Below are 72,089 nucleotides of genomic sequence, written 5' to 3'. Positions count from 1 at the left end.
TAATGTAATCCAATAACATTAAAATGCATTGTATTGTGTTCTGGTTTACACATTTTAAATCTGCCGCCGGTTCTACCCCCCTGCGTTGCGACGCTCGCAGGGAAGAGGAGCTTGAACTCACAGAAGATCCGGCGGAAGGTCTGGCCGCTGGACAGAGCGAGAGTACATCCTGGGATCCCGGGGACAACTCTCTAGCAATACACACTAAACTGAGCATATGTAGAGTGCCCTCAAGGCTCTTTACTATTAGCAGCTGGATTGGGGACAGTAAAAGAAGGTGAGGATCGTGGAAGACAGGATCAAACAGCCTTTTTAAACAATGAGAATGAACATTCCACAGTGAGTATAACAAGCATGAGTTATTGCATATACAGACTGATTTTACTGTTGTTGGTTTAGTAACACGTTAATGTATCACTTGAGCTTGTGACCCATTCACCATAAGCATAGAGCAAGGCCATCCTTAAATAGCACACATGTGGTTTACATTATGGGCAAAGCTTTATTTGCCCCTGGCCATCTCAAAATTTGCTTACTCACTGAAACAATGGAAAACCAACTTTGCAATTTGTGAATGTCACACTTATGTACTTTGCTATGGTTTGGATAAGATAGCATTTGATTAAAACACACCTTTTTATGCGGCTGAGTACTATCAATTTCATCTGTGTTTGTCAAACCCCAAAATAAGATTTTAAGTTTACTTTGAGATAGGGATTTACTCTGTGGAAAACTACCTTGTACTGATATGTGGGACTTTCCAGGATGACAAACAGTGATTAGTGATGATAATAATAAACACGTCCCATCTCAACAGTATTACAGTGGATTCTGACTTAGACTCACTTACTAAAAGTTATAAACTGTGAAATTGTAGCTTAACCCAAAGTTAAAAGATCACATTTAAAAGAAGATACTGTTAAAGCAGAAATCCAGGCAGATAAAAATGACACGAATTATTGCAGCTCTGTAATTATTATTATATGTATATGTAGAGGTGTAGTTGCCACTAGTAACAGACAATCCATGAATTCACCCCTCTGCCAGACTCCCATACATAATTGCAGAGACAATGAACAGTCCTTTGCTGTTTTTTTATTGGGGTGGTACAACTTGGTTGGGAAAAAGGGTATATGGGATGCACGTAGGATAGTTCAATTGCCATCATATTTTAAAGATTACACACATTAGCACATAGTTAGAGCCCGAAGAGATGATGTGCATTTATAATTGCTATGATCTTCCTCCTGCATCACCATGCAGACTGTTGCTCCTCCTCTGCTTAACTCCCGCAGACTATTAATTCTAAGAATTCCCCATCCATTACCATGTAAAGAATGAGGACATCACTCTTGACCGTGTAAGAGTGATGTTCCCAGAACTTCTTTCCTCCTGCACATAACTTATCCTAAAGTGAAGTAATGTCACATCCTCTTCTGTGAACAAGAAGAATAAGTCCTCTAAATAAGTCCTTAAGCAGGCTCTGGTTGCTCGCTGCTACTAAGCCAGAGGCCTGCAGCACATCTCTCTGGAGGCCCAGTAGTTTAAAAGCATTATTTTGGATGGTGGACTACTGTTCCCAGCCAGCCCATCTTGCAAATCCTGTGCCCTCAGACCACATTGATTTGACACATATCCTCACAGTCTCTCCTCTGATCCAGGACTAATCATCATTCACTGTGTAAATGATGAATACTTTGCTAATGACCCTGTAGAAGCAAAGTTCCTTCACAGAATTCCTGGCACATCCAGCCCTCCACTGTGGTAACATTCACCGACCTTTCACTGCCCTGAGTCCTTGATGGAGAACTTGACCGGACATACATTCCAACAGCTTCACCTGCTCCTCTGACCAGGAGTTCTTTATCAACCACTGTGTGATGATACAGACATTGCCAATAACTGAGAGGCAAAGTTCCTTCACAGCTCTCCCTGAGCCTCCTCCTGCGATCGGTGCACCCCCCCCCCCCCCCCCCAATGGGGGTGGCCTCCTGCTACTGCCTTCCTCCACTTCACTCAGTCAACTTCTCCCCCCCAGTGGCATGTTACTTCAGCTTATATAGGAGGCCCGTCCTCTATCAATTACAGTTGCGGATTGGTCAGGGCTCCCACATGAGCTGCCTGCCACTCCAGTTCCAGGCCCTGTCCCTCTTTCAGAACATTCTCCCTGGAAGTAGGGGAGGCACCCCAGAACCAGAGCACAGGTGGCCCACCCACTGCTACTCTAACCACTCCCAGCCCCAGATCAAAACAGACAGGCCTAGCTTGCAGCATAGGCCTGTCTAAAATATTTTTAAAAGGGGATCAAATAAATATAAAGAGATTTCCAAGCTCAGACTTACCAACCAGCCAGAGACCAACAGAATTGACCGTCTAACAATATGCGCTAAGAGGAAGTAAACCCTAATAGGTTTCACTTCCTCTTTTGCTCACTGCAAAGCCTGCAAATTAAAAGCATAATGGGCTAGTATGCAACGCATACTAGCCCATTATGTGACACATACCTGCAAACAAATCCATTGCTGTCCCCTGTGCAGGCTGCGTCCATCATCGCTCCGCTTCCTTCCGGGGGCCACGGTCACTCTCTACAAGTGAAATATCTCCTAAATGGTGCACAGTTAGGAGATATTTCCACTACCTATAGGTAAGACTTATTCTAGGATTACCTATAGTTAAAAGTCAGGAGGAAGGGTTTACAACCACTTTAAGAACAGGGGTTTAGTCTGCACACATTTGCAAATACATACGTAAGCTACAGACCCTGTCAAGGCACCCTGTTTTAGGTAGTCCCTAACTCTAACTTAGGTGAGTCTCCACAATGAGAGCACATGTAATTTAATGGATAGGCAGAGGGCTGGTGAACCTGTAAGGATCCCAACCTTCCTTAAAGGTACAGGGGCACACTGAATACTCAGCACATAGCATTATGGCAGCAAAGATGTCATAGCTTTGCCTGACCACTATAATCAAAATACAAACAAGTGGCCACTGCCCCCCCCTCCCCCTCACCTATAACTGATCTTTACAGCAAGGAGCACTGGAAGGGAGACGTATGTCAAATACAAAGAGATTTCCAAGCTCAGACAGCCAGCGACCAAATGAATTGACCTGTCTAAAAATATGCCGTTACTTTTCCACAGAGATGGTGAAGTTGAACACGGAGCAAACAGATACTACACAGATGAAAGACCTATATGATAACAGGTTTACTTTCAAAAGTCAAACAAGTGGCCACTGCCCTCACCTATAACTGGTCTCTGCAGCAAGGAGCACTGTCCCTGTAATATCTTTCTGGCAGGGTGACAATAAAGAAATTCAACAAGCCAACAAGCACTCATCTCATTGCGGTGTGCACCCATTCTCTTCTTTTATACATCAGATATCAATGGTGGCGAGCCAGGCGAGTGCCTGCAGTGTTGTGTTAACTTTTGGACTGCTTGAGCGGCGTGTGTACTGTTGTCTAGCACTGGAAGAGTGACGTATGTCAAACAAACAAAAACAAGAAAATACAAAAAGAGATTTCCAAGCTCAAACAAGTGGCCACCATCTCTGTGGAAAAGTAACAGTTTTTAATCCAGTCAAACAACCAAATAAATAATACCATACATGTACTGTTTTACTTACCAATAGTTTTTTAATTTTATTCAATCAGTTTTGTGGTGTACAAACCTCTACCAGACAGAAAAGTCAGATTATGTGCTCCCTGAGGGCCTTTTTTAAAATTACAGAGCAGCCCAGCCTGGGCCCAACCTCCCAAAGTTTGAATGGGCAATGCGGGAGCAGCACTAAACTGTAAATATCATCACTCTGCTATCTCTTTTTTGTCAGAAAGCTCTCAGTGTCAGATGGACCACACTGTACAATATATTAAAGCCTGATTGACCTACAGTGCTGCACTTCCTTCAAGTCTGAGGACTACTATACAGATAATTATGATACACACAAACATACTTACACTAATATAGTTGCCATTATTTGCAGAAAATTACAGTAAATGGGCACTTTTGCAATATCAAGATGCAATAGGATAGTATAATGGATCCACATGTACATTGATTTACTCTTTCTTACTGAGCTCATGAGAGTCATGAGATGCACTGCAGTTCCTTGCATTGAACTCACTGGGGTACTTGTATTGGACATGGTGAAACACGCACTCATCATCCCTTAAGTTTTGGAGTAACACAGCCTGGCCTCACCAGAACCCAGGCTCTTCATCCAGTTTTTCTACATGCCAGCCTCAGTCCAACTCATTTCCTGGGCAAAAACTTTCCATTGGTACAGAATAAAAAGAGTCCACACCAAGTTCCTTAGAAAAGGTGTGTAATGTATGTCTATTTCGCAGAAGGATAAGTGAACAATCAGCCATATGGGAGTACATTGCTTGAATCAGTTACAACAGTTCTTATTCCAATGGAAGAGAGTGAAACCTGCACTCTTGCAGTATGCCGAAGAACAGTGTCCTGACATTTCTTAAACTGAGTAGTGCTGTACGTTTTACCTCCTCGCAGTGGGAAGGGCTGCACTCAAAGGGTAGCTAACTTTCTTAAGGGTGTGCATCAACCAGCAGAATAACAAATCTAAATATAATATAATGAACCTCTGTGCCTCTGGAAATAATGTGCAAAATATAGTGTTGTAAGCTGTTGTACACCTCCTATTTACAAATGGAAAACAGAATAGCAGTACAAATATAGCTGGGTTTGTGCAGCACTCTCATCAAAAGCATATACTAAACTCAAATATACAGAATAAAAATAAAAAAAACACTTTACACTGATGACGTCATACTGAGAAAACTAGTTGGACAGAGTCAGGCCGATGTCACATCCAGTTGTGTCATTTATGGCTGCTGGAGCGCATGGCCACTTTGCTTGGGACCTGTTGGTGCTATTGATTCTCAATGCTAACTGAATTTGATAGCCTGTAAGTGCATTTTAATGTGTGGGGATTTTTTAAATAAAACTTACTACACTATTGTGGTATCTGTCCTGGTAATTCCTTTGCATGTATCAGGAGGCGGAGTGGGGAAGAGCTGGAGAAGGTGCCATATGGAGCCAAACTGGAAGAAATAAAGGGGGTTAATAGAGAGCTGTGGACCTGTTTATATAACAGGTCATAAGGATCTGGTGAGTGGCTTATCAAAAGGGTGGAGAGCACTTTTGGTATGGTGGTATAGCACAATTTAGGCCCCTTTCACATGGGGCAGACTCCTTAATGTGCATCTGCCTGCTCAGCAAGGGATCTCTCTGCTGATCCCCGTTTAGCAGGCGGATGACATGTTCGTGTCCGCTCCGCTATGCAAGGCGGACACAGGCACAGCCCCACTGTTCTCTATGGGGCAGTCGGACGGGGCACCTGTCCGTTTTCATCCAATTGTCATCTGATCGTTCCGTCAGATGGATGAGACTGTATCCCTCAACTGTCTGTTTTTGGTGGACAGGATCGGATTGGATGCCGGCGGGTTTCTCCATAGAGAACAATGACTAGTGAAAAACTGACAGATGGACCTGATCAGACCACCCATATGAAACCAGCCAAATGGAAGCACTTTATTTTGACTGGTTATACATTGGACATTGAGAAGTTTTACACAACACAAACACTTTATAATAAGGATTTGTAGTTGTCATACATATTGTCATTTAAAGCTAATATACATTTATGATTTTTGTTGGAATTTGATGTTTTCAAGGTAATAGCTGGCAACAGCAAATTACTGTTTGCATGCAAATAGCACTCCACTAACAGCAGATCACCAATATAGATGGACCAGTTTGATTCGATTCACCGGTTCGATTTGTGCCAAAACTTTCGAAACAGAGCAAAAGTTCAGAGCTGAATAACAAACCCTATTGAATTCTATTGGACCTGAACTGGAAATGTCAAAGGTCCTCATTTTGAAGGCTTATATGCAAATTTCTGGGCATAGAAAGGGTATGGGGATCTGGGTACTGCCCTGGGGGATATGAATCAATGAAAAAAAAGTTTGTAAAAAAATATCATTTTTAAATGAGCAGTGATTCACTGATGCTTAACCACTTCAGCCCGGAAGGTTTTACCCCCTTAATGAGCAAGCCATTTTTTGAGAAACTGCGTTATTTTAACTGACAATTGCGCAGTTGTGCAGTGCTGCACCCAAACAATGTCCTTATTTTCCCACAAATAGAGCTTTCTTTTAGTGGTATTTGATCACCTCTGCAGTTTTTATTTTTTGTGCTATAAACCAAAAAAGAGCGTCAATTTAAAAAAAAAAAACTATATTTTTTACTTTTTGCTATAAGTAATGTCCAAAGAAACCCTGAATCTCTTCATCAGTTTAGGCCAATATGTATTCTTCTACATATTTTTGGTAAAAAAAATAGCAATAAGCCTATAATGCTTGGTTTGCCATTACTAGTAATGGCAACGATCAGCGATGTTTAGCGAGACTGCAATATTTTTTAATTGTGTTGTGACGTAACGCGTAGGATACGCACGTGACTTCGACTGGGATGGCTCATCCCAGTCGAAGACACGTGTGTTGTGACGTAACGCGTAGGATTCTAGAGAGGCAAATTGACACCAGAAAAGACGCCCAGGTACGAGCTTGGCGCTCGTTTTTACACATGGAAATTATCTAAGCGATCTAAGTGATCCAAGTGATCAGAAAACAATCACCCAGTGGAAGGAGAGGAAATGAAAGGACCCCCCCTTGGCTTTACCCCATACACAGTGTGAACGCCCAGGAACAGACCGATCCAAAGGGATTCACCCCTCCCCTCTAAACTTCGCTACATGCTGTTTACCTTACAGCAGTAAGGTAATCATTTATTATAACCAGGGGTGTCAGTGACACTGAAGACCCATTCCTTTGCACTTAAAGGCACAGTGACACTGGATGTCAGTATATCAGCACACAGTGTTCCTGTGAAACACTTGCACATTTGCACTACTGTTGCACACTGGACCGGAAAGAGCGTCCAATATTGCACTAAAGACTCTATACACCCAGCTTGTTAATTTCATTTTATTTATATAAAATTTTTTTATATATATATTTTATTTAATTTTTTGGTTGAATTAGTCACGTTCTGAATTATCCACACTCTTTGTGTATTTTTCACATTTTGAAATTACACGTAGTAACACTACTTACCTCTTTGCATAATATTGCACATGCCAGATGTATGCGTTTTAATATGCTTATTGCACATTAGCACTTTTCTATGGTGAATGCTCATGTCCCTTTTCATGTATATGCTAATTCATTTATGGTAACATTTGGAATTTTTAGTATACTCTCCCTGCACATTAGCACTTTATTTGGAGAGTTAAACTGATGAATGTTTATTATTTATGAACACATCTCGCTATTTTTAATAACATATTGTATATAAAAATAACCCCTCGTAAGGAGCGCAACATCACCTACTTTTCCGAAATTTCACTAACGTGGCTTGTCATTGGAATGATTTCCATCACAAGGATGTACACAGTTTGGTCATCCAAGGTATGGAAAAATTACTGAAACCACCCAGGGGCAGGGATACATTTAAAATTTTGTTCAAAAAAATAGTATGCTGGATCTTCAGTTTAAACACCAGAAAACCTGCCGGCCTCAACTTTGAGTGGGATGTGTCTCACTTTTATGAATGAGACACATCCTCAGGGTTTCTTAATATAACCATAGATCCCTCAACTGTTGCCATCAATAAAGGCTTATGACACAATTATATGCCATGCTATATGATAAGAATTCTAGATTATTACTGGTCAATTATCAACTGATAGGATCTGTATAATTAAGATCAGTGCTATGAATCTCTCTGCTTGCTGACCCATTCAATAAATGATGGGATTCACATAATCAATAGTAATATGCATTTTTCCATTGATTAAGGTCATTATTCATGATTTCATTATCCACCCTCGACTCCATTTTCATTTCATATCTTAATTAATACACTGATGGAGTAGTCTATATACATGATATTTATCTATATCCCTCATGTTGTTTTCACTTTTCTCAGATTAATGTTTCTTTGTTGTTCTTGTCTCTTCCGACATCCAGCATGGGTCTGCCTCACATCCATCCATTAACCGATCGGAAGTCACTTTTCTTTCTTTTTAGTCCCCTGCATTTAATGTGGGGATATATATATATATATATATATATATATATATATATATATATATATATATATATATATATATATATATATATATATATATATGTATGTATAGATAGATATCTATAGATATATCCATCTATATAAATATATAGATATATACATCTATCTCTATCTCTCTCTAGTTATATATATATATATATATATATATATATATTTATACGTTTAACACAATGTATGCTTACACAGATTTAGTGACTGTCCGTAATGTTTAGCATGGATGTGGCATTGGAATAAATACATCTTTCCAAAACAATTATTTTAAATCATGATTTCTTTTTATTTACGGTTCATGATTTATACATTAATCAGTTCAAGACTTGCACATCAATTACTTTTGAAGTATATGTTATTACCAGTTTAATTTTACTTAATGCAATATGACATGAAATCGGTCCACGATTTTATCTATGTATGTTTTGTTATAATAATTTGAATATTTCATATATATGAATGCCTCATGTGAGAGGTCCTTTGAGAGGGGTTGCAGTGTGTGTATATGTGCCTTGATAGGATTTTGCGAACTTGCACCTGCTTATGGGTTCTCCCCTAGATGTTTTTCATTCATGCTTTGATTGTAGAGTGAGGGTGATTTTAATGAAATTCATTTTGATTGGCTATACATCCCTATTTATATGCACAGCCAAACCATGCCACACTAGCTATGATTAAGCACCAATGTGTTAGCGATTCGTCTTTGACTCTGTATCATATGGACTGACTGTTGGATTTTAATTTACAAATAAAGGTGTTTTATCAGCGTGAGGCCATCCAGACTCTTTCTTGCTCCCTGCCTTGTTTACAAAGGCAGGCCACCATTATGAATGATCGCAGGTGGCCGGTGGGGCCATCGTGAATGCCAGACCCGCTATGACTAAGCACTGTTAAGTGTGAAATGTGTCAGTTTGTTTGTCACATATTTTTGCTGTGGCTTGTATCTGTTGGAAATTTTACACATAAAGGCTATATTCCGGAGTGCGGCTGTCCAGAACTTCCTTTTTGCCTCATGTTGCTATATGCTTAGCCAACACCCGGTGTTCCAGTTCCGAGGAGAGTTCTAGACCCACATTTCCACCTGGAGCGGTGATCCCCTTCCCAGACCTGCTGATTGGCTCGAGCTGTGTCCAATCACAATGGGGTCTCCGGTGGTGTGTGTGCATGTGCCCCAGACCCAGGAAGAGGAAACAACATTGTTTTGCCCAGCTGGGCCGCCCTGCCACAGTATATGTATGGTTGGCGGTCCGGAAGCGATTAACGTTGAACAACACAAATAAAAAATCCCTTTAAATATAGTACGGGGGGGGGGGGTCCCCTTAGTCTGCCTGTAAAGTGGTGCATCTGTACTATGTATAGAACCTGCTGTAGCAAAAATTGCATTTAAAAATCCAAAAAAATGACACTTTCCCTGCAAGCTTTCTTTATTTTATAAACAACTGCTTGGGGAGCCAGTCTGTATGTTGAGGAACTCAGAATGAACTCAGAACAAGATTAGAGATTTTTGGGGATAAATTCTGGTGTCTGTTTCACAGGGAATGCTTTCTAATTGTGGGAGGGGGTGGACTGACTGGAGAAAGAAAGACATCTGTGTTGCATGCACGTGCTCCAGACACAGGAAGAGGAAACAGCGTACGTTGTTTTGCGCAGCTGGGCCGCCCTGCCGCAGTATATGTATGCACCACTTTACATACAGGCAGACTAAGGGGACACCCCAGGTATTATATTTAAAGGAATTTTTCATTTTTATTGTTTTATTTAAATGCTTCCAGCCCACCCACCATACATATACTGTGGTAGTGCGGCCCAGCTGCGCAAAACAATGTGCATTGTTTCCTCTTCCTGGGTCTAGGGCACGCGCACACACACCACCGGGGACTCACCCCTCATTGTGATTGGACACAGCGGGAGTCAATCAGCGGGTCTGGCAATGGCGAACACCAGCCGCCTGTGATCATTCATAGTAAACAAGGCAGACCGTCATTCTGTCACAGAAGAAGAGAGAGATCTGTGATTCCTGCTAATGAGGAACACAGATGTCTCTCTTCCTCCAGTCTGATGGTGTTAGTGGGGAGAAAGGAGCGGTAACCCATTTTGGAGCATGTGCGGCTCCTTCGTCAGACCTCCCTTTTCTCCCCACTAATGCCATCAGCCTCGTGTGTCTCACAGTGAACCCAGAACACAGGCTTCCCTGCCGCCTCCTCTCTCCAGAACGTACGGGAAGGCTTTACAGCTGCTGGAAGGCTCTACACTGCTCTCTACCACCGTGCCGAGGATGAACAAATGCCATAGATGAGGACTCCTGAATTTATCATGCTTTTTAACACTTAACAATCTTGTAAGTGCGTTTAACCCTTCGTGCACTTTATACAATTTTGCATACAGCACTTAGAGGCACCTTTCTTTTCCTTTTTATATCTTCAGAGTTGCTTCTCCTCTAACCAAAGTGCTGCCAGAAATGCCAGTTCATCACTCTGACCAGCTATCCACCTCCACCAGAGTGCCCTTATCTCCTCTCTGTTTTACACCGCTGGGCCTGCCCCTGTAGAGATGAAAGAATCTCTGCTCCAGTGTGGCTCCTGTCCAACAGACCAGCTGAAGCACTGCATGGCATCTTTTAGCCTGACTCCTTGAATATCCCCTTGAACGCTTAGGGGATACTGGAGGTTAATAGCACAATTCAGCACAGGATGGCACGGAGAAGGAGGAGGAGGAGGAAGAGGAGGAGGGGGTGAAGCTGACAAATTTCACATCATCACCACCAGCTGTATGGAGAGGTGGCGGAAAAACAAGCTGCATCACTGATCCGTGTCCTGCATCCTTTTGAGTTGCGAGCAGAGTTGCCCAGGGTGCTGTGAACTAATAATATAATCCCTGACCATGCTTGCTGGACCATGTGTCAGCAGTAATGGGATACTTGTGGCTGACTGCCTTGCCCAACAATGCAACAACATTGCCTTCCACATGACTATATAGAGCTGGAATGGCCTTACGCAAAAAGAAATAGCAACTGGGAACCTTCCATTGTAGTACAGCACATTCTGAAAATTCACAGAAGGAGGCAGAATCCACCAGACGGAAAAGAAGGAGTTGTAATGCCAGCAGCTTAGACAAGCTGGAATTGAGACACTGGGCATGTGGGAGCTGATCACAGGCCTCTAGAACTGGGTAGGAGCCGGACAGTCTACTCCTACTATAGTCTGTTGCCTACTAGGCTGAGGAGGGGGAAATCACAGTTTGTATTGTGAATTGTAATTAGCTTCTGCTATTGTGAGAAGATTTGCTGTGTTTATATTTATGGTAATGTTGGATATGTCGTCTGAGCTAAAACACAGCAAATCTGTCCTGAAAGGTCATGCCTCTGAGTCACCTAGGCTAAACAATTAGTTAATTAGCTCATGTCAATTAGGTTTCTGGTTACAGTTTGTATTGTCATTCTGGTGTATATATTTGTGTGAGATCTAAAAACAAAACTGTTCATGTTCCAACTTGCAGCCAAATGAGTCCTGCCTTTTCTGTAGTTGTAATATGCGGCAATAATATCTAATATCTATATTCAGGCTGGAGGAAGCGATATATGACAACACACTCCGCTTGAGTGCTTTTATGTTTTCAAACCTCCACCTGGATCCAAGGTCCGGATAGCAGGAGAGGAGAGGTACAGATACCAGCCACCATGGAAGAGGAATTCGAGAAAGTTGTAGAGATGCAGATAAAGCACAGAGGACCAGTATCAGAGCAGGTCCTGCTGGGATGGTATGATTCTATCTGCTGCAAACTCTGGAAGGAAACGCTAGCCCGTAAGCAGCACCACCAGGGAAAATGTCTCCCCTCCAACCAGGAAAGGTACTAATCGCAGTATGGATTGCGGTTTCTGTTTTTGGGAAAAAACCCACACAAGGTACATACAGCAGAGTTAAGCAGGCTGGCCTGAGCAGAGATGTGGCTGCATGAGAGCTACAGAGCCCTCCGGTGGCATGTGTCCCAAGCATGCCCTTGGATAGAGGATAACAGCCCAATGGAAGGCTTTGGCTATGGCAGCCTGGGACTGTTGTATGTGAAGTTGACGGGCACCCTGACTTTGTGATTTGGAGTGGCTGTTGGATGAAATCATGGCTTTCAGAAAAGAGATACTGAACATCTCAGAAGTGCACTGAGTACTGGAATATATAGAGTGTCTGGCTGTTCAAAAATGGGAGATTGAGATCACCTACAGACAGCTTCTAGACTCTGCTCAGCACCAGGGCTGGGCTCCTTTTGCCTGGGACCTTCAGGAAGTATCAGCAGACAGCTCTGAAATCCTGGCTGAAGAGTTGGCAATGTGGCATAGTAACAGTGTGCTTTGCCCATCTGGCCTGCAGCTATGGACGCAGAGGTCTTATGGCTGATGCAGCAAGTGCTGACTGACCTTGACGAACCTGTTTCTGCACAAGACGAGGTTGGCTGGAGGAATGTGCCAGCAGCACGCCAGAGAATTGGCAGTGGATAATCCGTAGACTGTCATCCCCAAAGATGAAGTGCTGACAACAGGGCAGAGCTCTGCTAACCTCTGCCCAGCACCCATAACATCTTCTGGGTTCCACAGACAGGAGATGTTGAACCTCTATCCCCAGACACCAGTTGCACAGACAGGGGATTTTATAGACTTTTCTACTGAGGAAGAACAACCTGGTGAGCCTCCAGCAGAAGAGCTAATATCAGGGCCAAACTTCCCTGAGCTCTGCCCAGCACCAACAGCAGCATAGAGTTCCAGATCTCTTCCCTCACACCTGTGGCAGTTCCAGGGGCCCATGGTGAGAAGGTGATGGTCACTCCCCAACAGTGGATGATGTGGGGTCCTCAGCTGAAGTGCTAACAGGGCAGAGTGCTACTGTCCTCTGCACACAAATGCAGCTTGAGCTGATATCATTGGATGGGACTGCGGTCTCCACTGACACCAACCCAGTAGAAGAGCTGACAACAGAGCAGAGTGCTGCTGGCCTCTGCCCTCAACTAACAGAAGAGGGAGTTCCTGTGGTAGTGGATGGGACTTCGGTCCCCAGAAAATGGTGCGGCACTGATACAGGAGGATATCAGCCATGTTTTGCAAGCACTGGGGGATTTTCACCTACCAAAAGTGGATGGGACTTCATTCTCCACTTGTGTACCCCAGGGATGCTGGGCAGTCAGCCCAGATCCCCAACAGCATAATGGAGTGAGCCCAGTCACCCTGTCCTCTCTACAGTGGCTGAAAGGACTCCAGGGGGAAGGGCCAGTCCACGCCTCTCCCCAGCAACAGATATGCTCTCTGAGAGAGGCAGAGGTTGGCTGGATAAGTAATAATTTGGGACAAATTATTTGGGGTACTTTGTGGATACCAGCATTTGGGGACTGGAACTACTGACTAACTTTGGAGTCAACCCATCTGGGGTCTCCTCCTGTGTTAGTCTGCTGCCAAAAGTGGAGAGATGTAATGTGAGTCACTTTGGGCGCGGGGCCCGTGGAACCCAGAATCCCTTGGAGAAGTTGGAAAACCCTTGTTTCAGCTCACCATGCACCTCCTATGTCTAAGTCAACCATGTCTCTAATAGGGGCACAGGGTGACCAAGAAATCCAGTCTGATCTGTACTAAGACTCCCTGTACAACCACACTGGAATGTTGTGTATATATATATATATATATATATATATATATATATATATATATATATATATATATATATATATATATAGTATATTGTCTCATTTTGTTGTGTACTCTTTGCTGGGACGTTTGGGGTGTGGCTGTATTCCATTGTTCTAGTGTCTGTCTGTCTTGGATATTATGGTTTGTGTAAATGTGTTTGCTGTGAGGAGGAAGGGGGAATCCTCCAACAGCTCTCCCTGCTGATTGGACAGTCGGATACTCCACCCGGAATGCAAAAGGGGGGGGGGGGTTGTCCTGAGTATTACCTGTGTACCTGTGTTTTCAATAAAAACAGTTCATGTTCAAGTTTTCAGCCAAATGAGTCCTTCCTTGTTCGTAGTTGTAATATGTGGAAATAATATCTAATATCTATTTTCAGACTGGAGGAAGTGGTATATGACGAAAGCACTCAAGCGGAGTGTGGGATGTTTCATTACACTAACCTTCCTCGGACAGCTTCCTAATTACAAACACCGGGCTCCATCCAGAGGAAGCAGGCGGAGCTCCATGGAAACTGGAAGTTCTGAGGGTAAACGTCCCTGCTTCACATTTTCGTTAAGTTTTTTTGTTCGTTAACAAAAACAGAATTGATTTTCATCATAGTTTTAGTCAGAGGAAGAAAATGTGGTGTACTATGTGCTGCAGATGAAAATTATGATAAAAATGTTTTCATTAAAGAAATTAACACTGGTGTCACTGTCTACTATATTTTAGGTTTTGTTTCACATGTCGCACTGAATATGTTTATAGTCCACAGTTTTACAAGGTAATTGCTGTCAACCACCTGTAGCAAGTTTAAGTGGATTTTTCTTTTTATTAAATATTTTAGTTTTTATATTTGAGTATTTGAGTTTAGTACATGTTTTTGAAGAGAGCGATGCACCAACCCAACTATACTTGTATAGAATAAAAAATAACTTTCCAAAGAGTGGTGACCTCCCCCAACCAGGAAACCAGCATGCCTTCCAATTTTTTATACTGTACACTAATGAGCAAGGGCTAGAAGTCATTTCAACCATTACAGAAGCAATTCAGGGATGTGACTAAAAGTAAGTATGGTCCTAAAGGATGTGACTAATTGTGACACACTTTCCCACATTTATGTGTGATACAGTAGATATGAAAAAAGAGGAAATGTGAAAGATGGACTTATCTAAATTACAAATAATTTATCACATGTTCCAAAAACATCATATCAATCTTCACATTTCAGTTTTAGAAGTTCAGTGACAAAACCTGTAGGAGCAAAACGGGAAACCTCCTCCTTCTTGCAGCAGACCCAATAGATCATTCTCTTGTCATAATCTTTTTGTGCCTAGGCACAGTCACTTGATTGGAGCTCAAAAATTGCTGATTTGTGATAAAAATAAAGCAAATGTAAAGTTTTAACAGAAATCTGTGACCTATATCAGTCTATCAAAAAAAAAAATGCGCTAGCATTTTTTAAACAACCCGCAGCTGTATAAAAGTGCCGCTGGTCTCCTCCAGGCATATGGGAGCTAAGAAAACATTAAAAAAAGGTGTTTAAAGCAGAACAAAATGAAAACAAATAACATCATCTTATTGTGTGCAATCCCCCTCCCTCCTAAACAAATGCTATAACATTTCATTATATTTTTTACCATCTTTGTTCTTTTTGTACTACAAGGTAGCACTTCTAGGTTCCCAGTGTAGGCTGGCCTCTCTGCCTTCTGGGATTGCTATGTTACAGCTATCCCAGGAGACAGTGGGTCAGTGGTGGCCTGTGCATTGTAGATGCATGGGTGCTGCCCCCCAACACCTCCACCGCTCCCTATTCAAGTGCCCGGCCCTTTCAGGATGCCAGACACATGAAATACTATGGCGGAGGTGTGTATTTTGAAGCAATTGATTAGAGCCAGAGGCTCTAATAGCCTTCAAAATAGGGTGGGCTTGGAGTGCAGAGCACTGCGTCCCGATCCCACCCAGTCGTGTGGCATAGCAAATGAATTTTCACTATTTTCACACTAACGTTCCTCCCTGCCAATCAGCAGGCAGGTCAGTGATTGGCCAAAGCATTAGGCGATCCTATTGGATGCCTAACACTTTAGCAGAAGAGGCGACATGGCGGAGGAAGCCTAAGGAGCGGAGCAGACACAGGAGCTGCAGTAAAGGCTGCCTGCATATACTGGGCTCAAGTGGCTGCATGTACTGGGCACAAGTGGCTGTATTTGATGGGCAAAAGTGGTTGCATTTGATGGCCACAAATGGCTGCATATGATGGGCACAAGCGGCTGCATTTGATGGGCACAATTGGCTGCATATACTGGGTACAATTGGCTGCATTTGATGGGCACAATTGGCTGCATTTGATGGGCACACATGGCTGCATATGATGGGCACAAGTGGCTGCATTTGATTGGCACAAATGGCTGCATATGATGGGCACAAGTGGATGCATATGATGGGCACAAGTGGCTGCATTTGATTGGAAAAAGTGGCTGCATATGATGGGCAAAGGTGGCTGCATTTGATGGGCACAAGTGACTGCATATGATAGGCACAAATAGCTGCATGTGATGGGCACACGTGGCCGCATATAATGGGCACATGTGGCTGCATTTGATTTGCACAAGTGGCTGCATATATTGGGCACAAGTGACTGCATATGATGGGCACGAGAGCCTGTATTTGATTAGCACAGGTGGCTGCATATGATGGGCACAAGTAGCTTTGTATGATGGGCACAAGTGGCTGCATTTGATGGGCACAAGTGGCTGCATATTATGGGGCACAAGTGGATGCATATGATGGGCACTTGTGGCTGCATTTGATTGGCAAAAGCGGTTGCATATAATGGGCACAAGTGGTTGCATAAGATGGGCGCAAGCAGCTGCATTTGATTAGCACAAGTGGCTGCATATGATGGGCAGAAGTAACTGCATATGATGCGCACAAGTGGCTGCATTTGATGGGCACAAGTGGTTGCATATGATGGGGCACAAGTGGATGCATTTGATGGGGCACAAGTGGTGTAATTTGATGGGATACAAGTGGCTGCATTTGTTGGGCACAGGTGGCTGCATATGATGGGCACATGTGGCTGCATTTGATTGGCACAATGGCTGCATATAATGGGCACAAGTGACTGCATATGATGGGCACAAGAGGCTGCATTTGATGGGCACAAGTGACTGCATATTTTGGGCACAAGTGGCTGCATTTGATGGGCAAAATGGCTGCATTTGATGGGCACAGTGGCTGTGTTTGATTGGCACAATGGCTGCATTTGATGGGCACAAGTGGCTGCATATGTTGGGCACAAGTGGCTGCATATGATGGGCACAAGTGGCTGCATTTGATGAGCACGAGTGGCTGCATATGACGGGCACAAGTGGCTGAATATGATAGGGCACAAACAAAAAGAACAAAAGAGTGTAAAGGCTAGTGTTGGGCGAACAGTTTGGGCTGAGCAAAAGGTTGAAGATCGCCTGTTCGCCCATTTGGTGAACACCCATTTCTGTGGGAAAGTTGGGGGGGGGGGGTGTTTTTCACACTTTTTTTTTAATTGTCAGCTGCAGTTTTTCTGACTGCAACACTGTTGTTTCCCCCTTTTCTATAGTTTTTACATTTCTGTCAGCATCAATTCTCTATTTAAAGTGCTCCAAACACCACTTTTCATTCAATAGTCCCCCACAGCTGCCAGAGCTGCTTATTCCTACTCCTTGTCCTCTGTTTAGTGATGTTGCCTGTGCTATCCAGCCACAGCATGAACAGAAGGTTGTGGACTGTCTTACTAAGCCATCCTTTTTCCTTCTCATCCTCTATTGCCCAAGCAGAGACTAGTGCACATTCCACCACAGCTGCCCGAACAGATTTTTCTGCCTCCTTGCCCACAGCTACTCCTGGCATAGCCAGAGCATCATGCATGGAGAAGTCAGCTGAATTATTTGAACACAGCATTAGCCACTTGTTTCTTGAGGATGCACAGACATTACTTGATTCTGATGTTGTTTCTGAGGTAGAGGAAGGGAGTAACATGAGCATATAGAGAGGAGAGGACACTGATAAACAACAAATTAGCAGTCATGTTACAAAATAAAATTTAATTTTGTTTGCAGCAAGGCCAATTCTTGCTTTCATGAAGAGTACCTCTAGAAGGTTATGGGGTGAGGGCACCACCAACACCCAAAGACCAATTTTTGCACAGCTGTGTGATAGGGGCGTCAAATTAAACTTTTTTGCAGCAAGGCCAATTTCTGCTTTCATCAAGAGTACTTCTAAAAGGTTACAGGTTGAAAGAACCACCAACACCCAAAGAACAATTTTTCAGCAACTGTTTGATCGGGGCATAAAATTAAATTTTTTTTACAGCAAGGCCAATTCTTGATTTGATCAAGATTACCCCTAGAAGGTTATGGGGTAAAGGCACCAACAACACCCAAAGCCCCATTTGTCCGTAACTGTGTGACAGGGTTGTCTAATTTACATTTTTTACAGCAAGACCAATTCTTGCTTTCATCAAGAGTATCTCTAGAAGGTTATGGGGTGAAGGCACCACCAACACCCAAAGCCCAATCTTTCCACAACTGTTACTTCTATCCAAAGGCTGCAAAAGAGACACTAGAACTTTCCTGCAGCAGGTTCTATACACAGTACAGATGCACCACTTTACAGGAGACCTCAGGCACTATATTTAAGGATTTTTAAATTTTTTATTGTGTCACTTTAAGCATCATTAAAATCACTTCTCCTTTAAAAACAATCTTTTTTAAAAGTTTTTTTTGCATTGGTACATGTCCCCCAGAGCAGTACCCAGGCCCCCATACCCTTTTTATGGGCAGTAACTAACATATCAGCCTTCAAAATGGGGACTTTTGATTTTTCAAGTTCAGGTCCCATAGACTTTATTAAGGTTCATGATTTGGGTCAGAACTTTTGTGTTGTTGGAGAGTTTTGGCACGAAACGAACCAGGGGGTGTTCGGCCCATCTCTAGTAAAGGCCTAGTTCATTACCAGATACACTTTTTTAAAGAGAAAAGGTAAATAATTGCATATTCACAAAAGCCCAAGGCTAAGAAAAAAAAACAGACCAAAAAGGCAGGGTAGCCCTTGTAAGGTGGAGTTGCATACACTCTGGCATGCTAACAGATTTCAAGGAATGAATCTTCTTCATCTTCATCATCAGCCTTGGCCTTTTGTGAGTATGCACTCAATTCCTTTCATTTGAATAACATTTATCCAGTAATCCACTAGTTCTTTGTGCCCCTTTGTTCTTTTTGTATGTCATCAATGTAGCACTACCCCCGTAGGAGTTGCTGAAGTTAGGGTTTTTCACTGCTACAAAGCCAGTCACACCGCATTTCCTTCTTTCATCTGGACAAAGAAAATCAGTCTTTGGCTCGCTTTGTTGTAGAGATAGGTGAAAGCACCCACTCCCCCATTTTAAGGGCATGTGGCCTGGTATGGTTCAGGAGGGGGGGGCATTCGCTCATCCCCCCTTTTCCTAACCTGCCAGGCTGTATGCTCGGATAAGGGTCGGGTATGGATTATGGGGGGACCCACACCAAATTGTAAAAAAAAAAATATTGTAGTATGGACTAAGTCAATTTAAAAGGCCCATTAAGGGGGGCCACCAGGCCTTGATATTTAAAGTAATTTTTCATTTTCATTGTTGCACTTTAAGCATCATTAAAATCACTGTGCCTGAAAAAAACAATAATTAAAAAAAAAAACATTTTATTGATACGTGTCCCTCAGGGCAGTACTCAGACCCCCATACCCTTTTTATGGCCAATTACTTGCATATAAAGCTTCAAAATGGGCACTTTTACTTTTCTCTTTCGGCTCCCATAGACTTCATTAGGGATCGCTGTTCGGTTTAGAACATTCCCCTGTTCTGGAGTTCTGCTGCGAACTGAACAGGGAGGGTGTTCTGCCCATCCCTATTTTGTTGTTTTATTAGGGGATGATAACTTGGATAGGGTAGGGGATTATGGGATGCCCAATGTGACAACAAACAGAACTTTGGGGACAACTTCTTCCCTATGTACATACTCCTCTACTTACTTCCTCCTGCACACACTTGGCTCCTCTATGTACAGCTCCTGCTGCCTCACTCTCAAAGGAACTCACAGAATTCTGCAGTAAAGTTCGGTTCCTTTGGCAAAGTACAACATTGGAGTGAACAGTATAACACATCTCCCTCTGCTTCTTGTGGCCACTGATCCCAGTTCAACTTGCTTGCAGAATGCTAGCCCACCTGGCTGCCACCGACTGCACCTGACAGCACTCCTTCTCAGTCCTCCTGACTGACTCTCTGCACCACCATCACTGCCTGACTGACACACACACATGGAGACTCTCAAGGGCAAGGTTGGATGAAGACTTGGCACACCGCTGTCTTCTAGAGTGCACTTATACAGCTGGCAGTCTCTCCCCTTGTTTGTCCTTTCTGATCTTCTCACTATCTCTCCTTGCTCTCCAGCTTGAATACCTCCAACTGCCTTCTGTGGAGAGATACTTCCAGGCCAGCCTCCTAAGCTCCAACCCTGCCACCAACAGCCTTTCCTCAGCACTGCTTCTCCATCTTCCACCCGACTCCCCTGCTGGCATGGCCCATGTCTATTTATGGGTTTCTCAGTCCCCTGCAAGGCCCACTCCTGTGGATTGCTGAGGGCCCATAAATATTCAAAGCAGTCACTTCAAGCCTCCACCCACTATATTCTAGAGTATTCACCAACATTTTAGAAATGGGGGGGGGGGGGGGCAGAGAGCTGCCAAGATAGGTCATCCAGCCCTGAACTCTTGCAACCCTGACCCAATTACAGACTCACTATGTAACATGAGAGGGTGCTGCACCAAGATTTCACAGTCTGAAGGTAGCAGCTTTGGCACAAGTTACTAGGATGTGCTAAGAAGTGATGTTTTGAATTATCCACACTATAACCCTGTTGATCCTCATGATTTCATTAGCGCTACAGTATCATTTGGAGACATATTTATCATATATGAAAGACAAAGAGATGGCCAGGAACATCATATTCTGTATTATATGGAGTGGGTCATGTTGGAGTGTCTGTGATGCTTCCTGATTGCACCCTGATAGGTAGCCTAGGCACAGCAATAATTGATACAGCCTTGGCTGTAGGGCAATATAGACTTTTTTTTTTTTACGTTTTTATTTGCATCGTTTGAGTAAACAGGTTGACATTCGTCACCGTACAGAAAAATTGGACATACACAATAAGTGATGTAACAGGTTGCATTAAAGAAAATGATAGTACTCGTCTTCATCTCTATAAACTTCGTTTTTACAGTATCTAGCCGTCCAAGTGATTCCGGTCACAGTGCATGGTTCTGTCATCTGGTTCAAACCTGTTGTCTGTGGCGAATCTTAATAACCATCGTGACATTTCACCGTTGGGTTTGTGGTATTATGTGTTTCATTCAAAGGTTGAAACCTTCCTTTTATTTTGTTTATTATTATTTTTATTTTTTTTTATTAAGTAGCACTTCAGTTTAGACATTCGGTTTCTCCCTTTACCATCTCTGTAAGTGTGTTGGTGTACTCAAAGTTTATAGAGGGTTTTGAGCCATGAAAGTATGTAGACTGTGGGAACTGGTAACCTGTTGTGGCATTAATTGAGTAGGGGATAAAGAGGGAGGGGGGAGAAAGATGTTAGGGCATATGGGAGTGGGGAAGGTGAGCAATATAGACTTTTTAATCATGTTCTCTAAATAGCATTTTTAGAGAATAGCTATATTTGTTGGTCACCCTAACATTGTTACAATGATATTTTCATAAAAACGTGTTGTAATATTTTAAGCAGTTGGTTAAAATAAATAGGGCTGTCCTGTTAGTTCCTAGTATACAATGCTCTTGTCTCCAGTACAGTGGCTGCCTTAAAATATGGCTTCATGCTACATGATAAATACTCTTAGGGCCCGAGTCATAACAGGACACTATTTCACGAGTCACATAGTGAGTAATAGTCCCATCATTATGATGGCTACACCGTGGCCAGGACTGAAGACCATATCAGTGCAGGAATTAGGAAGATATCTTTCAATTATCCCAGAACACAAAGAAATATGTGAAACTCCACAGATCTATTTTTTATTTTCCCTCCAAGGTGTAACAGAGTTCCTCTGATAAATATGAAGAGTTGAACGGTTTGGGTAGCTGTGAGTTTTTCATCTAGATTTGCAGATGACTTTTCCCTTCCAATCTGAAACCCATTAATCCAGTGTTATCTAATTTAGCTGATACTACATTCCCAGTGCTGGTGATCTTCTGGCAACATCGATTTTCTAGCAAAATGCACAATGATGCTGGAGAGTGGCATTCCGCAGTACACCGGGCCTAATCATGTGTGAGATCTGTCGACACAGCAGTGGAGCTCAATTAACCATTTCGTTCTGTCATCTCAAAACAAAAGAACTTCCCAAAACTGGACTTTGATTTTAAAGGTTGTCTATACACATGTCCACAATAGGTTTGTAATGATCATTATTTTCTAAAATCATTTTGATCGTAAATGGATATTTAAAACTGAACTCCAGTCTAGCCACATATATATATATATATATAAAAAAAAATAATGTTGTTATATAAATACAAAATATAAATGTATTAATAAATGAATCTACTTTAAAATGGTATATTAAAAAAAGAAAATATTTATTATTTTGCAGTTTACCAATTCTTAGATATAATGGCTGCATTACAGTTTACTTTCTTTAAGCTTTCTGTCTTTTATTTTCAACTGGTGATATACAGGGTTGGATTCAGAGTCTAGTCTTGGGAGGGGCACTGCCAGAAAATAGGGTGTTGCTTACAGAACCCTATGCCATTTTGTGCAATAGCCAGCGAGGGAGCCTGCGCTGATTGGTCATAGGGCGAGCCAATCAGCGGGTCTGGCGGAAGCGATGTCTCCCGACCACCTGCGATCACTCCCCACAGAGATAGAACAGCAGTCAGCGGTGCTGGTTCTGTCAGAGATGAACATGTGATCTTGTGTTCCTGCTAATCAGGAACATGGATCACTCTGTTTATCTAGTGAATCCATCCCCCACACTGTTAGCAAACACCCCCTAGAGATACTGTTAACCCTTTGCTCGCCCCTGATGTTAACCCCTTCCCAGCCAATGTCATTAGTACAGTGACAGTACATATTTTTAGCACTGATCATTTTATTATTGTCAATGGTCTCTAAAAAGTATCAAAAGTGTCAGTTAGGTGTCCAATCTGTCTGCTACAATGTTGCAGCCCTGCTAAAAATCACTGATGGCCGACATTACTAGTAAAGAATAAATAAATAAAAATGCCATACATCTATCCCATAGTTTGTAGATGCTATAAATTTTGTGCAAACCAATCAATATAAGCTTATTGGGATTTTTTAACCAAAAATATGAAGCAGAATACATATTGGCCTAAATTTATGAAGACTTTTTTTATAGCAAAATGCAAAAATATAGCTTTTTTCCAAAATTGTCGCTCTTTTTCTGTTTATATTGCAAAAAATAAAAACTGCAGAGATGATCAAATACCACCAAAAGAAAGCTTGATTTTGTGGGAAAATAAGCACATCAATTTTGTTTGGGTAGAACGTCGCATGACCGTGCAATTGTCAGTCAGTTAAAGTAAAGCAGCGCAGTATCGCAAAAAATGGCCCGGTCATAAGGGGGGGGGGGGTAAAACTCCCCGGAGCTGAAGTGGTTAAGATTGAACAAGTCAAGACTAAAAGGGCATTTTTTCCATACATAATGGCAAACATGTATTTTGCGATTTGGCATTACCCTAGACACACTCTTAAACCTTGTGGACAGCCTTCCCAGAAGAGTTGAAGCTGTTATTGCTGCAAAGGGTGGGTCAACTCAATACTGAAACCCACGAACTAATGCCGTGTACATATGATCCGAATTTTGGTCGGAAAAAGCTATCATGGTTTTTCCAATGGGATTCTGCTCAAGCTGTCTTGCATACACACGGTCACACCAAATTCCAACTGTCAAGAACACGGTGATGTACAACATGTACGACGGGACTAGAAAACGGAAGTTCAATAGCCAGTGTGCAACCTTTTGGGCTCCTTCCGCTAATTTTGTGTTTATCTCGTGCTAGTAGAAGTTTGGTGAGAGACAATTTGCGATTTTCAGACTCGTGCTTATTCCGATAGTTTTACTGCTGTTCAGTGTGTGCTTGCGGGTTTGTGTCTGTTTTTCAGTGCGTGTAGTCAGTTTGTATCTGTTTTTCAATGCGTTCTTGTCTGCTTGTTACTGATTTTCAGCTCTTCACAGGCCTTGCTTTTCTTCAGTGCGTTCGGTTAGTTCATTCTGACCAGCCGACCGCTTTGAAGCCATGTTGCGGTTATGTACTCGTCGTAGAGTTCGTGCTGTGCAGGGGCTTGGTGTTGGGTTTCTTACTTTGACCTAAGCCCAGTCCATGAACAGGGTGGGGAGGAGTTAATAGACCAAGAATTGGTTATTCCAGCGTGATCAATTCTCTCATATGCCTTTGCTGCGGGAGATCCAGGAGAATAACCCTGATGATTTCAGGAATTTTTGCTGGATGACGGACCCCATTTTTCACCATTTGTTGGCTTTGCTCACCCCTTATATTAGCAGTCAGGCCACCTGCATGCAGCAAGCCATCACTCCCGAGCAGAGGCTAGTCGCCACTTTGCGGTACTTAGCGATGGGGAGAAGTCTACAGGACCTAAAGTTCTCTACAGGCATCTCCCCCCAGGCTCTGGGAATCATTATTTCAGAGACCTGTTCTGCTATTATTCAGGTCCTGCAGAACAACTATATTAGGGTAAGTTTTATCCTTTAACATCCCATTCTATGTATTTAATGTTTGCTAATGTTTTTTATTTATTTCATCATTCCATAATTACCCTGATTATAATATACTGTGAATGTCCTCTTTGTCCTCATGCATGCTGGAATCTTTTAATGCTCCTTTTTTGTCCTATATACATATTTGCCTTCACTAGCCTCCCCAGCATGCTATCCTGGACCAATACACACCTAGCCTAGTCACTTAACAATGTATTTTGTCAGCTCCATTGTAGTGCTTTACCCTAAACACCCCCTATAATGTGTACAAATGTTATTGTTGTCCTTAAAATCATGCAGAGTGTCAGAGGTTTTTTTTTTTGGCTCCCAAACTCATTTAGAACCCTCCTCCCTCTTAAAATTTTGACAATGGAGCATCAGAGGAGGTAAGGAATCTGATAAGTGGACCTTACATTTTTGTCTTTAAATACTCATTAAAATTTTACACTGATGTTGGCCAAGAATGTTTGTGTCTAATCTGCTTGCAATGTTTATGTGCAAAATGTAATTATTTTTTTTTGGTTTTGACTCCACAGTTTCCTTCAACGCCACATGAATGGCAGACTGAGGCTTCTCAATTTGCTCATCTTTGGACTTTCCCAACTGCGGGGGGGGGGGGGGGGGAATCAATGGGAAGCATGTCCACATCTTCCCACCACCCCATTCGGGGTCATACTATTTTAACTATAAGAGGTTTCATAGTATCGTGTTGATGGCGGTGGTGTCGGTAACATACGAGTTTCTCTATGTGGACATGGGGAAGAATGGCTGGATGTTGGATGGTGGAGTCTTTGCCCAGACCGAGTTCTATGGATGTCTCCAGAACTGTGGCTTGGGATTGCCACCTACAGAAGAGAATGTCAAGGGACTTCCGTTTGTTTTTCTTGCTGATGAAGCATTTGGTCTGGGCAATAACATGATGAGGCCATTCCCCCAGAGGACCCTCACCCCGGAGAAGAGGGTTTTTAATTACCAGCTGGCCAGAGCCCGAAGAGTCGTGGAGAATACCTTTGGGATAATGGCCAGCCGGTTTCGCCTATTTCTAACGGCAATAAATCTGGTGGAGTACAAACTGAACCACATTGGTTGATGCTGCAGCATCCTGTGCAACTTTTTAAAAAGAAATGCTCCAAATTATATAGCCTCAGTTGGGCCTGAGGCCAGACTTTGTGAACCAACACTGATGGCCTGGCTTTTCCCCCCAAAGCACCCATGAAGTGTGTGAAAAATATGTGGAATATTTTACGGTAGGGGGGCCATTGTTATGCCAGCTAATTTGTAAATATTTTCAAAAAAATAAATAAATTGATATGATAAAATCTTGATTTGGATTTACTGCTTGTGTTTCTTTTATCTGTCTCCTAGGTTCTCCTAGTGTGTTTGTAGTGGCAAGTGGTTTTAACATTATTTAAATAACACCCATTGTCACTGTAAACACCAACTTAATGCTATTGAGCGTTGAAAGAAGAAGCCACACATTGTTGAGTAGAAAGCCTTTTGCTCCGTGCACATTCACATGGGCCTTATAAAACATTTGGTGGTAAAAAGACACATCTTTTTTTTTGTAAAAGTTTTACCTTTAAATTTTTGAAAAAGTACAGAAACAGGCATGTTTTCAAACATAACATATACAACTCTGGAACTTACAAAGTTCAACATTGCAAAAATGAAGGCAATATCAGACATTATAGTGTGGAAAAGGTTTTGATCTTGCCTTCATCAGATGGGGAGAAGTCACCCTTGTAAAAGCCAAATTTAGAAGATGCACACAAATTGTGAGTCAAAATGGGGATTTCCTTTCTGATTCCATACCTAATGTCAACATATGCTATCTCCCATTATGGGGGATCAATGGACGTGTTTTGGGGGTGCAACCACTTCCTCTCACCTACTAGAGTTGGGAGGAAGGGGCTGCACCCACAAAACGCGTACATTGAAATCCTCTGATGGCAGATAGCACATGTTGACACACTGTGTGCATCTTCCAAATTTGGCTTTTAAACTGTATTAAAACTTTAGATACAATTTTATATAAAAAATAAAAAAATATGTAATATTTTTTGGATTTAGATTCTCCCAATACATCAATCATGTTCTTTAGTCTTTTTTCAGTTTCCTTGGTTTTTTCCTTGATAAGATCTAAATCCCAACTACACACCATTATGTCCTGTATAAGCCGTTGTGCACTGTCCCTGGTGAAATTAATAGATTTTTCTTCCACAACCTGCACATCACCTAAAATAAAAATACACACCATGTATTATAAATATGCAGGCATACATCTATTACCTGAATCTGTGGTGTCAGACACTGACCTGTTGTGGTGCCAATTTCTACCACTTCTTCCACCTCTCCTTCCTCCACATCCTGAGGTACCACAATCTCTTCTTCCTGAGGTGTGGTGTTGCTGGTGTCCTCAGACGGACCGAGTCTTTTATCCCCTATGAGAATGAAGCAAAAGGTATGCTTAGCACACAGATATTTGTGGATAGAAATATAAATGTGAAACATTGATTGGAAGTGGGGTACAACTGTCTGTTTGGGCAGAGTTCCAAGTTGAAGACATGATTAATTCCCTTAACCAAGCTGGAATACTTACCTTTTTTGGATAAGTTTCACAAATGGAGACACCTCAAGTATCCACTGGAGCACCCGTGTGGGACACCCTAAAAAATGGGCGCTGGTGTCCCACACTAGTGCTCTTGAGTCCAGATGTGTAAACAGCTGCTGAGTGTCCTCTCCTTACATTACACTGAATTAAGTTTGCAATTCATTCTAGTTTCAAAGACATCTAGACAACAATGTCATAAACTTCTTTTAATACAAATTAGCATGACCAAATGTAGTTAACCCTGTATCTGCCAAAAATATTGTATTTAGTTGGCAAATGAAAAATGTTTCCTATGAACGACTACTGTGCCCACGAACATGAAAGTAGCCATTTTAAACTGTACAATAGGGATGAGCTTCGTGTTCGAGTCGAACGTACGTTCGACTCGAACATTGGCTGTTCGTCCGTTCGGCGAAATCCGAACACTTTGGTCCGTTCGCATCAAATTTGCGTGGCGCTGACGGCCCACAATGCACTGCGATGGCGCAGTGCATTGCTGGCTCATGATTGGCCAAGCATGCACTGTGACCCCGCATGCTTGGCCAATCGCAGCGCCAGCAGCGAGGAGAGCCATGATTGGCCACAGGCAGGATGCCTGTGGCCAATCATAGCTCAGGCTGTGTAGTGCACGCCCCACACTATATAAGGCCGCCATTGCGGCGGCCTCGTGTAGTGTGTTGGCGTCTGAAGCAGTGGGTGTTCTGTGTACCTTCAACACAGTACACACCGATCGTTTTCGGCTGATTTTCTATCTTGCTGTTGTGTAGTGGTTATTGTCTGCGTGCCCTGACCGCAGTATACACCACTATATTCACGTCACCTATATAGCTAGTGTTCTATCTTTAATAATAGAGCTTGCAGTCAGTAGTGTTAGGAGATAGTGCGTGCTGTCTGCGTGCTCTGTACCCAGTACATACCGCTATATCCACCTACATAGCTGTTCTCTATTTGAGCCCAATTGCCATCTGCAGGAGTTATTGGAAGTTGTGTGTGCCTCCAGCACAGCACAGTATACATCTGTATATACCCCTTTATCTCTGCTGTTTTCTGGTTATTGTCTGCATGCCCTGACCGCAGTATACACCGCTATATTCACCTCACCTATATAGCTAGTGATCTATCTTTAATAATAGAGCTTGCAGTCAGTAGTGTTAGGAGATAGTGCGTGCTGTCTGCGTGCTCTGTACCCAGTACATACCGCTATATCCACCTACATAGCTGTTCTCTATTTGAGCCCAATTGCCATCTGCAGGAGTTATTGGAAGTTGTGTGTGCCTCCAGCACAGCACAGTATACATCTGTATATACCCCTTTATCTCTGCTGTTTTCTGGTTATTGTCTGCGTGCCCTGACCGCAGTATACACCGCTATATTCACCTCACCTATATAGCTAGTGATCTATCTTTAATAATAGAGCTTGCAGTCAGTAGTGTTAGGAGATAGTGCGTGCTGTCTGCGTGCTCTGTACCCAGTACATACCGCTATATCCACCTACATAGCTGTTCTCTATTTGAGCCCAATTGCCATCTGCAGGAGTTATTGGAAGTTGTGTGTGCCTCCAGCACAGCACAGTATACATCTGTATATACTCCTTTATCTCTGCTGTTTTCTGGTTGTTGTCTGCATGCCCTGACCGCAGTATACACCGCGATATTCACCTCGCCTATATAGCTAGTGATCTATCTTTAATAATAGAGCTTGCAGTCAGTAGTGTTAGGAGACTGCACAGTATACATCTGTATATACCCCTTTATCTCTGGTGTTCTATAAAAAAGGCATCTGCAGGAGTTAGTGGGTGTTGTGTGCCTCCAGCACAATAAAAACTACCCAACTGCTGTTTTACCCAACTCCCTTCAGGCCATTACCATGTCTGGAAGGCCAGCAAGGAGAGGCAGACAGGCGCGAGCCGATAAAAGAGGGCAAGCAGGCTCTGTGTCTAGAGACAACAGTGCTGGTCGTGGACGCGGTGCATTGTCATCAGCACGTGGCCATGGGACATGCTTGTCCTTCTTTTCGGCAGCTGGACATGTTGAACCGCAACATGCCAACGACTTGGTAGAGTGGATAACCAAGCCCTCTTCATCCTCCTCATCCTCTCTCACCCAGTCTCAGGGTAGTAGCAAAGCAGCTGCCAACGCATCGTCTTCCCTCCTCTCAATGTCATCATCAGTGACTCCTTCCCTAGACCCACCACGTCCTCCTGAGGAGTCTCCTGAACTCTTTGAGCACAGTGTTGGGTACATGCTCCAGGAGTTTTGTGGGCTCTGATGATGACACTCAGCTAGAGGAAGGCAGTAGCGTGAGCGCAGACAGAGGGGATGCTCAAGAAGGACAGCAATCTGGCAGTCATGTTCCACAAGCTGCAGCATACTGCCAGGTTTGCTACAGCGATGAAGAGGGAGGGGATGATGAGGGCACTGACTCCACGTGGGTGCCTGGAAGGAGGGAGGAGGAGGAGGAGGAGGAGGAGGAGGAGGAGGAGGCACATGTCCAACGAGGCAGGATGCCCTCCGGGGGCCAGCTTAGGGGCAGCACACCGACTGAATCACACCGCAGAGCTCCGCCTGTGCAGAGCGCTGCCTCTGCGCGTTATTCTAAAAGTTCTTTGGTGTGGGCCTTTTTTGAGACGAGTGCATCAGATCGCACCGCTGCTATTTGCAACATATGTCTCAAGCGTATCTCACGTGGCCAAAACATCAGCCGCTTGGGCACCACATGCTTGACCAGACATATGTTGACCTGCCATGCAGCTCGTTGGCAAGCGTACCTCAAAGACCACACCAAAGAACAAAGCGGACCTCTCCTTGCTCCTCATCAGCTGGCATCTCCAACCCCACTAGACCTTCAGTCCTCTCTGAAACCTGCTCTGAAAGGAATGAAGGTGTAGAATTAGGTGTGTCACAGCCAAGTGCTTCCGGGAACTCTGCTAGCGGTACACCCACGTCCGATTATAGCAGGCAAATGTCCCTGCCCCAGCTGCTGGACCGGCGGAAGAAGTTCACTCCCAGCCATCCACATGCCCAGCGGTTGAATGCTAGCTTGGCTAAATTGCTAGCACTTCAACTGCTGCCTTTTCAGTTGGTAGACTCGGCCCCCTTCCGTGAGTTTGTACAATGTGCGGTTCCTCAGTGGCAGGTCCCCAAACGCCACTTTTTCTCACGGAAGGCGATTCCGGCTCTCTACCGGCATGTGGAAGGCAATGTACTTGCCTCGCTGGACAGGGTGGTCAGGGGTAAGGTGCATATTACCGCTGACTCATGGTCCAGCAGGCATGGACAGGGACGTTACCTGTCTTTCACGGCCCATTGGGTCACTCTTCTGGCAGCTGGGAAGGATGCAGGACAAGGTGCAGTAGTGTTGGAGGTTGTTCCGCCACCACGCCTCCAAAATGCTACTATTGGTTGTGACACACCTCTCTCCTCCACCCCCTCCTCTTCTTCTTCCTCGATGGCCTCTTCCAGTGCTCTGTCCTCAGAACCAGCGGTGCTCCGTAGGCGTTCCAGGGGCTACACAAGTACGCAGGCAAAACGATGCCATGCCGTGCTTGCGCTGGTTTGTTTGGGGGACAGGAGCCACACTGGGGCGGATGTTTTGTCAGCTCTGCAGGGGCAGGCCAAGAGGTGGTTGACGCCACGCCAGCTTAAGCCAGGAATGGTGGTTTGCGACAATGGCACCAACCTCCTCTCCGCCCTCCGACAGGGACAACTGACCCATGTGCCCTGTGTAGCTCACGTCCTTAACCTGGTGGTGCAGCGGTTCTTGGGCAGGTACCCCGGCTTACAGGATGTCCTGAAGCAGGCCAGGAAAGTCTGTGTGCATTTCCGCTGATCATTTAATGTGCTCGGCTGGCTGAGCTCCAAAAGGAGTTGAACCTGCCCAAGAACCGCCTTATATGTGACATGCCCACCAGATGGAACTCAACATTGGCCATGCTGCAGCGGCTGCACACGTAGCAGAGGGCCATCAATGAGTACCTGTGCGACTACGGCACCAGGACAGGGTCAGGGGAGCTTGGTTTTTTCTCACCACGCCAGTGGGGCATGATCAGGGATGCATGCACTGTCCTGTCACCGTTTGAGGAGGCCACAAGGATGGTGAGCAGTGACAGTGCATGCATTAGTGACACTGTACCTCTTGTCCACCTCTTGGAGCATACGCTGCGTGGAATAATGGACAGGGCACTTGAGGCAGAACAGAGGCAGGAAGAGGAGGACTTCCTTGCCTCTCAAGGCCCCCTTTATCCAGACAGTGTTCCTGCTGTGCCACCCATCACACAGGAAGAGGATGAGGAGAAGGAAGAGGAGGAGGAGGATGATTGTGTCAGCATGGAGGTGGAGGCTGGCACTCAGCATCAGCATCAGCAGCAGTAGCAGCAGCAGCAGCAGCAGCAGTCTTGTAGGGATGATTTACAGTCCCAAGAAACACGTGGACTTGTACGTGGCTGGGAGGAGGTAGCTGCGGATCATGTTGTCCTTAGTGACCCAGAGGACTCCGGACCAAATGCCTCAGCTAACCTACGCTGCATGGCCTCCCTGATCCTGCAAAGCCTGCGGAAGGATCCTCGTATTCTTCGGATCAAGGAGAGGGACCATTACTGGTTGGCCACTCTCCTTGATCCACGGTACAAGGGTAAGGTTGCCGACCTTATCTTGCCATCGCAGAGGGAGCAGAGGATGAGACATCTCCGGGAGGCCTTGCAGAAAGGTCTGTGCAACGCGTTCCCAGAGACTGGGAGGTTACAAACTCCTGGTCCTGGACAACGTGTTGCTGAGGCATCGGTCAGAAGGAGCGGTGGAGAAGGTGGCCGTCTGACTGATGCTTTCAGACAATTTTTTAGTCCGCAGCCCCAAGGTATGATCGGTTCCAGCACCCATCGCCAGCGTCTGATTTACATGGTGCAGGAATACCTAGGGGCAAGGTCAGACTTGGACACCTTTACCACCGAAAATCCTCTGGCTTACTGGGTCTTGAGGATGGATCACTGGCCAGAGCTTGCACAGTATGCAATTGAGCTACTGGCCTGTCCTGCATCCAGCGTTCTTTCGGAACGCACCTTCAGTGCTGCTGGTGGCTTTGTTACCGATCACAGGGTGCGCCTGTCCACCGAATCAGTTGATCGACTGACCTTCATCAAGATGAATCAGTCTTGGATCACCCAAAGCTACCAAGCACCTGAAGCTGATGTAACCGAATAATTTTTTTTGAAATACCACATCCCTTCAAGACTGCCTATGCTGATGCTGAGTGACTGTCTTGTTATGTTGATTGTCTATCCTCTTCCTCCTCCGCTGATATGTTGGAAGAACATTTCTGGTTCTGGTTGATGCCATCAGCCCAATTTTTCTGCCCCTGTTTAACAGGGGCGTTTAAGTACAATTTTTGATGCAATGCTTTGCAGCAGGGTTAATTCCTGCAATAAAACTAGAGTATATGGCAGAGGTTGCAGTGTGGTGGCACCAGCACCAGTGCCTAAGGCCCAATTTTTCTGCCCCTGTTTAACAGGGGCGTTTAATTACAATTTTTGATGCAATGCTTTGCAGCAGGGCTAATTCCTGCAATAAAACTAGAGTATATGGAAGAGGTTGCAGTGTGGTGGCACCAGCACCAGTGCCTAAGGCCCAATTTTTCTGCCCCTGTTTAACAGGGACATGTAATTACAATTCTTGATATAATATTTCACAGGAGGGCCCCTTCCTGTGCCCACCCAGAGTAACGGTGAGGACTTATAGTGTTGTGGCACCAGCACCACAACCACCAAAGGTCAATTTTTCTACCACTGTTCAACAATGGCATGTAATTACAATTCTTGATATAATCGTTCACAGCAGGGCGCTCCAGCGCCCACCAAGAGTCACTTTGAGGGCTTACAATGTTGTGGCAAAACCAACACCTTGTTCCGCCATTTCTGCAGAGCATATAGGGCAGGCCCCTACTTTCAAACATCCAATTTACAAACATCTCCTACTTGCAAACAGAAGGAGACAACAGCAAGTGAGATGAAAAAAGATGTACGACAAAAAAAATTATACAGGGGTGATAACCCTTCCCTATGTTTTCCAAAAAGCTTAAAAATAGTTTTTTTGACTGGAGCTACACTTTAAAAATGTACCAGTTGAAAATTACAAACAGATTCAACTTAACACAACAAACCTACACAGTCCCTGTCTTGTTTGCACCGCCTGTATACTGCTGTTCTGAGTATATAGGGCCTGGGGGCCACACGCATTTCCTTTTTTTAATATGGGTACGGGGTTCCCCTTAATATGCGTACAAGACCTAAAGGGGCTGGTAATGGGCAGGGAGGGCTACCCATGCCATTTTTCTCAATGATTTTCAACCATATTGCAGGAACCAGATATAAGATTAAAACCGCAAGCAGTTTTAAATGGTGTTATTTCCGTTTAATGTCATTTTGTGCAGGGACTGTTCTAAATACGTGAAACACGTGGCACTTCACAGGCATCCTACAGAAACCCCCCAGGCACCATATTTAAAGGAATATTTCACTTTTTTTTTCACTTTAATCGTCATTAAAATCAGTGCTCCCGCCAAAACGGCCGTTTTTAAAACTTTTTTTTGCATTGACCCATGTCCCCTGAGGCAGGAGTCAGGTCCCCAAACCCTTTTTAGGACAGTATCTTGCATATTAGCCGTTAAAATTAGCACTTTTCATTTCGAACGTTCGAGTCCCATAGACTTCAATGGGGTTCTAACGTTCGTTCGAATTTGCGGTCCGTTCGAAAGTTCTGGTGCGAACCGAACCGGGGGGTGTTCGGCTCATCCCTACTGTACAACAGTAAAGAAAATCACAGGGAGCAGCATGCTAGTTAATAATAATTATAATAGGGACACAGGACAAGTACTTACTTTTTAGAAGAACTTTTTTGTTCCTGATCCTGCTCCTTTAATTTGAGGTCTGACCAGTGTTTCCATAATTGCTCCTTGAATCGTCGTATCCCAAAATTCCGTTGCAGACTCTTCACAACTTTTGTCATGATTTTGTCCTTTCTCAGATTGGGGTTTACGTAGGGTCCATGCTTCCCATCATAGTCGACCCTCTTCAATATGTTGACCATTTCCACCGTCTCATTAAACCACCTCCTTAAACCGCCTCTGGACTTTCCTCCTCCTCGTTACTACTAGCAGTAACCACTTGCTCTGTTTCCGCCATGTTTCGCTCCCACTGCGACGAAAGAGACAGAGCGGGTAATATTATAGAAAGAACGTCAGGGGCGGGCAGCTTGGGCAGAGCTGCACGCATGCATAGTGTATATAAAGTTAACACTTGTGTGTGTCGTATGTACATTCAGTGTGCTGAGGACAGAGGACGAACGTTCTAACAAAGGTAACATCTTAACTTTGGTACATCAGTGGCCTATACTGATTCTAGATTGAGGCCTATATTGGGATAAGATTAGGAGACTTTAGTCTGATATTAAGGTTTTTGTCTTGTGTTTTGTCTTGCAGCAAATATGAAACAATTCAAAGACCCTGAATTCATGGGCCACTTCATAGACAAATATAGGGATATGTGAAATGTGTGGAAGGGTAAAAACCCCTTATATCGCAATAAACCAGCTAGGAAGGCATTACTGGAGAAACTGCTAGAATTCGTGAAGACGCAGGTCCATGACGCAGACCTCGAGTTTATGGAGAGGAAAATTGGTAGCTTGAGAAGCACATATAGGAAGGAGTTTAATAAGGTCCAAGCTTCCATGAGATCAGGAGCAGCAGCAGAGGATGTGTATGTACCCAGTCTGTGGTACTAAAACAGGATTCGGTTTCTGGAAGACCAGATGGAAGCCAAGGAATCACCTTCTACACTTCCATCCACCCTTCCCTCAACCCCAGCTGAGGCTTCTGAGGACCCAGCTGGAGCCAGGTATAGTATTTTTGAACATATTTATTGTCTGAAAATGATTGTCAGGGGCGTAACTATAGGGGGTGCAGCAGTCGCGACCGCAACTGGGCCCTGTGATGCCGGGGGCCCATGCAGCCCCCTCTGCATATGGCCGGCAGCAGCATAGGCAGCTAGGGGTACCAGTGCACCATGCACACGGGTGGCTGGAGGTGGAGGGTGACTAGCAGAGCTCCGTGCTCGACTATCGCACTGGCTGCTCTTTAGTTGTGCATTCCCTGCATCACCTGTGTCCTCGGCCGGCTCCTCAGAGTACCCCTCCCCTGCTCCATGCATTGCCGCTCAGTCCGATGTCTGTTCTCCCCAGCCAGAGACCCGCCCCCCCTGAGTCCGGCCCACACTGCACTGCATACTTCTCCCGGGTAAACAAACTTTAAGAACACAGATGCAGTGCAGTCCTATGAGAGCCGGCTCCCCAGAGGACACTGCAGGCTTGTCTGCCAGCCCCCCTCCTCCCCCGTCATACACAGATGATGAAAGGTCTTTCTGGGAGATATGCTGATCGCCCATCCAGCACACTGGATGGAGCCCATGCCAACATGGATGAGTGCGCGGCCTGCAGCTTGGTCATGGTGAGTGAGAGGAACCCATCCCCCACACACCATTACATACCCCCTCCATCTCCCCCTGGGGACAGGGACCCCTTCTCAACTGGGGGCAGTAACTTCATATGCCCTGGAGAAAAGGACCTCATCTATTCTGGGGACGGGGACCCCATCCTGCCTAGGGACAGTCCCCCAATGGGGCACCTAAAAATAAAAAAATAATAATAAAAATAAATACTGATACCAGTGGTGGAACTACAGGGCTCACAAAGGTCATACCTGTGACCACGCCCTGGAGTTTCACCGCTGGACTCGGAGGGAAGGGCCCTGGCTGGGTTTCAGGGGGGCCCTTCATGGTTTATTGCATCGGGGCCCTGAAGGTTCTAGTTACGCCACTGATGATTGTTGTTAAAGAGGAAGTAAACCCTGATGGGTTTACTTCCTCTTTGATTCCCTGCAAAGGTAAAGCATAATGGACTACTATGCATCGCATAGTAGTCCATTATGTGTCACTTACCTGACACAGGAGCCAGCGAAGTCACCACTGTCCCCTGTAGTTCCGAGTGTCCATCTTCTTGGTGGGTCTCCGTGGGTCTCGCTGCTCCGGCGCTGTGATTTGCCACAGCAGAGATGACATCACTCCTGCGCATGTGCACAGGAGCCGACACTCGCGGCATATCGCCGTGATCTGCGGCTTACCCAGTGCGCCTGTGCGCCGCTGTCTACAGCGCATGCACCGTAGACAGCGGTGGCTCTCTTCAGGTAAATATCTCCTAAACCGTATAGGTTTAGGAGATATTTCTTGGACCTACAGGTAAGCCTTAATCTAGGCTTACCTGTAGGTCAAAGTGGTTTGTAAGGGTTTGCAACCACTTTAACTAGATGTTATTATTGCTAACAAATGAATGATTTAACAAAAAGTGTTTGACATATCAATAGACAGTAGGGGCCAAAAATGAGTGTGACAAGAATGAAAAATGCTGGGGTCAGAATGATAGTCTTTTTCTATTTATTAACATTCCACTTGCAACAGTCATGAGCTGAAAATTGTGTGTGATTGATGAAACAAAAAATAAAACTATGTCCCTTTTTCATACACAGGAAGACCTCAGCCAGGATGAGGCTCTGGAATGTGGCAGACAGAAGGAGGTGGGGGTAAGTGGCAGCCAGGAGGTGACAGGGCCCTGTAGCCTTACCCAATCCCAGGTGCCTCCCCTCCGCCTTACAACGAAAGGGGCCAGGAAGGGGAGCAACACTGGGCCTCATTAAGGATGCTAATGCGGCCCTGAAAAGCCCCCACACGCTGAAGAGGCCTATGGCTGCTATGTAGCTGCAAAATTGCAGCAAATGGAGGAGGGCCAACTCCTCAGGTGTGAGAAATTTGTTTTTGAGGCCATTCAAAAGGAGCTGAGTGGCCAAATAAGTGATAACATGCACTTATGTGTGCTCACCCATCCTCCTCCTCCTCCTGCCACGAGTCCACCTCCAGAGCCACAGCCTCCCAGGAAGGCTGCAAGGAAGGCTGCAAGGAAGACAGGAAGGTGATGGCCTGGGTTCAGTCTGGTCTGGCAGAAGACGCAGGCTGTTGTAGTACCACAGCCTGGGGACATATATGTCATCTGCTGCTGGTCATGATCTCTGTGAGTAAGGACCAGATTGTGCTCCCCAATATATGGACTTCTCAAGCTATCAAGTTTATTTTCCAAATAGTTGATGTGTGCCCTGGGGTAGAAAGGCTTCACAAATTCTAGCAGTTTCTCCAGTGTTGCCTTCTTTATTTTGTTATCAGCCAGAATAAATGGAGATTTTTTTTTTCCTGAAAATACTTGACTATGTGTTTTTCTTCAAATAGGACAGTTTGTGAGTAGGCATGTACATTTCAAAAATACAATGTCAAATTAACAAGCAACACCAACACCAACCTCCTTGAGCTTTAAAAATACAAGATAATAATGTTGTTTTGTAAACTTGACATACAAAAAAAAAAAGATGGAGAGGACAAGAAAATAATGAAAAAAATTGCAAAAAAATTAGTTTAAAAAAAAAAATTACAATAAAAAAAAAAGAACACAATAATAAAGAAAGACGTTTGTGAGAATATGAGCAGCAAAATAACTTCATTCTTCTAGCATTCTAAAGCCACATACATACGATCGGACTTTGTACAAACTTTCCTGTGGACTTTTGTACAAAGGGCGTTGGCCGTAAGTTTGTATTTCATACACACGATCAGACTTTTTAGGCAACAAACACGAACATATTGACGTTTCAACGTACTGACGAAACTTCAAAAGAGGGCGTTCAATTACTCCAGCGCCACCCTTTGGTCAACTTCTGTATTGTTGTCTGATCTTTTGCATTGGTTCTGAGCATGCGTGTGTGTACTTTGTACAAAAGTCCAATGGTTTTCTGTACACACGATCGGACTTTGCTCCATCGGACTTATGTTGTCAAAAAGTTTGTCTGTTCGCACAGCCAACAAAAGTCCGATGAAAACCGAAAAAGTTTGTCCAATGGAGCATACACACGGTCAGATGTTGCTCCAAAACAGCTAATTTCCATGTTTGTTGTCAAAAAATCAGATCGTGTGTACGGGCCTTAAAGAAGTCTGCATGAAATGATTTCACAAATTTCAACGTGAAAAATGTGCTATGTCCATTATGAATGGTAGTTTTACCAGACCGAGCCCCATAATGGAATCTGAGCATGTGTGAGAATTGCATATACACGAACACATTTTCGGATAGGAACTTTTTCCGACCGAAAAATTGAGAACCTGCTCTTAATCTTTTGCTGGCTGGAATTCGGCCACCAAAAGTCCAATGGAGCATACACACAATTGCATTTTATGACCAAAAGCTCTCAACGGTCTTTTGCTGCCCGAATTTCAGATCATATGTACAGGGCATTAGACTGGGATTCCATTAAAGTTCATATGCGTTTAAAGGCAGGGGTCCCAATACTTTTGACAATAAAGTATATATAGTATATATAGTATAATATTTGTAAATCTAAGCGCATATACAAATCACATTTTATGAGTAATGCAACATTTTTGAATGACTGCGGTCATTATCAAGCTTGCTGTTATATACATATGTGTATTTCTGTAATGGCTTTTGTGCAAAGGCCTTAATCTTTGATAACTCTAATAATGAGAAGATATAATGCACCACGTAATACGCCAGGACCATCTGTTGCTTCACAAGTCATTAGACCGCGATAAACAATTGTGCAAAAGTATATCATACAGATTCCTCTTTCAGAATCATGACTCATTGCTAAATAACTTCATAACCTAACATATAGGCAGCTACTAATCATGTAAACTATATGTGCTGCTGGCAGATTCATTTCAATTACTTAAATTACTGTAATTATATACCATCATCAACAACAAAGAGAAATAGATATTATTGTAATACCAATGCATGCTTTTAGAGCACCTTCCAATATTATATGTCTTCATTTTTTCTTTTAATATTTTTATAGTTTTAGAAAATATAGAAATACATTTTAACAAATTATCAATAGATTACATAAAAAAACAATAGTCTGTAAGGCAAAGTAAAATCTGTATTATGATCTCAACAATATTGTGAAAAGTATACTAACATAAAACTGCCTCAAAGAAGGTAAAGCGAGGGGAGGACCGATTGTGCACATAAAATAAGACAAAACTTCCTCTGTGGTGGGTGAGCCACGAAACAAAATAAGTAAGCATAGAAAAATGAGAGAGGGAAACATAAAAAAGAGGGGCTGTGGAATGGGGAAGGGTCAGGGGGGATAATAAGAATAGAAAAAGGAGGGGGAAAGGGTAGAATGGAAAAGTTACCCCATTATTCAGCTAGGTAGGATTCACATTCTTAGGTAGATTTTGATAAATGGACCTAACATGGGTCTGTTGTTGTAGGCCTAGATGGCTAAAGAGTATGGTCAAATTCCACCAAGGTTCCCATATTCTTAGAAATTTGGACACCTTATTGTCTAATTTGGTTGCCATTTTTTTATAATGTTCATATGTCATGCATAAGATATTACGAGATTTAAGTTCCCCAAAGGGATAGTCAGCTTTTTCCAAAAATAAGCAATTGTCTGTTTTGCTTTGCTGCAATAAAAATGCAGGGCAGATAGAATACCATTTTGTAACAATCATCTGGCTTCTTACCTAGCAACAACTCAACTGTGTGTTTCTGTAGGGGTCTATCTAAGACAGTCTAAATAATATGATAGGTGAGAGATCAGAAATTACAACTTTTAGGACAATCCCACCAGATACATCTAAAGCCCCATACACACTATCAGTTTTTCTTCTGAGTTTTTCCTTCAGGTTTACCAAGAGCATGTAGTGCAAGGGCCTACCTGAGTGCATACAAATTGAAACTCCTAAGGTTTGACCTCATATTGTATGGTTTTGGTAAATCTTTAGGATAAACCCAGCAGAAAAACTGATATTGTGTATGGGGTATAAACGTGTCATCTGTAGAACAGCCTCTAAGGTATCAAGTACCAACACATTAACATTTTATAATTCATTTCAGTAGCGAAGACGTTCATATAGCTCCTAAATGTATTAGACCATATATCTTGCCATTTCTCCTGACGGATAGACATTCCGAGGTCAGATGCTCAAATAGATGTATAACCAGGTGGTGAAGAAAAATTATCCAGCAGGAACTGGCTGAGATTCAAACTGTATAGCTGGCCTAAATTGTGTATTGAATGATAAGGATATGGCTGGTAAATGAATGCGTTGTGTGTTGGATGGCGGAAATGCAGTTGCAACAGAAGAGTTGTGTATTAGATGGAGGAGATGTGGTTGCAAAAGGGAGAAATATGTACCGTATTTATCAGCGTATAACACGCACTTTTTTCCCCTTAAAATCAGGGGAAAATCGCGGGCGGCGATCCGCCGCGATTTCCTTGCGATTTTTGGGCTCTGGGCGGCTTTCAGCCGCCTTCGGCCCTTCTCGCGGCTTTCAGCCGCCTTAGGCCCTTCTCGGCAACCAAAAACCACCGAAGAGGGCCGAGAGCGGCCGAAAGCCTCTGAGTACGGCCGAGGCGGCCAAAAGCCGCCGAGAACTTCTGGGCGCCGCTGAGATACAAAGGACATCTCGGTGGCGCAATTGAAAAAAAACAAAAGCTGAGGGGATAACGATGCACAAGGCTGCAATGACGGACAGGCTGCATGATGGACAGGCTGCATGACAAGGCTGCAATGACAAGGCTGCAATGACAAGGCTGCAATGATGGACAGGCTGCATGACAAGGCTGCAAATGACACTGACAAGGCTTCAGATGGACACTGATAAGGCTGCATTGATGGCCATTTAAATGTACGTTTTTTTCCTTAAATTTCCCTCCTAAAAGTTTTTTTCCTTAAAATTCCCTCCTAAACTTGGGGTGCGTGTTATACACCGGCGCATGTTATACGCCGATAAATACGGTATATGGTAGTGAAGATTTGTCAGTAGGAGGGAGGACTTGTGCAATGAGTGGTGGAGATAAGTTGTGGGAGATTGGGGGTTGTCGAAAGAATGGTGGTTAGAAAAAATTATATACTGTATGAATAGTGAAAAGAGATTATATTTACATACAGATTACACATGAATGTGGTGGATGCCGGTGCAGCAAGATTAGAATTATACGATATAGTAGGCATATGGCTGGTACAAAAAGTATTTATTTAAGGTTAAAATAATTATAGTAGGTAATACCTACATCAAACAAGAACCACAGTCACAATAGTATGATGTATTCTACAACAATGACTTTTCAGATACAATTTTTTGATCAAATACTTGGCTTTGAGAAGTTGAAAAGCACTCAGCTGACTGAATGTTTAAACATATATCTGATATCTGCTGATAAAGGAAAATGTGGGTAAAATTATTATACTGTACCTACAGTTCATTGTACATTAGAATAATAAATAAAAAAATTAAAAATATGGCATATACTGTATATGTAGCTCATTTAAACCCAGAGTAGATTATTCTTAAAGCGTAACTCCACTTTTGTTGAGAAAAAAAAAAACATTCCTCTCTGGGTGATCTATGTACATTGCAAGAATTATAACAACCATGGTTGCAGATTCCTACCTTTTGTTATTCTGAAGTAATCCATGTGTGTTTGTCTGTGCCTCTGTACCGAGTGGGTCTAAAGGGAGTGGTTTCCTAATTAACTGTCAGCTGTGGCAGCTTCCAAGCAATAATGATACATGCTTCTATTGAAAGTATCTCTCCAAAAATGACATTTTTGTTGCAGGGGATGCCGGGACTCTAACTTGTGTCTTAGGCAGACTTCTGGGAAAATTGGTGAGCCAATCACACAAGCAGGAAATTATGTTTCTGAGGAGTGGTTGGTACACACTATATGTACAGAACAACTCCAGGTAGCATTGCATTTTTAGAAAATTACAGTGGCTACAGATGGAAAAGGAAAGGTCATTTTAATAACATTCAATGACAATATAATTGTCACAAGTGTCGCAATTATATGTGCTATATTATTATTTCTTTATTTGCTATAAGTCCCTCCCTCGCTTGTGCTCTATGTAAAAAATAAAATATGTTCACTAATAATCATGAAATGAAATATGAATAGTGAAAAATGTATTGCCAGCCTTATGTTGGGCGGGCGGCATTGGAGGAGAGAAGAGTGGGCAGATCGCGGCTGCGGTGGGCGGCATTGGAGGTGGAGGAGAGACGAGCGGGTGGACGAGCAAAGATGACATCATCTCTCTCCGCCCGCCCGTCACCACTCTTACGCCTTCACAGCGTGGGCCTTTTAAATGTCGGAGGTGCAGCGGGGAGCAGAGAGATTACATAATCTCTCACTGCCCGACCTGCATCTCTGCTCTCTTTCCCTCACTAAATGGGCCAGTGCTGCCAGTCTGCCACTAATGCAGCGACAATGCACATTTGGTGGCACTGGCTGGCATGACAAGTGACAATCTGTAAAAGGTGGCAAGTGATGTGGCAAGTGACAATCTGCAAATGGTGGCAAGTGATGTGGCAGGTGACATGGCAAGTGACAATCTGCAAATGGTGGCAGGTGACGTGGCAAGTGACAATCTGCAAATGGTGGAAGGTGATGTGGCAAGTGACAATCTGCAAATGGTGGCAGGTGATGTGGCAAGTGACAATATGCAAATAGTGGCAGGTAACGTGGCAAGTGACAATATGCAAATGGTGGTAAGTGACAATATGCAAATGATGGCAGGTGACGTGGCAAGTGACAATCTACAAATGGTGGCAAGTGATGTGGCAAGTGATGTGGCGAATGACAATCTGTAAATGGTGGCAGGCGACGTGGCAAGTGACACTGATTCTGCATGATGGTGAGTTGAACCATTTCATTATATATTACAATATAACAATAGAAACAATGCGCTTCAATCACCCTGACACCATATCAACCATGGTGCCATGATGATTGAAACACCAACACCAGACTTCCTTTGCCCGAAAAAATAGCTTACCACCGGCATGATTTATTTGGGGTTTACAAGTATAGTGGGCCAGTGCAAAAGCCATGGAGATACAAGGAAACATAAAATAATTTGAATACAAGGGACTGTATGAGATTCTGGCATTGTAGGCCAGTGTTTCTCAACTCCAGTCCTCAAGGCGCCCCAACAGGTCATGTTTTCAGGATTTCCCTCAGATGAAAAAGCTGTGGTAATTACCAAGGCAGTGAAAATGATCAAATCACCTGTGCAAAAAAAAAAATTGCAAGCCTGAAAACATGACCTGTCGGGGCACCTTGAGGACTGGAGTTCAGAAACCCTGTTATAGGCAGCTAAAAGAGGAAAACTCTCCATACCAGTACATTGCATACTTTCCTTTCCAGGCCATGTTTCAGTTTTCAGTGTTGTGTGACTTACAACGAGTCATGCAACGCCGTGCCTAAATGAATGCAATTATTCAGAGTCAGATACAGATCTTTTATTTTAGTGGCATTTAATAACCACTGTGTTTTTCAATATATAAAGGGAACAAAGAGTACAAATGTTGAAACAAAATGACCCCTTTTTGGTAAGTAGACACCCCAAGTTCTTGTTTTCTGGATCAAATAACATTGGGGTATATTTACTAAAGCTAGAGAGTGCACAATTTATCACAGTTCTGCATAAAAACCAATCCAATTCCAGGTTTTATTACCAAAGCTTAATTGAACAAGCTGAGGGTAGACGGTGATTGTTTTTCTATGCAGAATTGTGACAAATTTTGCACTCTCTAGATTTTGTAAATAAACCCCATTGTGTGTGTAGCACCCTTGTCCTAAAACAGGGCTACAGGTAAATTTAGCTGTGCTGGGTGGTAGCTAGCCTGGCTAATTTATAGTTTTCATGGATCAAATGGCCTTCCTCCTAATCCTGTTTCAGCTGTGGCTTCTCCCTTTTGTCAATAGGTGGCACTGTCGCCTCTGGCATTAGTATGATAAGCTACCATGAAGTCAAGTTATGAATAAACATACCTTTCTCAGCCAATAAGACTGGCCACTATGAATGCTGGGAGAAGGTATTTATTTGGAGAAGTTAAAGCGGTTTGGTACCTAAAAATTAAACTTCATATTATTAAAATCACAAGATAGAATACTTACCTAAATGAACCCTGAAAAAAAAAAATATTCTTTACTTACCTTTTATTTCAGATGTTTCTGCTGACTTCCTGGTTGTCCTCCCGTGGGAGTAGGCGTGGTTATCGTCCTCGCAATGGTCCCTGGGAAATTTCCCAAGAATCCATGGGGGGACAATGAAATTGCGAAATCTCGTGAGATTTCGTTAGGATGCCGGTCACGTGACGAGGGTGTGTCCGAATTTGCCATTTTTAAAGTGGGCAGGCAGCTGTATCTGCCATTACCACCATTGCACACTGAGCATGTGCGAGATGGAGCGGAGCATGCTGGGAGACGAGCGTCATCGATATACAGGAAGTAAATGCCTGTGGGCTTCAGACGCCCACACTTAAAATGGAAAATGCCAGAGCACTTTTTTAAAAGTCACCCCGAGGAAAAGAATCGTCGCGCCGGGGGTCAAAAAAACGCCGGACGTGGATGCTAAGCGAAGGTAGCAGTCGCCCACCTGTAACACAGGTAAGAAAAAAAAAAAAAAGAGCGGAATCCCGCTTTAAGGTGATTTAGGTCTTTTCTGCACAGACTGCGGTCTGGGTGGGTGCGTGAGAAACAGCTCCTGGCTGCTAGGCCTGAAGCCTGGGGCCTATCCATGATCTCTCATGGCGCTTAGATTTGTTTGATGCCTATCCAAGTGTTCAAGATTTTACAGCGGAAAGCCTGCTCAATATCTGGAAACAATGCTGAGAGGGATGGAGTGCTAGAGAAGTAGTGACTCTTCATGGACTAGGGACCCATGAGGTGGCTGGGAGAGCTCCAAGAGAGAATTAATCCAAGAGAATTCTGTATGATGTTGTGAGTAAAGTTCAGTTATTATAGGAGACAGCACTATCCTACAAAGTACAGATGTGCTGGTTCAGCAAAAACTATTTTTGACTAAGGGTGTCTTGTGCCCCATCCCCTCTCGCCCACATTTTTTCTGTTGTTATAAATAAACCTTTCTTTGTAAAAGTGACTGGCGCCCATCTCATTACCTTGTACACCAACCACCATGCCTAGTAACCTGAACCCTGAGGAGAAATGTTGGCCCTCCCTGCCTCTGTGGGTCACCTTCAGGCCCCTGGAAATGGAGGGGGGGGGGGCTCTACACATGCAATAACTAGATGCCATGAATCAATCCTACATGAACATTCAGTGGTCAGTAGAACTTTAACCCCACCTTGAATGAAGTATTCCTCTGCTGCAGCATCTTTCTGCTCTTCATGACACATGAAATGTGGAACACATGGAACACATGAGCATGGGGTAACAGTGGTGGGGCAGAAGAGCAGGGGATACAGTGGTGGGACAGATGTGCAAGAGGTACAGTGGTGGGGCAGATGAGAAAGGGGGAACATTGGTGGGGCAGTTGAGCACGAGGTTACAGTGGTGGGACAGAAGAACAGGATGGTACAGTGGTGGGGCATAAGAGCAGAGTGGTACAGTGGTAGGGCAGAAGAGCAGGGTAGTTCAGTGGTGGGACAGAAGAGTAGGGTGGTACAGCATTAGGACAGATATGCAGGGGGTTACAGTGGTGGGGCAGATGTGCAGGGGTTACAGTGGTGGGGCAGATGCGCAGGTGGTACATTGGTTGGGCAGATGAGAAAGGAGGTAAATTGGTGGGGCAGATGAGCAGGGAGTTACAGTGATGGGGCAGATGAGCAGGGTGTTACAGTGATGGGGCAGATGAGAAAGGAGATAAATTGGTGGGTCAGATGAGCAGGGAGTTACAGTCAGGGCCATCTTTAAGGCAGGGCAAAAGGGGCAGCTGCCCTGGGGCCTGTCATTGTTGTGGGGCCCAAAGCAGCTGCCTTTTACTTGCCAACTATCCCAGTTCATATTCCCTTGTCCATTGAGGTTTTAGTCATGTGCTGTGTCCTGATATCTCAGTGTGAAGTGCTGCTACTAATTGTGTACAGATGACTCACCTGCAGACCCTGTGTTTACATGTAAATAACTGGCATTGATATGTAAATAGCAGTGGCATGCATATGTAAATAGCTGAGGCCAATGGCATTGATATGTAAAAAAAGGCAGCATTCATATGTATATCATGCCCCCCTGCAGTGAGGAGATGATGTGCTGTAACCTATAGCAACCAGTGAGCAGTATTACTGTACAGTAATCTCTAGCAGCCAATCAACAAGCAGAAATCATGTGCAACTAATCAGTGATCCTTAAGGAGTGCTGTAACCTATAGCAACCAGTCAGTAAGCAGTAATGATATGCTGTAACCTCTGGCAACCAATCGCAATCGCTGACTGATCTGAAACAGTAAACTGATTTTAAGTCTAGCTGCTATTTATTGTATGTCTCAGAGAAGGTGGAGAGAGCGAAATTTCATGGGAGGGGGCCCTAAGAACATTTATGCCCAGCGCCCAATCAATATTAGAGACGTCCCTGGTTACAGTGATGGGACAGATGAGCAGGGGGTACATTGGTGAAACAGATTTGCAGGGGGGATAGTGATCTGAGGTGTGACAGTGTAGGAATTGGGGCTCATCTGAGGTGTGGAGTTGCAGGGTGGTAATTTCTCATTACTAAAGTAGCTTACAGCATTTACTTTATAAAAAAAATCTTTTTCGTAAATGAGAATGTGAAGTTGACATTATTTTGTTATAAAATCGGCATGCTCAATTTCTTTGAAAACATTTTTCAGCACACTGTGCTCAAAAGGTTGCCTACACCTGGTGTAGGTAAACAATAATGAAAAAGTGACTGCAAGTAATTGTAACTGTGGTCTATATACTATGCAATTTTGTGGAAATGTCAACCAATTCCAGTTAAGCAAAAAAATAAAAATAATTAAATCAAAGCAGCTATTACTACTAACAGAATAGAATATTTTGTAGTTTCCATAGAAACTATTGGTGTTGGGTTGCCTTGATCCATCAAAGTGTACATATAACCTAACAATTAACCTTTCTTATCTTCTCTCTTTTAGTATGTTAAATACACCATTAAAAGAGTTTCTTTATATTTGATTAGATGCACGCAAATAATACTTGTTTATCCTGCCAGAGATCTTGGGAACTGAAAACTGCTGATGCACTCTGCATTTGGTGACTGTTATCAGTTGGAATTGTTCTCTCTGTGGACTGCAGAACACCTTGCTCTACTTTACAGGTAAAAGGAAAAGGGGAAGGTGCTCTATTACCCTGTCCTAGGGTGGCAACATTGCTTCTTCAGAAATATAATACAGTGCGGGGATATTGACATCATTAGACACTCTGGTAAGTTTTTATTGCTGTCTGCTCTCTTTGGGATGGTTCAGCCCTTTATTTGTACTGGTCGCCATTGTCACTAAGGCAGGGTAACATTTTTTTGGAGTTGTCAGCAAAACAAGAGGTGAGGATAAGTGGGGGAAATGTTTCAATGGGGAGACCTGTCCTGGAGACGAAAGAGATTTCCCTCACTTTGAGATTTACGTGTTATGTTGTATCTCTGGGTGCAAGTAAGGAAATATCCCCAAAGGTACACAAATTACAAAGATGACCTGTTAGGGGGTTTAACTCGACTTTTTAAATTTAGAAAACAAAAATTGGCTATACATATACTTTAAAGTGTATCTAAGTCAAAAAATAAAAATGTAAATATTTTCAGTTTACCAATGCTTGCAGACTGCATGACACAGTGGGAGACACCCGCTGTTTTGGTTATCAAAGGTACAGCTTCAGAGGGGCACAGTAAGGCTGCATATGGCCACAATGAGGCTGCAGATGGGCACAAAAAGGCTGAAAATTGGCACAGTGAGGCTGCAGATGGGCACAATGAGGCTGCAGATGGGCACAGTGGGGCTTCAGATGGGCACTGATGATACAGGTGGGCACAGTGAGGCTGCAGGTGGCCACAGTGAGGCTGCAAATGGGCACAGTGAGGCTGCAGGTGGGCACAATGAGGCTTCAGATAGGCACAGTGAGGCTGCAAATGGGTACAGTAAGGCTGCAGATGGGCATTGTTTACCCAGTAGCTGCTGCATTTCCCACTCTAGGCTTATACTCGAGTCAATACATTTTCCAAGTTTTTTTGTGGTAAAATTAGGTGTCTCAGCTTATGTTCGGGTCAGCTTATACTCGAGTATATATGGTATGCAACATCCATCTACATCTACTAATCTATCAACACTACCTTCTACAGACAATGCTGCTGCTCAAGGGTGTCTCTATTGCTCATCCATAAATAGGAAAGCCGCCCTCAAACAGGAAGTATGTTACTGGTCAGATCATCAAATGTAAATTAGACTTTTTTTCCCTTTATTTTTAATGAGGTGATCTTTTCAAATTCCTTTAACAGACCAATCTGTCCAGTAAAAGTAGCAGATTGAGGGTTGAGAAAAAACATTTAACGTGGTGTGCTTAAAATGATCAGATTTAATGTTATTGTCCTCACTGTACTGAAATTGCTCTTTAGTTTTCCAAATAAAAACTTTTGTAAACAAACAAACAACAAAAATTATCAGCTTTAATTAATTTATGCAAAACATTTACCTAAAAAGGAAGTGTGAAGGTAAAAAAAATAAAAATAAAAAATAAATAAAACGAATGCAGCCATCACATTTCTGGATTGGTGAGCTGCCATGTATTACATTTTTACTTTTGGGTTTAAACACACGTTTAATTTGCCATTTACTGGCCATTTGTAGCCATTTTATCAAGATCCTTCTGTAATATGTAATTTTCCTGCTGAGTTTTAATAACACTCCTTTGTGTCATTAGCAAACATTGCAGTATTATGGTTTCTGCCACTAGACCATTAAATAGTAGATTGAAAAGAGATGCCCAGTAATAACCCTTGTTGTATACCACTTAAGCTGATTTTTAATGTATTCCATTTACTATTCTCCTTTAACAAGTTACTTGCTGGTAATTACCGTATGTTTATGTTATTCACCTACTGGAGACAGGCTTTTTGCCTTTAGCTGCTAAATGAAGGACGGATTACAGTTCTTTTTTTTTAGAGTGTCGGAGAAGTGAGTTTGGAATGTTGTGGATCAATATGAGCAAATAGAAAAGCTTATATGATCTGTTGATTTAAAAGTTAATTTGGAAGACTGTGTTTTATTGATTCATATCCATTAAATCATTAACCTGGGAGCTGACTAATGCCACGTACACACAATCGAATTGTCCGGCGTACTTAGTCCGGCAAACAATCCGGTGGACAGTCCGGCGGACTTTCTACCGAACGGACTTGGCCACACACGGACACACAGAAAGTCCGGTGTTTGCTAGCACGATGACGTACAACACGTACGACGGGACTAGAAAAAGGAAGTTCAATAGCCAGCAGCCAATAGCTTCCTTTTCGTACTTGCTTCTGAGCATGCGTCATTCTTAGTCGGAAAGATTGGACTGCAAAAATACTTTCTATGTCCGCCTGACTTTACGCCGAGAAAGTCCGCTGAAGCCCACACACGATCGGATTGTCCAGTGAAATGCGTTTCGGCGGACTAAGTACGCCGGACAATTTGATCGCGTGTACGCGGCATTATTGTTATTGCTGGATACAATATTTATCATGAGAAATCCTGGAATTTTGGGGGTCCTGTATCCATTTGTTTGTGTTAAGTGATATTTCAACATCAATGTTGCTTATTGTAGGCTACACAAATATGTGTTTATATTTTTATTTAGTTTTTTGCCAAGCTCTGATATCTCCATTCTTGTGTTTGCATTACAACAAATATTTTTTTTGTTTTTGAAATGCAGCCCGAAACCAGAACACAAATGCAGGCCATAAATGATGCAATGTTCCTGGTTGCAGGAAAGAAAACCGCTTGATTACCCCATCAACACAATCCGTTGTGTTCTCTTGGCAGGGGGCGTGTGGGGCTGTCCAGGCCAGGAGAACACAGTGATAATTGCTAGCGGCTATAGCTGCTGGCAATGCTTACATGCCAAAAATCCAACATGCTCGTGGTATTCAAGTTGTTCGATGGATCGACTTGGGTACGATCAGCCAGCCCATAGATGGTTTGTATCTCGGCCGGTCCCTGTTGAACTGGCCAAGATTCGAACCATCTATGGCCAGCTTTATTCAATAAAACAACTTTAATCCCAGTTATTATTTGGTCCTTATCTAGTTTAATTACAGGGCCCTTTAAAAGGTGTTCCCAAAAAATTAAACCTGAAATGTATTGAATATTCGATCATTTGTGTTAGAAATAAAAAAATTGATTGTTCAATTCGCAAGCTTTCTAAGTACGTATTTTATTGCTCTTCAACCACAAAACACTTGAACTATAGATGTAAAGGGTCCACATCCATAATGACTACTCCAGGGGTTGAGCAGTCAGAGGAGAACTGTGCTTAAACATGGCACCCTATACACTACAGAGTTAGCAAAAACATCAGAGCAACATAAAACAACCCTATATCAACAGTTTTGCACCTTCCTAGACCTGTTGCACCACTGGAACACAAAGTAATATGAAATATACCCATTTTGGCTCATAAAGCAGTAGGGCGGGTAAGTAGTGACTGGTATCAATGGGAAAGGAAGCAATGGAAAATACCCTTAAACAGGACACACAAAAAAAAAAAAAAATACAACCCAGGTTCAAAGTCTTCCCCATGCCACCCAGAACTAAACAAATAAAAGACGTTTAGGTGGAATTTTCTCTTTGAGGAATAGAAGCATTAGATGGGGGAGTGAATAAACTATATGTAAGGTGATATTTTTTCGCTTTTCAGTTAGTACAAGGAGTCATGCTAGAAAAGTGACTGTAGAGTATATAATAAGACCCTATTATATACTTACCTGAAGATTAGAGTTTTAAGGGCACAATTAAAGGATCAGAGAGTGCTAAATGGCACAGTAGAAGATGTAAAACAGTGGAAGGAGATGTGAGAAGTCTTCATAGCTTAAAAAAGTGACTTGCCAGAAAAGAAAGTCTTGCTTGATGTCAGAGGTTTGTTTGAAGAAATAACTGGCAGTTTTTGAAGAGCCATGAGAAAGTGTCAGGATGGACAATATTTGTTATTAGCTAGCAGGGGTAGATTAAATACTGGATTACTTATTCTGTAGAATTCAGGACAGAGTAGTTCCATTATATTGATCAATAGACCACAGAAAAAGGCGTTTTCGTAAGTAACACAGATTCACACTCTATAGAAATCCACACAGTATCCAGGGATTCAGGGTCCCTGAACATGCCCAAAAAGAATAAATTCCTCGGCTTCCCTCACTCAGCAGCTCAGAAAGGACACACCTGATGAAGCAGAGGTAGCTAGGTAAGTGATCTGCAGCCAACTGAAAGGCCCTCCACTGTCAGAATCAGTGTGCAGGCAGCCAGGCCAGATCCCTGTAGAACACATCTTCTCCAGAAGACCCAGTTATTATGGGGAGCCCTTCCAGGACTGCTACAAGAATATTGCAGTTTCAGTGTGGCTTTGGATCCCTCCAGCTGCTCTAGTGATTCTCAGCTAGGCTCTCTGTTATAAATTAACATAATACTGGGATGCTGAGAAGCCCCATTACCCTGATTGAGCCATAGAGACATTGCTGTGAAGTCCATGTTTGTGTAAGCTTTCATAATGAGATTCTGTAGTGCATGCATTTTTTTTTCTATTCTGAACCTGTTTTGCATGTATTACTTACAACTTTGCACCTTTTTAGTAAACTGCAGTTACTCTTGTCTGGTCAGGGCTGATTATCTATTTTAATAAAGCTATCCAACATCTCCATATGTTTTCCACCGGGCGGTTGCAGGTCATGTGACATCCTCAGTTTTTCTCTGTTTGGTGTAAGTGTTCCTGACCCTTCATAATAGGTTTATCAGGTATTGTTTTGATGAAAACTTAAAATTAATTAAAAAAGTTAAGGCTTGCATAAGATGTTAGTGATCAGTAGACATGTGCATTTGTTTTCGTCCGAATGCATTTTCCTCCGAATTTCAGCTATTTTTGTTTTCGTTTTGACAAACGATAACGAAAGCACAGAATCCGAAAAAGGAAAGATCCGACATAAATAAATGCTTTATTTTAGTTTTAGTTGTTACAACAGTTCGATATAGAATAGGAGATTCGACGTGACTCTGACAATAACAATCTGTGTCTATAGAACCTGTGGTCGAATGTGCCTAACCTTACCTCTATTAGTCCAAGATTATATAGAGAAAATATTCCACAGAGAAAAAAAGATTTGACAGAGAGAAAAGATTCTGCAAATTACTGGCCTAAAAAGTGTTTGGGGACCCGGGTTTTAAAAACGTCAGTTTTTTCGGGAGCAGTGATTTTAATAATGTTTAAAGTGAAACAATAAAAGTGTAATATTCCTTTAAATTTCGTAGGGGGGGGGGGGGTGTCTATAGTATGCCTGTGCATGTTTGTGGTGCTTAGAACTGTCCCTGCACAAAGTGTCATTTATGCAGGAAAAAAAGTCCTTTAAAATCACTCGCAGCTATTATGAATTGTCGGCTCCGTAATACAGAGAACACTCATTGAAAGTCATTGATAAAAATAAATAAATAAATAAATAAAACTTCAGGCCGCCGGAATCCCCGCAGTGTGTCTTCCGTGGAGACAGAAGATGGATGGATTCGCTGTGCTGGATCAGATCATCCATCGCTGGACCCCAGAGATCCGTCACTAGATAGCAAGAGTGGATTACCACCGCTGGAATCTTTTTTTTATTTTTAATAAAGGAATTTTTCAAAAGTGTGTTTGTCTTATTTAACTATTTTTTACACTTTCTTTGTGAAATGGTAGGGGTACTTTTGTACCCCCTTACCATTTCAAACGGGGGGGGCGGGATCTGAGGGTCAGATTCTGATAAGCCCCCCGCCCGCAGACCCCCACAACCACCGGCCACGGTTGTGGGGATGAGGCCCTTCTCCACATCAACATGGGGACAAGATGCTTTGAGGGGTCACAAAATTTGACACAGGGTTCCCTTTAATATCCATACCAGACCTAAAGGGCCTGGTAATTGAATTTGGGGGACCCCCACGCTTTTTTTATTCATTTATTTATTTATTTTTACCACCAGAAACATGCGCCCCTTCACAGGCATACTATAGACACCCCGCCCCCCTACGAAATTTAAAGGAATATTACACTTTTATTGTTTCACTTTAATCATTATTTTTTATTTTATTTTTTCAAATAACTTTTTCTTTATTCGTTTAATACAATGCGATACAAGTTAGACTGTACACTGTAGCATTTAGAGTAACATAAGAAAGAAGAGAAGTGGCAATTAGTCCATGCATGCCGACCCATTGAGAATGACCCCCTGGAGTAGGTACGGACCAGTCCGAGGGGGCTCCACCACGGTCATCAGGGCCCTCACTAATATTCAGTCTATATATCCTCAGGTCTCTTCTACCATCGTAAGAGCCCATGCGGAAAGAGGAGGTATCATCCTATGGTACTATCTGCCCGTGTAAACCTTTAACAAGTTACTCTCAGGAGAGAGAATAAAAAAAACAGGAAGAGAAGAGAAAGAAAGGGAAAAAGGAAACCAGAAAAAAGAGAAAGAGGGAGAAGCCAGGAGAGAGAAAAGAGGGGTCTAGAGGGGGATAGGGGGAAAAGGTAAGGATCGGTAGTCACCTCAAGTGTTCCATACGACCGATCGTGGGCGACTTTCCCAGAGATTCCAGGGACCCCACACCACATCATGCGCCTCCAGCCGGTCCTGTATCCTGGCGGTCATCTTTTCCATTAGCTCCACGTCCCTGATCCTAGCGTGAAGAGCACCAGGGGCAGGGGGCTGTGTCTGCTTCCAATGGAGGGCCACAAGACATCGCGCGGCCGTCAGGATGTGTCGAGACAGTTTCTTTTGGGATTTTGTCAGTTTAGGAAAAGGAATACCCAGTAAAAAGGTTTTGGGTGTCAGGGCCACCTGTTGGTCTAGTATGCCAGTCAAAAGTCGCTGAACCTCTGTCCAAAAAAGGACTATACGGGGGCATTGCCAAAAAATGTGGAAGAGGGTGCCCTTGTGCTCTAGGCACCGCCAACATCTGTCAGAGGTAGAGGGGTAGATGGCGTGGAGAACGTCCGGGGTCATATACCAAAAAAATAATATTTTATATGCATTCTCTCTGTAAAGCGTGCATACGGAACTTTTGGAGGCCTGCGACCATATCACCCGCCACTGTTCCTCCGTAATTTCTTCACCCAGCGCTTCCTCCCATTTGAGCATGTAGGCATGTTTGTCGCGAGAGGCCGCAGGGAGTGCGTTAATTATTTTATAGATATCCGAGATCATTCCCCGTTGGGCCGTACCCGCCAAGATTATGTTTTCAAATGAGGATGGTGGAGAGAATCGTAGGTCGGAGGATATGGTCTGGGCAAAGTGCCGTATTTGCAAATAACTGTAAAATCCCTGACGAGGGAGGTTGAATTTGGACTGGAGATCGGCGTAAGGCAGCAATCTCCGCGATCTGGGGTCCACCAGGGTCCCCAGGTGGAAAAGGTTCCGGGAGCACCAGGGGTGTGACATGGGGTAGGTTAAGCTATCCGGCACCTTGGGAGTACATATAAAAGACGTCAGGAGCGACTTATCCGAGGAGAGGTCACACTGCCTAGCCAGCTTACGCCAGAGACATTGCAGCTGGGACATAGTTCCCAATAGGCGGGCCTGGGAATCAATGTCGCCGCACTCCAGAGCATACTATTGTGGTGTATCGGAGCCAGCCAAAGCTTTTCAATTTCCGTCCATCGGTTATATGAACGCTGGGTAAACCAGGAGGCAATCGCACGGAGCTGAGTCGCCTGATAATACTTAACGAGGTCAGGGAACGCCAGACCCCCGTCTGAGCGCGAAGCTGTCATTACAGAGCGAGGTATTCTGTGACGCTTGTAGTTCCACGTGTATTTAAGCAGATCTGCTTGTAATCTTTTCAAGTGGGAATAAGGTATGGGGACGGGGAGGGTCTGGAAGAGGTAAAGGAGCTTCGGGAGAATTGTCATTTTCACCGAGGCTATCCTACCGAAGAGGGAAATGTGGTGCTTCCACCATTGCGAAAGTAGCTGCCTAATAGTTCCATACAGGGGGGGGAAATTCGCCTGATACAGGGAGGCAAAGGTTGGGGTGATGTTCACCCCCAAGTACCGTAGGGAGGTGGACTTCCAATTATAAGGAAAGGTGGATTGAAGATGATCCACCTCCAGGGTCGGGATATTGACTGGAAGGGCCTCTGACTTTGAGGCATTGATTTTGTATCCCGATAGGGCGCTGTAACGGTCCAGTTCCATATGTAAATTGGGCAGGGAGATCCTAGGTTGGGTAAGGGTCAGGATAATGTCATCTGCAAACAGAGAAATCTTAAATTCCTTATCTTTAACCGGTATGCCCCTTATCGCCTGGTTCTGTCTAATGGATGCTGCTAGGGGTTCTACGCAGAGAGCAAATAGCAAGGGTGACAAGGGACATCCCTGGCGTGTACCGTTAGAGACACAGAAGGTCGAAGAGGTGGCGAAGGGGGTTTTGACTTGAGAGGTCGGATTGGAATAAAGGTGTCGTATGGCCCGCAAGAACGGTCCCCCTATCCCTATGTGGGTCAGCGTGGCGAACAGGAAGGGCCACCCCAGTCTGTCAAAGGCTTTTTCTGCATCCAGACTCAAAAGCAAGGATGGTAAGCCCTCCCTGTTCGCCACATCGACCAAGTCTATCACCTTCCTGGTGTTGTCTCCGGCCTGGCGGAGAGGGACAAATCCCACTTGATCTTTGTGGATAAGTGAGTGGAGGACCATGTTAAGTCGTAGCGACAGTAATTTAGTAAAAATTTTCAAATCTGTATTCAGGAGCGCTATGGGCCTATAGTTGGCACACAGGATAGGGTCCTTATCTGGCTTGGGGATCAGGGTCAGGAAGGAACGTTGCATATCCGCGGGGACGGGGGTGTTCTGTAAGAAGGCATTGAAGAGTCTACTCATGTGCGGCAATAAGAGAGGCAAAAATGCCTTATAGTATTCGTAGGGTAGACCGTCCGGGCCCGGGGATTTATGCGAAGGGAGGGACTTGATGGTCAGTTCTACCTCTTCTTCTGTAATGGGCTTGTTTAAAGAGGCTAGGTCCGACTCTCGTATACGAGGTATGCCACTTTCTGACAGATATTGCCGCATACGAGTGGAGAGCTCCGCCGGTAGGGGGTCGCTGGGTATACTAGGATTATTATAGAGCTCCGCATAAAATTCCGCGAAGGTGTCAACAACCTCTTTGGGGTGGGAGACCATCTGGTTGGCTTTAGTTTTGATCTGGTGAGGGGTAGACAGAAGGGTTTTATCCCTAAATTTCCGCGCTAGAAGGGAATGTGCCTTATCACCCCTGTCATAGTACGTCTGCTTTATCCGAAGGAGAGCCTTCTCCACACGGTGGAGCGCCAAGTCACGGAGCGTCATACGGAGATTTGTTATTTTTTGAAGGAGTCGCAGGGACGGGGAGGTTTGCAATTTCTGTTCCAGGTGTCTGAGCTCCCCCTCTGCGTGCAATTTGGTGGCCGCCACGTCCCTCTTCATGGCTGAAGAGAGTGCCATGCATTTACCACGTATAACCGCTTTGTGGGCTTCCCATAGGGTGGGTAGAGTAACATCCGGAGTGGCGTTTTCGGTAAAGTAGTGGGTCAAGGTCGAGACTAGTTCTGTTTGGGAGGGAAGGTGTTGAAGGAGGAAGGCGTTCATTTTCCAATTGTAGGGCCTGACCACTGGGGAACCCAGGTCCAGGGTCAGTAGAATCGGAGCGTGGTCCGACCATGAAATCGGTAGGATGAGGGCACTACTAGCCACTCTCAATGTAGCATTGTTAATAAAAAAATAGTCGATGCGAGAGTGCATCTGGTCACTTTAATCATTATTAAAATCACTGCTCCTGAAAAAACTGCAGTTTTTAAAACTTTTTTTTGCATTGATACATGTCCCCAGGGGCAGGACCCAGGTCCCCAAACACTTTTTAGGACAGTAACTTGCATATTAGCCTTTAAACTTAGTATTTTAGATTTTGAACATTGGAGTCCCATAGATTTTAATAGGGTTCTAAAGTTCACACGAAGTATGCTATAAACTAGCTCCGTCGAATCTTCTTTATACATTCAACAGACACCATAAGCCTTCAAAGACAGATTCGACCGTAATTCATGTGGATTTTCGGACGAATGCAATTTTTGAAAAAACAAAATGAATAAAAACTAATTTCGGGAGTAACTAAATAAATTAATTTTTCGGACGAAAACGAAATTCCGAAACAAAATATTTTACTCTGCACATGTCTAGTGATCAGGTTTACACAAACAACAAAGTTGAACTCCAGATATGTAGCACAGTACCCAAACTGGGATAACTGATTAATCCCAGGTTCTATTCCCAGTGAGGCACATGATATCCAGGCACAGAGCACTTCACAGTGACTCAACACAGAAAGCAAACAGTGCATGTTTATTGTAATTTATTTTCTGGTTTAACTTGGATAGGGTGATCTTTGGGATATCTCAAACTAGCAGAAAGATAATGGAGGACACTTCTGATTGTAATGTCTCTTCGGTGTGCAGCCATCCTCTTGTATTCAGCGTCTAGCAAACTACAACTCAGGGGACCCCAACATGAAGGTATTTTTTTTTCCTCCTATCCCTCTCACTCCCACACTCCCCGTCCTATTTAAGCTTTTTTTAGGCGCGGTGGGGGTGTGGACTGATACGGTGTGCCACAGCATTGGCACCACATGTCTTATCCCCCCCTGGGGCGAATGCCACTCCCCACTATCATGGTCCGGTCACCAGCTGCTTTGGGGGGGTAGGTGCTCTGTCGTGACTCCCTGGCAAGGGTAGGAGGGGCTTTGGTTATTTACACGAGCCCCTCCACATGTCTCCCTTTGTCTTATGGGCGGGCTGATCCCGCCCCGTCCAGGGGGGGACACTTATTCCCTTGCCGGCGGCATCCTTAGACACTTCCGGACGCGTACCTCACGTGCGCCCGCATCAAGCGGACGCACGTGACGTACTGACATCACGCAGTTGCGACGGAAGTGACGTCATTTCGGGGGCCGCTTTGCGACCTTCCGGGACGCCGGGGCGGCCACACACGGCTTGCCTGATTAGGCAACCATGTGGAATGAGGCAAGTACCGGCCATTAGACAGGTGGCCCACACCTGTGAGGAATCCCAGGGTTTAATATAAGTATCCCTCCCTAACAGGAAGTGAACACTCATTGTCTATTATCACATGAGGAAGGACTCAGGAACCTCTAGCTCTCGGACGGTTTGCTTGGCTAGTTTCCTTCCTGATCTGCATTTATTTATTCACTATATTTATGTAACACTTTGAAATTCCTGTAGAATAATATTTTGATTTATTTATTTATTTATCAAATTATAGATTGGGTGACTCCATATAATTGAGTCAGTGACTGCGTCTGTTACCTTTCCCGGGCTAGGCTTCTGGTCACAGTCCCCCCCTTCCCCATTTGGGAACCCTTTTACCAAACTTATTCATTCAGGTAATAGCCTTGATTTTTACTATGGAGTTTGTTCACCTAATTAGGTTAGCATGTCCACCTTTGGTTTTTTATTTTTTATTTTTTTGTTGTTTTACTTTCTCACCACTCCAGCACCTTTCTTTCTCTTATGTAATTTTTTATGCATAAGTTAGCATCACATTTACCAACACACACCTGGTTCCTTTTAGGCACCTTGTCACTATTTGTCTTTCACATTACTTACATACTCTGCACTTTTATTCACTTTAGTATACATACAGCTTTGTTGCTTCATACATATATTAGTCACCTCCTCACTGGCACTTTTCTTACTCAGCGATCCTTTTTTTTTTTTCTCTCATCTATTCTTGCTGTTTTTGTTTATGTCGTTTTCTCTTTTCTTTTTTCTTTGATCGATTCACTTATTTATTTATTTATCATTTCTTAATAGTTTTTTTCACTTTTCTTATTCAGCGATCCTTTTTTTTTTTTTTCTCACCTATTCTTGCTGTTTTTGTTTATGTCGTTTTCTCTTTTCTTTTTTCTTTGATTGATTCATGTATTTATTTATTTATCATTTCTTAATTGTTTTTTTCACTTTTTCCTCTTTTTTTTAATTTTTATCAGAAACCGAGTCTGTGAGCGTTGTTTTCCTTCTCCCTTTTCTTCCTTCTCAAATTATCATATAGATATACCTAAACATCTAGGTGTGGTTATCCTTTTTATACATAGATTCTAGGTATGACAATAGTTTCATGCCGTATATACACCTTGTACTCATACGTTAAAAATATGTCCCTAATTTTATTTATACATTGGGATTCTATCACAGATGTGACTCACCATATTGTCCGGCTGCCAACGTCCGCACCCACTCCCTATACCCATGGGTGGTGAGGTATCTGTGTGACCTCCCGTGAGCCACGCCTCTGGACCTTTGACCTTTCCCTCCTGGCATTTGGTGATATCTTTGGATTTGGTAACACTCTTGATACGTGAAGGGAAATCGAGGCACCACCCCGAGGTGGAACTCCACTAAAAGCACTTTATTTATTTTATCTCCTTGGACGTGCAGTATTGGGTAAATTATACTAAAAAATACAAGGTATTCCCAGTACAATTAACATTTGATGTATTTATTTATTGCATCTTTGTTTTAAAACAGAACATTTCTCTGAAGAAGACCCCTTGATTGGGTTGAAACGCGTTAGGACTATACCTCTACTGTTGTTATATTGTACAGTGTCATTTATAGTTGTGTCTGCTTGTGCACATCCATTGTTACTATTGTACTCTTTATATAGGAGTCTCTTTTAACTGTTCAGGTGGAGCTTATGTTTTTACCTCTATGCCATGTTGCTATTTTTTCATGGTAATAAATATTAAAATATTTAAAATATTTCTCATGTTACCCTGATATGCATTTATTATCGTTTTCTGCTGCCTAAAAACCCCGATTGTGGGGGAACTTGTTCCATTTTTTCATTTGTGTGGGGTGAGCAGCACCCTCCAAGCCCTTTGTGGCCGTGTGTTCTTTTCCAGTATCAACATGAAGGTATAACCTGAGTCAGCAAACTGGAGTGAACTCTCTGAAAGGTAGCAAGGGCAGTCTCTGGGATCTTTAAGGCTTGCACTCCATATATATTCAGTGCTTTCTTGTAGTACCAGACAATCTCTGTATTGGTTGCCTGCATGTCAGATCCTCTGCGGACTTCTGCACTGCTCTTCAGTAACTCTGGATATGGGTCCCCTAGCTCTAGCCAGAGCTGGGATTCAGATGACTTCTTCTAAGCTGCAGCTTCTCCCACAGGAACAAAGACCCTGTTGTTCCAAGCCACAGTCTCTTTATACAGACCTTAGCCTCCTACTGGCCAACCTTCCTGTCAGGGATTGGCTGAGGTTGTAGGAATAAGTAAGTGTGACTTGAGATTGCATACAGTGCCAACATCCCAATTGGAATATATATCTATAAAGAAGTCTACAGTGGTTGTATGGGACTTTTCAGGTACCAACAAAAACACATTGATATATATATACTTTTTTTTGTATATATTTATGTTCAATATTGCCCCTGGATAAGAGGGAACTCAAAACATGGCGGGCATATACACTGGTATACAGACATTCTGTTGTTGTTGAGGTGTAACTTTTGACTTATTAATCCTTATATTATATTGATAACTGTATACTGTATGTATATCTTTGAGAAAAAAACTTACAATGCTAGTTATTTACTAAAGAAAAATCCACTTTGCTCTGAAAGTGCACTTGGAAGTAAAGTCACTGTAGATCCGAGGGGGACATGCAAGGAAAATAAAAAACAGCATTTTAGCTTGCACATGATTGGATGATAAAATCAGCAGAGCTTCCACTCATTTCAGATCTACCCCTTAAGCCTTGTACACACGGTCGGAAATTCCGACGGAAAAGATCAAATCGGATTATATTGTTGGAAATTCGTTTGTGGGCTCTATTGGACTTTTTCTGTCGGAAATTCGGATGGAAAACATTTGAGAGCAGGGCCTTTTCTGATCGTTTGTAGAGAATTCAGATCGGACAAAATGCCACGCATGCTCAGATCAAATTACAAGACCAAAGCTATTGGCTACTAGCCTCAACGTAGTCCTATTGTAATGAACAGACGTCATCACGTTCCGAACGATCGGATTTTCCTACAACTTTGTCCAACCGTGTGTATGCAACACCAGTTTAGGACAAAATCCGTCTGAAAAAATCAGACGGATTTTGTGGTCGGAATGTCAGACCGTGTGCACAAGGCATTAGATTTAGAGTGACTGCACTTTAAAGTGCACTTGCAGTGCAAAGTTTTTAATTTGCCTTTCGAAAATAACCCCCAATGCTAAATATTCACATATATATATATATATATATATATATATATATATATATATATATATATATAGATAGATATAGATATATAATAATTTTTTGTTGTTGTTAGAATAAAACTTTCTTTTTAAATATATGCATGTGTTTTTGTTGGTGCATGAAAAGTCCCATACACCCACTGTAGTCTTCTTTCTAGATAGGCCTTTCTTTCCTTGCCATCAGGCTGCACATAGGGATATGACAGCATTGTACTCCTCAGTGCCAACAGGGAAATTAGTGCCAACCTCCTGGATTTTATGTCTGGCAGAGGTGTATAACTGGACAGAATTGCAATTCTGTTGGCAGATAATCCAGCTCATATGTGTATTTCCATTATTTAGCTGTGGTTCAGATTTAAAAAAAATAAATGTAAAATATTTCCTTTCTGTCACATGATAGTAAACAAATATTTTACCTTCTGTCAAATTTAATATATGTTTGTAAAAAAAGAAAGAAAGATAGATAGATAGATAGATAGATAGATAGATAGATAGATAGATAGATAGATAGATAGATAGATAGATAGATAGATAGATAGATAACATAGACTTCCCATTTGTTCAGTTTTCATATATCATTTTTTATGCTACCTCTAGAGGACGCCATCTAAGATAAATTCTCACCTTCATCATGGTTGAAATAGCCTTGAGCGAATAATGACAAAAGTAATATAACACATCTGCTTGTTTGAACAGACTTTTCGCACCCAAGAACTTGTTTTGAATATTGTTTTTAACTGGATCCTTACAGAACTGGCCTTTCCATGAACTCACTTCTCCCTGAGAAGAACCTTGGGACCATATCTCCAATCATTTGTCTAGCAAATACTCTTCAGATGAGTAGAGTGAGATCAGATAAAAGTTCACATTATATAGTTACTTGCTGTAAGGCTTTTTAATTATTAAACAGACAATCAGAAAGATGGCATGTTATTACCTAGGTCTTTAAAGTATATGGAATTAAGTAGTACCCCTGCTGCATTGCTTTGAATGTGCCCACATTCTTCCACTCTTCCAAATACAAACACATGGAAAATTGTATAGCATAAAGTAAAGTAAAAGTGATGGGCCCTTAATAATGTATGGATTGAGAGCATCAATGGACGAGTAACAAAGAAGAATAGATTCCTTTCATCTACAGAATAGTCTTGAAGTTTTGTCCCTATTAGCGTACTTCTCATTTCTTGAATATAGAAGAAGAAATGTTGGCTGGAAGCAAATTAATATATCTACATGTTGAATATTCAGCCAGTATTTCCTTCAGGACTGAAGATTCTGATGAGCCCAAATAGAATATTGACATCATTGAACCATGTATGCAATTATATTATCAATGAATCACTCTTGTATGCCTTTCCAATGACCTTGAAGCACCAAATTGACAGTAAAAGTACCCATAAACAGGCTCAATGAGAAAAAAATCTGTCTTTTCCACTATCCATGCAAACAGTGAAGTCCACTGCTAGGTATTGTATTCAGGCAGGCCTGGGTGTTGCAGCTGGAGCAGTCAACAGGTTCTACCTGGCTCAGTTGATTTTGAAATTCAAGCCATGCTGGGAGGATTTATGGGCTTTAAAAAGGGTTAGCGCTATTCTTTTGATGGGGAAATCAAATATTACATCTTTCCCTATTTAAAGTTGTACTTTTTTTTACAATATTTATAAATGCCTACAAACCTTGGCTGAGGGACTATACAAGACACTTAGCAGACTCATGTGATAGGAATGTGTGTTTGCAAACTGACCATCTTAAAAGGTCATATTGTTGCTTACAAGGGGAGTTGGCTGGGGGTTTTCCATTCTTTACACACAATTCTATCTACTACAGTTATCACTTGTAACATTCAGTCTCAAAGCGGAGATTTCAATCATGCATGCGTCTGTGGTCACCTGCACCATGCCAACATGGGAGGGACCCATGGCAGAAACAGAATCTTTTACTGAAGGAGAAGTACAGCCAAAGCTTATTTGGCTGTACCTCTCCTGTGGATCACAGGAGTGCAGTAAGTTCTGCACTCCTGTGACCCGTTTTCAGCAGACGGCGTTCTGAAGCCCACTGCCGGCTGATGTCACAGAGCCAAGGCTCAGGCAAAATCGCGACAATGAAGTCAGGATCTGCCCACATGCATGGACCAGCACCTGGCACAGCCTCTCAGTAAGCTGCTGAGAAGCTGCGCTGGCCACTCTTGTGCTCTCCACAGTGAGCCCGTGGGGCAGAGTAGAGAGTGCTGACTGGCAAGTCAGTGGCTCCCTGCTCAGGGAGCTGTGAGAACCGAGCGGCCGGCGGGACGAACGCAGCATCAGATCGATGCTGCATTCATCTAGGTAAGTATAATTCTTTAAACAAACAAAAAAAAACCCATACACCACTTTTAAGTATTATTGTCAGGGCCGGACTGGCCTTCCAGGATACCGGGAAATGTCCCGGTAGGCTGCCTGCCCTGGGGCCGCTTTGAGCTATGTCCCTCTCTCCTCCTCCCTACTTATCACGCACAGCGGGAGACCGCTGTGTCACAGAGCCAAGTGTGAAATGTTCGGCAGCGCTGAGATAAAATTCCCGCTCTACTCCTAGACCAACTAGTGTGATAGACACAGTGTTCTGTCTATCACACAAGCTGGTCTAGGAGGAGGGCAGCACTTTTATCACAGCGTGGCCGAACATTTCACACTTGGCTCTGTGATACAGCGGGAGATGTGTAATCCACGCATTGACTGGCACAGTGAGACTGCAATGACGGTGAGGGGACAATGAGGGCACAATAAGGTTGCAATGAGGGCACATTAAGGTTGCAATGAGGGCACGGTAAGGTTGCAATGATGGCACGGTAAGGCGCCAATGAGGGCACAATAAGGTGACAATGAGGGCATAGTAAGACAACAATGAGGGCACAATGACGGTGAGGTGACAATGAGGGCACAGTAAGGCTGCAATGAGTGCACAGTAAGGTGGCAATGAGGGCACAGTAAGGCGGCAATGAGGGTACAGTAAGGTGGCGGCAATAAGGGCATAGTTGAGGGCACAATGACGGTGAGGTGACAATGAAGGCACATTAAGGCTGCAATGAGGGCACAGTAAGGTACCAATGAAGGCACAGTAAGGCGGCAATGAGGACCCAGTAAGGCAGCAATGAGGGCACTGTAAGGTGACATTAAGGCAGCAATGAGGGCACAGTAAGGCGGCAATAAGGGTAGAGTAAGGGGACACTGAGGGCACAGTAAGGTGACAGTAAGGCAGCAATGAGGGCACAGTGAGGCAGCAATGTGGGTACAGTAAGGCGACACTGAGGGCACAGTAAGGCTGCAATGAATGGCACAGTAAGGTGGCAATGAGGGTACAGTAAAGCGACAATGAGGGCACAGTAACTCTGCAATGAGGGCACAGTAAGGCTGCAATGAGGGCACGGTAAGGCGGCAATGATGGGCATGGTAAGGCGGCAATTATGGGCACAGTGAGGCTGCATTGATGGGCACAGTGAGGCTGCATTTGATGGTCACTGGTGGGGCTGCATTTGATGGGCACTGGTGAGGCAATATTGATCTCTTATATCATGTCCGCAGTCTCTGACCATCTGTTGTATCATGTCCGCAGTCTCTGACCCTCTCTTGCATCATGTCTGCAGTCTCTGACCATCTCCTCTATCATGTCCGCAGTCTCTGACATCTCCTGTACCATGCCCGCAGCCTCTGACATCTTGACATCTCCTGTACTATGCCTGCAGCCTCTAACCATCTCTTGTATAATGTCCGCAACCTCTGACCATCTCTTGTCTTATATCATGTCTGCAGTCTCTGAGGGGGAGTCTGGAGAGGATTCAAGAATGGGAGCACCGCCAGGATGGGGGTCATGGGAGAAGTCAGACATGTGTGGACTGTGGAGAGGAGACTATAGAAAAACCAGAGCCACCAAGCTGGAGCCGGATGACTGAGCCCTGCACGGTGCACCTGAGAGAAGGTCAGTGACAGCGCCGCCAGGCCACTCTGAGGGGGGGTCACTGCTGTAAGGGGGGAGTGAATACAATAATGTAAGGGGGCACTGATATAAAGGTTTCCCACCCCTCCTTACCTTAGTATATTCTTTCTGAGGAAGGTGGTCTCTGGTCCCCAGAGCCCCCCCCCCCCCCCCAAATTCACAGAGTGTCCCCCTTGATGATTGCTTCACTTTTACTACTTTTAACTGATATTTGCTGTTTTTTATATATATATATATATATATATCCCTAGCCTTATGTGCTTGCATGTCTCTCTTATCTATATATAATACGCTCTTCAAATGTGCTTAAAAATGCATGGTTTTTCCTTTTGTGAATAAGAAAATAATGATGTTAAGCTGTTGGGCTGGTTTACAATTATTTCCAGGGCTGGTTTTTATTCCCAGTCCGGCCCTGATTATTGTCATGTTTTCTTTATCTGTCATTACTTTTAATAAATGTTATACTTGTAAGTATTTGTGTGATCTCTCTTTGCACATATCAAATACAATTCCAAAAACATGACAAAACTATATATATATATATATATATATATATATATATATATATATAGTGGGGTGCATGCAGTCCTCACAAACCAATGGGTGCAAATGGGATCAAATCTGTCACTATTACATATTCAAAAAAATTTCCATACTCCAATTTGCTGCACACTATACCTCAGGAAAATCAGAGACTCTTGAAACTCTTGTGTTGTACTTATCTTTGTACCTGATGAATAAATGACAATAAAATATTGTAGCGGCAAATTGGAGTTCATTTGAAATAAGAATGTTCATGCCATAAGCCTAAATGTTCTGATTGCATGCTCACTTGCCTGGTGATCCACTGCATAAGACACGAAGGTTCTGGGGGTTAGGCAATTTTATTTTGTTATAAAAAGGTTTCAGATGATTGGCATATAGCGTAAGGCTGCACGAATCTGGATAAAATGAGAATCACAATTGTTTTACTTAGAATATTGGCGTAACAGCATCTTTCACATTATACAAAAAAAAAAAAATTGGGCTAACTTTACTGTTTATTTTTTTTCTTTTTATTCACCAAAGTGTATTTTTTTCCCAAAAAATTGCATTTCAAAGACCGCTGCGCAAATACGGTGTGACATAAAATATTGCAACAATCATCATTTTATTCTCTAAGGTCTCTGCTAATAAAATTATATAAAGTTTGGGGATTCTAAGTAATTTGCTAGCAAAAAATACTGATTCTTTAACATGTAAGCAACAAGTGTCAGAAAAAGACGTAGTCTTTAAGTGATTAAACAGCTCTCATTTGCAGACTGAGGCCGCGTACACACGCGGGGACTGTTCGCTCAACTTTGTCCGCTGAACAGTGTTTCGGCGGACAGTCCGCTCGTGTGTGGGCTTTCAGCGGACAGTTTCAGCGGACAGTCTGCTGAACAAAGTTTTTCGGAAATTCCGAAAAACTGTCCGCTGAAACTTTGTTTCAGCGAACAGTCCCCTCGTGTGTAGGCTTGTTCGTCAAACTAAGTTCCGCGCATGCTCAGAAAGGATTTACACGCCGAAGTTTGCATTGCAGTGTATAGGACGTCGTTTTCTAGTCCCGTCGTACGTGCCGTTCACGTCATCGCGCACGGTTTCAGCGGACTGTTCGTTCGTCGTGTGTGGGCAAGTCCGTCCATGCTAATTTTGAGCGGACTGTCCGCTGAAACTGTTTGACGGACAAAGTTGAGCGAACAGTCCCCGCGTGTGTACGTGGCCTGAAGGTCATCCCTTTGATCTAAAAGAACCAAATAATACATTGTTTCTTTTTATCTCTCAGCCGCTGTTGTGATAAACTTTTGCCAGCTGACTTTTTTTGACAGCTCAGAACAGAGAATGGCTCTGCACTTGTTACATGAATCATAGAAATTCCAGATTAAGATTGTGAGGGTGGTTGAATCGAGAACGCAATTTTTCAACGATTAATCATCCAGCTCTAATATGGCGTGTTATTTGTACTCCACTTTTGTTTTGTTTCTTTATTTACTATTTGTATTTTGTCTCTGCCAACCTAAGGGTTGGTTCACACCACAATTTCTGTGTCCTGGAAGCATTTCCGCATGTGCGCTTTTGATATGTTCCATTTTTAATGTGTTTCGGTGCATCCCCTCCCTCCCCCCATTTTTTCTTCATCTCATTTGTAGACATGGCATTCTGGAGCATTTTTGATGCATTACATCATGTTCCAAATACATTCCATACAGGAAAAATGCAACATATTGTTCTTTTTTTGACTGCACTGGTGTAAACTAGGGCTATTGGAATCCAACACTGTCCATGCGTTTTTTTTTTAACACTAAATTTGTATTTATTTTAACAGATTTACAGGGTCATGTACAGAAAAACACAAGTAGTACAGAGGTTACACTGCTTGAGTATAGTACATAGACCATATGTATCTAGAACATAATGCAATTTCAATGCGATTTCAATAGTGCAAGGTCAGTCACACAGCCATATATCCCAGGACTTTTGAAAAACATGGAATGATAGTGAATTCAGAGCTAGTAGTTTTTCATAAGTTTTGTTCAGGTTGACAATGCTAATCACTTCCGATGAAGGGGAATCTGCATCCAATTCGCAATAGTGTGAACCCAGACTAAATGTTTTGTGTAGGATGTAGGAATTACAGGGGTGAGATAAACCAATTTAAACTGGCAGGAGCAATTTTTTATTTATTAAAACCTTATTATAAACCTTTATCCCAAAAGAATAACAAAACAAACTGCCGTAACTGCTTAAAAAGTGTGAGCTGGAGTTCAGCTTCAGTTTGTTAGTACATCTAAATTTTCTAGTCCATCTAATGCCGTGTACACAAGACTGGACTTTCCGGCAGACTAGGGGTCAGGCGGTCTTCCGGACAGACTTTTCAGCGGAGTTCAGACGGACTTTCTGAACGAACTTACTTGGCCACACACAATCACGCCAAAGTCTGACGGATTCAAACGTGATGATGTACGACCGGACTAGAAAAAGTAAGATCATAGCTAGTAGCCAATAGCTGCCCTAGCGTCAGTTTTCATCGGACTAGCATACAGACGAATGGATTTTTCGACCAGACTCGAGTCCGTCTGAAAGATTTGAAACATGGTCTAAATCTAAAGTCTGTCTGATTTTTAGACAGCAAAGGTCCGATGAAGCCCACACACGATCAATACGTATATACGGATACGTTCCGTCGGACCTTTGCTGTTGAAAAGTCCAGTCGCGTGTACACGGCATAACACCATCCTCCCCCAGATTGCTGCTGTAAAGAAAGTTTTCCTGTTGCTCCTTCATTCAGAGTGGAGGCATTTTACTACAGCAAGTGTTATTGGCTGAATCACTGGGGGAAAACAGAGGGAAAGAGCCTAAAAAAAAATAAAACCAAAAAATTAAAAAAAAGTATGCTGCATTATATTATATTTTTGGCTTTTGGTTTATTACTGCTTTAACAGTGTATGTAAAACTACTACTGTCTTTGGCCCTAGAAGTATTGTGGGAGGACATTGGAGAAACTGAAGGAAAGCCATATAAACCACAGAGAACTTATCACTATTTCTTATAAATTCATTTTTTTTCTTAAACTTCTTTGTTGTTAGCTAAAAGTAACTGCTTTTCTTGTTTATTATCTCATGCAGTTCTAAAACTGCCATTACTAATTAGGTTAATAAGTTTGAAGCACAGAACTAAACTGGCGCCACATGGCACATAGGTCTCCATTAGTATGCAGAACAACTAAAAGAGTGACAGGAAAGGTTATTTGTTTTTTTCCCCACAATGCAACTAGATAAACTGGATATCAATCAAACAAGATTGTGGAAAAATCTTCAACATGCTACTATGCCAAATTAATCTCTCTCTCTATATATATAAGGCTATAAGGTCATGGGGTATTGAGAGCATACACTGTAGACTTTATCAACGTTATTAAAAAAGAATATATTTCAAATCTAAAGGAAGACTTAAGAATGTGGCATTTCTTGGGCATCTGGAAGGTAGAGCAGATAATTGTCATATTTTGAGTGACTGAAAAGACGTGGACGGTATCTGAGACTTCTGGATACCAGAAAGGGATAATAGGCTTTATTTGACTTCTGTAATGTCCCGATTATAGCACACCCGGAGTGGGGCACTTTGCGGTGGAGGTGAGGTGGCGTGTATCAGAAAGGAGAACTTGCACAAATTGCTGAAAAGAAGATTTACATTTAATTTCTAGCACACAGGACTGATTTATTGAATGTACACAATTTTGGCTGTGTGTGATCACACCAATTATTGAGTTTAATTGTTCCCAAAATCCTGAGAGATTATGGTTGTTTTTCACATGATATATGTCATTATGTGGGAGTAGTGCTGCAGGCCCCTTTCACACTGGGTTGGGAGCAGCGTCGGTGGTAAAGCGTCGCTATTTTTAGCGTCGTTTAGCTTTACTGTAGTTTTATTGCTAGCGGCCAAAAAAGGGTTAAAACCGCCCACAAAGCACTGCTGCAGCAGCGCTTTGCCAGCGGTATAGCCGCGCTGCCCCATTGATTTCAATAGGTAGGAGCAGTGAATACTCCGCTCCTTCTCCGATCCAAAGATGCGGCTAGCAGGACTTTTTTCACGGTCCTGCTAGCGGACTGCTCCAGTGTGAAAGCACCCCGGCTTTCACACTGGAGTGAAAGGGGCCAGATTTTTTCAGGCGCTATACAGGCGGTATTTATAGCGCTGTAGCGCCTGAAAAACACCCCAGTGTGAAATGGGCCTAATATACTATGTGGTAGTATTACTAATATATTACTAATATATTATATTATTTGATCTCTTTAATGAGTGAAGAACATGATAATGTAAGCAAGCTACTGCTAGTGATATTATATTGAATAAGAGATAGCAGCCCTGAAGTTTATTTAAAAGCTTTATGTCGATAATTTTTTTAACACACCTTGCTTTATACAACCACACTTTCACCAATCATCATCAAATGAAACAAGTAAAAGTAATGGCCAGTAGAGAAATTCAGACTGTGAAAAATTGTATTGTACCTTTACTTTGATGATTAAAGTGGATGTAAACCCACTCTCATCCTTTCTAAACTACTGCAATACTGATTATGTAGAAGGATATACATGCCTCCTGCATGTATACTTACTTTATCTGTCAAATGTCTCCCCTCTCTCTGCTATGAGACCCAGAAAACTGCAGATTTTGTGGGTGAATCTGTTTTCCAGGGCTCAGTGGGTGGAGTCGAGATGTCAGTAGACTCCCCGCCCACCTCTGCACTCCCCTTATCAACATGCATTTTCTCCTGTGTATTTCTTACACTGAACTTCTGCTATGATCACTAACATCCAGTCAAAACCCAGAAAAGTCTCCACATAACTTCAGCATGCCCAATCATGCTGAGGTGTGGAACAGACAATCCTTGCAGAGCTGCTGAAGAAAGGAGCGGGAGGGAATTTAAAAAAGAATGCATGTCTCTTAGGCTAGTGCACGAGATATGTAAATCACCTGTCACTCACAGCAAGGGGGATGATTTGACAAAGTTTTTCTCTATTTGTCAAGATTTATCTCACTGAACAATAAAAGAGGATTTCTCAGAGCTGGATTAACTCTGTGTGGCAATATTGGGCTCACATGAAAGGAAATCTTATACTCTACATTATAACATAAAAAAAAAAAATGTTGGGATTACATCCACTTTAAGGAAATAAAAAAACTTAAATTGATGATTGGTGGAGAAGTGTCCCCTTTTCCTTCCAAGAGCTACTGAAAAAAATTGTTCTACTATATTTGACATTGATTTTATAAACATCTACATAGTTAGAAAGGTTGAATAAAAACACCAGTCCCTCCTGAGTGAGTGAGGGTGCGTGTCTACAATTGCCCCTATCCCTAGCATCTCATTAAGATGCTCATCTATTATTATTTATTTAAGGTTCCCATATAGCACCATCAATTTACACAACGCTCTTCACATACATCACACCCTACCTTCAAGGAGCCCACAATCCTCAACTCACATTCATATAATGGGCCCTTTTTTTTGGTCAGAAGCCAATTAACCTACCAGCATGTCTTTGGAGTGTGGGAGGAAACTGGAGTACCTGGATGAAACCCACACAGGCAGATACTGCTAGGTGAGAGTGCTACCCACTACACCAATGTGCCACCATATTGTACCAAAAAGATGCAGTTCCAGATTTCCTCCTCAACTTCCTTATATTGGTGGATACCACTCTAGATTACTTGATTCCCCTGGAAGGGGGCAGATACAGTATCTCACAAAAGTGTGTACACCCCTCACATTTTTGTAAATATTTTATTATATCTTTTCATGTGACAACACTGAAGAAATGACACTTTGCTACAATGTAAAGTAGTTAGTGTACAGCTTGTATAACAGTGTAAATTTTCTGTCCCCTCAAAATAACTTAACACACGGCCATTAACCACTTCAATACTGGGCACTTTCCCTTCACTGATGGGCACTGATGAGGCAGCCCTGATGATTT

This window comes from Lithobates pipiens, unplaced genomic scaffold (genome assembly GCF_037356315.1).
Source record: "Lithobates pipiens isolate NorthernLeopardFrog02 unplaced genomic scaffold, aLitPip1_a1.2 Scaffold_22, whole genome shotgun sequence".
In the NCBI taxonomy this organism is placed as follows: domain Eukaryota; kingdom Metazoa; phylum Chordata; class Amphibia; order Anura; family Ranidae; genus Lithobates; species Lithobates pipiens.
The sequence above is the reverse complement of the archived record's forward strand: the minus strand, read 5'-3'. Positions refer to the sequence as shown.